The following is a 72,089-nucleotide window of genomic DNA, read 5'->3' as shown; positions in this document are numbered from 1 at the left end:
ATTTCATTTTTAAATGCATCTTTTGATTATGTACTGGATATAATGTATAATGTGTATATCCTTTTAAAATCTAACGGTATCCTTAAATTAATATTTACAATACATTTTATTTTACACTTGTGTTTGTGTCTTATTTGTCACACATTCCCTAAAAGAATATCCTTGTAAGAGGGTCATAATTTCTTACAACATGACTGGACAGTAAACTTAAATGGGTACATGTTATTTAGGAAGGATAGGAAAAACAAGAAGGGTGGTGGGGTATGTTTGTATGTTAACCATGAATTAAAGCCAAATCTTAAGCAAATGGAATGCGATGAGGAAAATGTGGAAGCTTTATGGGTAAATATCTGCTTGGGGGAAAATAAGGGAAACCAACTATTGGTTGGGATATGTTATAAACCACCTAATGTTAATATTGACGAGGAACAACAGCTGTTTGAGCAAATTGAGAACGCTGCAAATCTGGGTAACACGTTAATTATTGGAGATTTTAATTACCCGGATGTAAATTGCGACAGAGGGACTAGTAGCTCAGCAAAGGAATTGGGTTTTTAAACTTGTTAAATGACACCTTCATGTCACAACTTGTACAAGCACCAACTAGAATGGACGCTTGTCTGGACTTGGTTTTAACAAACAATGTTGATCTTTTGACCAACATTCAAGTAGGTGAGTACTTGGGAAATAGTGATCACAATATAGTGTCCTTTGAAATAAACTCAAAAAAACAAAAAGCACATGGGGTATACTAAAACAATTTTAAAGAGGCCAATTTCAATAAGTTAAGGGAAGCTTTACAATATATTGACTGGCATAAACTCCTTAGTGAAAAGAACACTGAGGATAAATGGATCATCTTCCAACAAATATTAGAAAGGTACATTTCTCAGTATGTACCATTGGGAAATAAATATAAAGAAAAATTAAAACCAATGTGGCTTAGTAGAGAAATAAAACAAGAGATTCAAAATAAGAAAAGGGCATTAAAAGCATTTAAAATCGGACAAATCAGGTGCATCTTATAAAAAGATATAAGGAAGCAAATAATGCGTGCAAAAAGGCAATTAGACTTGCTAAACTTCAAAATGAAAAAATGATAGCTAAAGAGAGCAAAACCAACCCCAAAGCATTTTTTAAGTACATAAATTCTAAAAAACCCAAACACGAAACTGTAGGTACACTAAAAACTGAAATGGGGGTGTTAGTTAATGAAGACCAGGAAAAGGCAGGAATTTTAAATAACTATTTCTCCTCTGTATATATTAAGGAAGAACCCATGGCAATAGATGTGCAAATGATTGCTACTAACAACTTGTAGAATTATTGTAATTGGTTACCTCAAGACAAGGTGCTGCAGCAACTAAAGTTAATATAAACTGTATCCATCCACGTGTACTTAAGGAACTAAGTGTAGAAATAAGTGAACCTGTTTTTAATCGTTCAAGATTTTCTTTCAGGAAGTGTGCCGGAGGATTGGAGGAAGCCAGATGTGGTTCCTATATTCAAAACTGGTTCAAAATCCTTGCCTGGAAATTATAGACCTGTGAAAAACTCCCATGAAAAATTACACAGTTGATGCAGAGTCTGGTTTTAATCCATAAAGGGCAGAAATCACCTAACATTCCTAAATCACAATGGATATGGATTGACACCTGACATATGACATATTGCCACCTTGACATATGGATTGACACCTGTCCTCAGAGCCCCTGATACACACTGACACAGAGCAGAATAGGGACTGTTCCCCCTACATAGGGTCACTTGGCAGATATGGATTGACACCTGTCCTCAGAGACCCTGATACACACTGACACAGAGCAGAATAGGGACTGTTCCCCCTACATAGGGTCACTTGGCAGATATGGATTGACACCTATCCTAATGATCCCTGATACACACTGACACAGAGCAGAATAGGGACTGTTCCCCCTACTTAGGGTCACTTAGCAGATATGGCGTGGTCGTGGGAGGAGGAGGATGACTTTCACCTCTTCCCCTGTTAGATTCCTGTTGTGCTGTGACATCACCCTTATACACTGTAAAGCATACTTTTTAATTTATTTTGAAAATGCTGCATCCTTTCCGACTTGTAATTCGGTAACATTTCCACCACTGTCTGCTTATACCGGGGGTCTAGTAGCGTGGACACCCAGTACAGGTCGTTCTCCTTCAGCCTTTTTATACGAGGGTCCCTCAACAGGCACGACAGCATGAAAGACCCCATTTGCACAAGGTTGGATGCCGAGCTACTCATTTCCCGTTCCTCCTCCTCACACAGAGCAGAGTAGGGACTGTTACCCCTACATAGGGTCACTTGGCAGATATGGATTGACACCTATCCTAAGGATCCCTGATACACACTGAGAGCAGAATAGGGACTGTTACCCCTACACAGGGTCACTTGGCAGATATGGATTGACACCTGTCCTCAGAGCCCCGATACACACTGACAGAGCAGAATAGGGATGTGGAATAGTACCTGGGGAGGTGCCGTTGATGTGGAGCTAGACGCAGCAGCAGAAGAGGACTCAGCCGAGGAGGTTATGGGAGAGGATGGAGTAGGAGGAGTAGAGGAGGTGGCAGCAGGCCTGCCTGCAAGTCGTGGCGGTGTCACAAACTCCTCTGCAGAGCCACGCATTCCATGCTTGGCAGCCGTCAGCAGGTTTACCCAATGCGCAGTGTAGGTGATATGCCTGCCCTGACCATGCTTTGCAGACCAGGTATCAGTGGTCAGATGGACCCTTGCCCCCAACACTGTGTGCCAGACATGCCATTACTTCCTTTTGCACAATTGAGTACAGGTTGGGGATTGCCTTTTGTGCAAAGAAATTTTGTCCGGGTACCTTCCACTGCGGTGTCCCAATAGCTACAAATTTTTTGAACGCCTCAGACTCCACCAGCTTGTATGGTAAAAGCTGGTGGGCTAGGGGGCGCGTGTCCTAACTACTGAAGTGAGAAGTCGCTATGTGTACGCCAGGCATACCGTACACAACATGCAGGAGGCAGAGGGAATCCTGGGGCAATTTGGTCTCCCCCCGGACTCGCTACTCACATCGAAGCCTCCAACAAACTCCACGCTCCCTCCCTTTTGGGGCAACGCCGAGGCTCCAACATTTGTCCCTAGAAACCTAGTCAGGACATCATGCGCAACTTGAATGGAAAACGGGACTAACAGGTCAACCCTGCTTATGGAGGCTCTCAGGTCATTGATTGTGTCAAGAGGAGGGGAACAACTTCAAAAATAGATTTGTGGCAAATTCTTAAAAAAAAAAAACATGCAAACATGAATCCTGAAAGTACAGAAAGACAATACCACAAGAAGAATTTTTTGAAGACGACAAATAGCTGTGTGATATAATGTAGAAACATTTTATTCACCAGATAAAAAGAAAACCAACTTAATACAGTTTTTTTAAACTTTGCTAGTTTTGCATTGAATTTTTTAGCCAGTACTTCCTTTAGATATTGCACTGAATATAGTAAAATCTGTAGTATGTTACTTTTAGTTGCCAGAAAAGCTAAATAATAGTTTTCACATTTGGTAGATAGCTTGTGTGTGCTAATATTCATACTTGCATTTTGAATTTTAAGGCAGTATTTATTTTTTATAAGCAGATTGATATTTTTGTATCTTTTTAAACATATATTTTCTCAAGCCGCTTTGATAGATTAACATTTCTTTATTTTATTAAGCAACGTGCTTAATCGTATTGGTGTACTAATTTCCAGTATATCTAAAAATGTTTTACATATTTTCTGATTTTAATTGCCATGTGGACCTTTCGTATGCCCATGTGAAACATTTTACCATTTAGGGCCCAGAGTGGGGTCATTTAAACAGATCATACCTCGAGTGCAGAGTGCGTTTAATCCGACTTGTTAATGTTAGTTATTCACTAAGCTTAGTGAAAACATAGTTGGCTTAAAGATGTTTTCTATTCAAGTTTATAACGCATTGTGCCGCCAAGGTTTCGTTAGACCTGCTCAGCTAAACTAGGACCACATTTTAATTGTATACTCAGTGTAATGTGTAAACGTGGACAATCTCGACATAAATAACTAAAAAATGTGCACGGATTTATGAAAACCCCATTGTTAAAAATGTTGATGATCAGCGTGAGGAATGCTATTGGGGCACCACACGCCTGCTGTTATGATTTTTTGCACTGCAAAAATAAAGAATTAAAAAAAGAAAAAAAAGCTGGCGGGCTAATAGTTCGAACAAGCCAGCTGTCAGATGCTGGGCAAGGGGGTGACTTTCTGACATTGGCTTCTTACGCTCAAACATGTCCTTGACAGACACCTGACTGTGGGCAGATGAGCGGGAACTGCTCAAGGCGAGAGACGGAGTGGCGGATGGTTGAGAGGGGGCAAGGAGGGCAGCAGTGGTTGATGTGGCTGAAGATGCTGGACCAGGAGGAGGATGGCAGCTTTGAGTTTGTGTGCTGCTTGTACTCATGTGTTGATCCCATAGGCGTTTGTGATGTGCGTTCATGTGCCTATGCAAAGCAGTTGTACCTAGGTGGGTGTTGGACTTCCCACGACTCAGTTTCTTTTGGCACAGGTTGCAAATGGCATCGCTGTTGTCAGAGGCAGACACACAAAAAAATGCCACACTGCTGAGCTCTGCAATGACGGCATTCTGGTGGTGGACACAGCATGCGTTGATTGGCTTGCTGTCGGGCTGACCCCGGGAGCCAATGCATGCTGTCTGACTGTGCCACTAGCTCCTTGCGACGACCTCCCCCTGCTTCCAACTCGTCTCCTCCTCTCTGTCTCCCCATCTGAACTTTCGTCCTGTTCTTCTTGCCGGGCACCCACGTGACATGCATGGATGCATCGTCATCAACCGCTTCACTTGTATCTGACAACTCAGCAAAGGAAGCAGCAGCGGGTACAACATCATCATCACAGCGTACGTCCATGTGTGTAATGCTGCCTGCCTGAGACATATCCCTGTTATCTACATCCTCTGGCAATAATGGTTGCGCATCACTCATTTCTTCAAACGGATGTGTAAATAACTCCAACATACCAAGTGAAGGGGCTGTGGTGCTAGTGTTGGTGGTGGCGGCAGGCGGGTGAGTGGTATCTTGAGAGGTGCCCGAAGCTAAGCTGGAGGAGGATGGTGCGTCAAGGTTCCGAGTGGAAGCTGTAGAAGATTGGGTGTCCTGTGTTAGCCAGTCAACTATGTCTTCAGAACTTTTCAAGTTCAGGGTACGTGGCCTCTGAAAACTGGGCATTATTCTAGGGCAAAAGGGAATCACAGCACCACGACCACGATGGCCCCTGCCTGTCATTTTTTGGGGGATTAGTGGTACTATGCGTGCAAGCTACTGTGAGACCAGATATGATTGGCAATGTGCACTGGCAGAGGTTGGCAGAGTACACGCTGTAGGCCTGACACCCGCTTGAAGACAACTAACTGCTATTCAATCTATAACAGTAGAAAAACTTTTTTGTTTTTAAATGTCAAGCTTAAGCTATTGTGACACCAGATATGAGTGGTGGCACTGGGCAAGTGGGCATAGTATCCACTATGAGTCTGACAGAAGCTGGCAGGCAGGCAACTGCAATTACATTACACAGAAAAAAAAGCAGACTGATGTTCTAGCCCTAAAAAGGGCTTTTTGGGGTGCTGTGTCCTTACAGCAGAGATCAGATGAGTCCTTCAGGACTGTAGTGGACACTGAATACCCTAGCCTAGCGATCAATTTCCCTATCAAATGAGCAGCAACTACACTTTCCCTCCTCTATCTAAGAATGCAGCTTCAGAATGAATCTAAAATGGATGCTGTACAAGAGGTGGGAGGGTCTGGAAGGGAGGGTCTGCTGCTAATTTGCTGGATTGTGTCTGCTGACCGTGAGGCACAGGGTCAAAGTTTACTCAATGATGATGAATAGTGGGCGGATCGAACCGCGCATGTGTTCGCCCGCCGTGGCGAACGCAAACACGCTATGTTCGCCGGGAACTATTCGCCAGCGAACAGTTCGGTACATCAGTAGTCATGTCAAACTAACTTACGAAGAAGTAGGTAGAAGTATAGATCAGGGTGTTGCAGTGGATGTGATCTATTTGGACTTTGAAAAGGCATTTGATACAGTTCCACACAGAAGATTAGTGTTCAAACTCAAGGAAATCGGTCTAGATGAAAATGCTTGTTCTTTGGTAGAACATTGGCTTAAAAACAGAGTACAAAGAGTTGTTATTAATGGTAAATTTTCAAGCTACACAGAGGTGGCAAGTGGTGTCCCTCAGGGGTCTGTTCTGGGACCCCTTCTATTTAACATGTTTATAAATGATCTTGAAGACAGCATTGAAAGTCATGTTTCAGTGTTTGCAGATGACACAAAACTTTGTAAAATAATACAATGTGAGCAAGATATTACTTTGCTGCAGAGGGATTTAGATAGATTGGGGGACTGGGCACTCAAATGGCAGATGAAATTTAATGTTGAAAAATGCAAAGTTATGCACTTCAGCGTAAAGAATACACAAGCAACGTATACCCTTAAAGGAAGCGAATTAGGGATAACACACGAAAATTACTTGGGAATTGTTATAGACAACAAACTATGCAACAATGTGCAATGTCAATCGGCAATGGCCAAGGCCAGTAAGGTATTGTCATGCATGAAAAAGGGCATTCATTCTCGGGACGAGAATATAATTTTGCCTCTTTATAAATCACTGGTAAGACCACATATTGAATATGCTGTGCAATTTTGGGCACCTGATCTAAAGGCTATTATGGCACTAGAAAAAGTGCAGAGGCAGGCTACAAAATTAATAAAGGAATGGAACATAGCTATGAAAAAAGGTTAACAAATTTAAACCTATTTAGTTTAGAAAAACGTCGCCTGAGAGGGGATATGATAACATTATACAAATATATTCGGGGCCAATACAAACCATGGTGTGAAAATCTATTCACAAACCAGACTTTACATAGGACATGAGGCCATGCATTTAGACTGGAAAGGTTTTTTTTTACAGTAAGAACAATCAGGATGTGGAATTCTCTGCCTGAAGAAGTGGTTTTATCAGAGTCCATACAGATGTTCAAACAGCTACTAGATGCATACTTGCAAAAACAGAATATTCAAGGATATAATCTTTCAATGTAGGGTAATAACTGCTTGATCCAAGGATAAATCTGACTGCCATTCTGGGGTCCAGAAGGAATTATTTTCCTAGCTTGTTGCAAAATTGTGCTTCAAACTGGTTTTTTTTTTTGCCTTCTTTTGGATCACCGAGGGGGAATCTACCCGGGAGGGAATGGAGGGCACTATGCGAACTCAAGGACAATGAGAAAATTATAATCAAGCCTGCAGACAAAGGCGGAAATATCGTCTTATTAAATAGGCAACATTATATACAGTTGGTCGAGGCTATCCTACATGATGATAGGACCTACAAACTACTGACCACAGACCCTTCTTTGAAATACCAAAGTGAATACAAGACCCTCCTGGATCAAGCCTTTGATCAAGGCATACTCTCAAAGGAAGAATATGGCAGTGTCTTCATCAAATACCCTACGGTCTCTACTTTTTACTGCCTCCCAAAAATCCATAAGCAGCAAGAAACCTTGACAGCTAGACCAATTGTCTCAGGTACAAATAACTTCACCAGTAAGGGCAGTATCTATGTGGACAGAATTCTACGACCATTTGTAGAAAGTCTACCATATCATACCTGAAAGACACGAAAGATACCCTTAAATGTCTAGCAGCAATCAAGGTACCAGAGGGAGCAACCCTCTGCAGCCTAGATGTGGAAGCCCTATACTCTTCCATACCACACTCAAGTGGCTTGGATCATATTGAGTACTTTCTCAAGAAAAGAGGTGTTGAGCATGACACCCACACTACCTTTGTGTTGGATTTGTTGAAGTTTATCCTCACGCACAATTTTTTCCTCTTCCAGAGCAAATACTATCACCAGGTGCAGGGGACTGCGATGGGGACATCTTGTGCCCCATCATATGCCAACCTGCACCTGGGATGGTGGGAGAGTGAAATAGTCTTCACTGAGCCCTATACCATCTTTACTGAGTGTATCTTCCTATGGAAAAGGTACATTGATTATGTCCTAATCATCTGGAAAGGTAACCAACTACTCCTTGAGACATTTGTAGAGGCACTAAACACGAACAATCTCAATCTCAGATTCACCATGGAATTTGGGGATCAGACACTCAATTTCTTAGACTGTACACTAAGGATAACCAAGGACTTCGGAATAGAGACTACCCTATATCGAAAGCCCACATCTACGAACAACATGCTACGATGGGAGAGCCACCATCCTATCCCTCTCAAAAGAGGGATCCCGGTGGGTCAGTACCTGAGACTAAGAAGGAATTGCTCGTCTACTGAAGACTTCAAACTTAAAGCCGCTGACTTGCGGAAAAGATTCAAACAGAGAGGTTATCCGAATAGATGCCTAAAACACGCCTACCAGAGAGCACTGAACCTTGAACGAGAGGAACTGCTCACAAATAAGCCCAAACTGGATTCCAAGAGAGCTATCAGGTGTATAGCAAGTTATGACGCCGGATGTAATGAGGTGAAAAAGGTGATGGGCCGTTCCTAACTCAGGACCCACACCTCAAGGACACAATTTCAACCAAAGTGTCCATAACAGCCAGAAGAGGTAAAAACATGAAAGAAATACTTGTACCCAGCCATTTCTCGGCACCTAGAAAGAAAAATAACACCTGGATGAAGGTACATGGCACATATCAGTGTGGAAGGTGTGTTGCGTGTGTGCACATAGCAAAAGGATCAAAAACCATTTCTGACTCCAGCAACTCTGTAGAAATCCCTATTAAGCAGTTCTTTAACTGCAACACCCTGGGTATGATCTACCTACTTACATGCAAATGTGGCATGAAGTATGTGGGCAAGACCATACCTCCATTCAAAAGACGCATTATGGAACACGTCCACTTTGTGACCTCCAATAGGGACACACCCGTGGCCAGGCACATTAGAAACAACCATATGCATACCCCGAAATGCATCAAATTTGCGGGTATTGAAAAAATTCAGCTAGGCAAAAGAGGGGGTGATTTAGATCAGACCCTCAAAAGGAGGGAATGCTATTGGATTTATAAGTTGGATACGTTAGCCCCCAAAGGTCTGAATGAGGGCTTCACCTTCACTCCTTTCATAGACACATGATGTTCTATACCTGTAGATATGTATATAGTTATGTGTTGAAGAGTTCTTTACTTACGTCTTTCTTCCATTATTTATTTTATTTATTACTTTTTGTAAATGTGGATTCTTACACAACCAGGTATCTCTAACTTACCAGCAGTAACGTATTCACAGACCCTATACAGATCATATGTATCCCCCTATTCCACATGTTTACATCTAGAGCTCCATAGCTGGATACTTACCTTTTCCATCCAGTAGATTAGACTGTTGTGATCCCATACAACAAATCAGTCTTGGTTTGATCTAGATCACATAGACTTTCCCCAGAACCTTTGGATACTTACCTTCCTCAGTGGTAACTGTTACTCCCAATAAAAATTTTATATACATTGGAAGAACTACGTACAGTCTTAAGATGTTTTATCTCTAGGGATCCACACCATATAATAGGGCTCTATGCCTTTAAAATCAACAGCCAAGCCCTGTTTGGTCATTACATCATCCATCTGTATATAGGGACACTCACTGAGTATAGTTGATATTGGTTTACCCATGTACTACCTCTGGGTTTCCCAGATATTGTGACATGATGTGTACACATCATTATACCTTCTGTGAGGGTGTTTTTATCACTTCTCTATACACACAATGGTCTGGATGGCATATGTTGCTATGATTCCAACATGTGTTAGGGGATTCACAGATCGTATTTATGTTCTTTATGGGTCTTAGTGTTATCCCCCCATAATGCAGATATCCTCTCCTGCTGATGCATCAGCCGGCGATTCACTCGCCGTTCACAGGTCCCGCCCCGTTTACACCCACGTGGGCGGACTGAATGCTGATTGACAGCTCGCACACCGTTTGCTGTCTTGGCGCGCACAGATAGGACACCTCTCACTGCGATTGGTCACTGGATCTTTCACAGGGTGTACTTAAACGCTGTCTGGTTCAGTACCTGGTTTACCTTTGACAAAGGCGCTTTGGCAGCGCGAAACTTACGTTAGGTACGCAATTTGTTTTTAGACTAAGCATGTTTGATGTGACTCTTTGGTTAGGGGGAATGGGTACAATAGGTATCTAACTGATGTTAGAACCAGCAAGTAGAGTGCTTCCAGAGTAGAATCTGTTTTTTCCCCACAGCAACCTCGCAAAGTTGATATTCTTACAAAGCCCTGCATACACAGTAGGATCTCTACAGATAGATCCATTGTATTGTGCATTTGCTAACTTTATGGAGTGGAAGGGATACATTATTATCTCATTTTTTCACACTCATTTATTGGATTATCATCTATGTTGCTATTAAGGTTCCTCTCTCCCTTTTGGAGCCTTGGGTTTACCCTGCTGCTGTTACATTGAGCATCTGTAATTAGAGACATTTATACAGCTTTATTCTACAAGCAGGCTCATTCCCTTCAGACTCCCTCAGTTCTCTCTACTTTAGTCTTGGGATACTTCCATAGACGATACCGTCCCACCCCCTGTATTTTGTCCTTAGTGGTGATGGTGCATTTAGTTTTATTTTAATTTTTTGATTCATATTTTTCTGGGATCATACAGTTTATGATGCCCGCATTAAAGTAAAGTTATTTTCAAGATTGTTACTTAAGGCAGAACAACATCTGCAGAACTACTCTTTAGTGCTCCCTAGGCCGTCCAAGCTTACGGATCACGTTTATTTACCATTTTAGTCTGTGTACAAACACAAGGGTTATCCCCTACCGTTTCTGCAGACACACTCTTGTTTCCACTAGTTGGGAACTCAGCACTTCGGTGCTCTCTTTTTTTCTTCTTTTGGATCAAAAGCAAAACCATATGTGAGGAAGGCTGAACTTGATGGACGCAAGTCTCTTTTCAGCTATGTAACTATGTACTAACTTCTATGTTCTATAGAGTTGAATTAATAAATGATCTTATTTGCCAGCTTAGAAATGAAGTTAAGCAAGTGTGTGTTAATTCAAGAAAAATACAGGCACAGAGCTGCAAAACTTAAGTTGAAAATCCATTAACAATTACTGAAAATTGTGAAATGTATTCCAGTTTATGACACGTCAGTGGATGCATTTACTAATGCTGACATGTTTGAGTCAAATTTAGACAAATACAGCCTTAATGATGAACAAAGGAATAGACTATTTAAAATATGGCTGCCGACTCCAATGAAATGTAGACTGACCGCGCCTGTAAAATGTGAGGACAATAATAAACTATATGAAAATAAGCAAGACAGATTAACATAGTTAATAAAATCAACAGGGAATGATTTTGCAGATATTAAAATGTTGTAGAAACTGAAAAAACAATGTTGTTACTTCTGAAGTGGATTTAAAATCTTTGATTTAATTCATGAGAATGAGATTTTAATATCATGACTGATAATGGATTACTATAGTTTGCAGAGCCTGGACATACATATATGTTTTGATTATATAGAAGACAAAAGTTTTGATAGGATAAAACCTAGATTTGCAGATAGATTTGATGTAGGAAACCATATATGTCTTTTGCAGTTTGTTTTATGTGACAAAATAATGCCAGTGCTAAGACAAAATGGCTACAATCTGACATGTGATTAGGTTATACCTCCAGATTATTAACCAATTTAAAAGGAGGGTATGATTAGTAAGGTATGATTAATAAAAAGTTTGGAAAGTTAAAGTGTTCAGAAAGATTTTTATATAAAGGAAATTTAAAGATTATACATCACATGGCATAAATGTTTTGACCACTAGATGGTAGATTTCATGAGAAGAAATTAGTATGTTTTGTGTAGTCAATATAATTCCATGTTAAACTGTATAATAATAATAATAATGAGATATAAACATTGTAAGCCATTGTATTGATGCTGCACATGTTTTTTGTTTTAATGTAGGTAAAGTGTGACAGGTCCATGTGGCAATAAATCAGGAAAGCATTCCTTTAGACAACTGGACATCGACTGTTGAAAAGAGACTTCATCTGATTTGTAAACTGTGATGGAAGATTCTACAGAGTTAAATCGATACAGAAGATTAACAGACTTACAAAGAAAGAAAAGATTGACACTAACATACATATCAATTCCTAAATATTAACAAAGAAGAAAACAGACAATGAAAAAAGTTACTTAACAGTAGTGATGTCCCGAACTGTTCGCTGGCGAATAGTTCCTGGCGAACATCACTTGTTCGCGTTTGCCACGGACGGCGAACACATGCGCTGTTTGGTCCGCCCCCTATTCGTCATCATTGAGTAAACTTTGACCCTGGCCTGTACCTCACAGTCAGCAGACACATTCCAGCCATTCAGCAGCAGACCCTCCCTCCCAGCCCCTCCCACCTCCTGGACAGCATCCATTTTACATTCATTGTGAAGCTGCATTCTTAGATAGAGGAGGGGAAGTGTAGCTGCTGCTCATTTGATAGGGAAATGGATAGCTAGGCTTGTGTATTCAGTGTCCACTACAGTCCTGAAGGACTCATCTGATCTCTGCTGTAAGAACAGCACCCCCAACAAAGCCCTTTTTAGGGCTAGAACAGTCTGCTTTTTTTTTCTGTGTAATGTAATTGCAGTTGCCTGCCTGCCAGCCAGCGTGTGTGTCAGGCTCACAGCATATACTGTGCCCACTAGCCCAGTGCCACCACTCACTCATATCTGGTGTCCCAATAGCTTGCATTTAGAAAAAAAACAAAACATTTTGGACTGTAATATAATAGCAGTTTCCTTCACGAGTGTGCGTTTCAGGGCCTGCCAGGGCACAGTGTCACACCAGTGCCACTCATATCTGTTGTCACAGTAGCTTGCACGCATAGTACCACTAATCGGAAAAAAAAATGACAGGCAGAGGCAGGCCACCCCACAGGGGCCGTCATGGTCATGGTTCTGTGATTCACTTTGGCCCTAGAATAATGCCCAGTGTTCAGAGGCCACGTACCCTGAACTTGAAAAGTTCTGAAGACATAGTTGACTGGCGAACACAGGACACCCAATCTTCTACAGCTTCCACTCGGAACCTTGACGCACCATCCTCCTCCAGCTTAGCTTCGGGCACATCTAAAAATACCACTCACCCGCCTGCCGCCACCACCACCACAGCCGCTTCACTTGGTATGTCAGAGGACACATCCGTTTGAAGAAATGAGTGATGCGCAACCATTATTGCCAGAGGATGTAGATAACAGGGATATGTCTCAGGCAGGCAGCATTACACACGTACGGTGTGATGATGTTGTACCCACTGCTGCTTCCTTTGCTGAGTTGTCAGATACAAGTAAAGCGGTTGATGATGACGATGCGTACGTGGATGTCACGTGCGTGCCCGCTAGAAGAGAAGAAGAACAGGGGGAAAGTTCAGATTGGGAGACAGAGAGGAGGAGGAGGAGGAGGAGACGTGTTGGAAACAGGGGGAGGCCGTCGCAAGGAGCTAGTGGCAGTGTCAGACAGCATGCATCGGCACCCGTGGTCAGCCAGACAGCACGCCAATCAACGCATGCTGTTGCCACCACCAGAATGCCGTCATTGCAGAGCTCAGCAGTGTGGCATTTTTTTTGTGTGTCTGCCTCTGACAACAGCAATGCCATTTGCAACCTGTGCCAAAAGAAACTGAGTCGTGGGAAGTCCAACACCCACCTAAGTACAACTGCTTTGCGAAGGCACATGAACGCACATCACAAACGCCTATGGGATCAACACAGGAGTACAAGCAGCACACAAACTCAAAGCCGCCATCCTCCTCCTGGTCCAGCATCTTCAGCCACATCAACCACTGCTGCCCTCCTTGCCCCCTCTCAACCATCCGCCACTCCGTCTCTTGCCTTGAGCAGTTTCCGCTCATCTGCCCACAGTCAGGTGTCTGTCAAGGACCTGTTTGAGCGTAAGAACCCAATGTCACAAAGTCACCCCCTTGCCCGGCATCTGACAGCTGGCTTGACTGAACTCTTAGCCCGCCAGCTTTTACCATACAAGCTGGTGGAGTCTGAGGCGTTCAAAACATTTGTAGCTATTGGGACACCGCAGTGGAAGGTACCTGGACGAAATTTCTTTGCACAAAATGCAATCCCCAACCTGTGCTCGATTGTGCAAAAGGAAGTAATGGCATGTCTGGCACACAGTGTTGGGGCAAGGGTCCATCTGACCACTGATACCTGGTCTGCAAAGCATGGTCAGGGCAGGTATATCACCTACACTGCGCATTGGGTAAACCTGCTGACGGCTGCCAAGCATGGAATGCATGGCTCTGCAGTGGAGTTGGTGACACTGCCACAACTTGCAAGCAGACCTGCTGCCACTTCCTCTACTTCTACTCCATCCTCTGCCATAACCTCTTCGGCTGAGTCCTCTTCTGCTGCTGCTGCGTCTTGTTCCACATAAACGGCACCCCCCCAGCTCCCCTAGGTACTGTTCCACATCCCGGATATGGCAGAGTCATGCCGTCTTGGGGTTGACTTGCCTGAAAGCAGAGAGTCACACCGGACCAGCACTCCTGTCCGCCCTGAACGCACAGGTGGATAAGTGGCTGACTCCGCACCAACTGGAGATCGGCAAAGTGGTTTGTGACAACGGAAGAAATTTGTTGGCGGCATTGCATTTGGGCAAGTTGACACACGTGCCGTGCATGGCACATGTGTGTAATCTGATCGTATAACGCTTTGTGCATAAGTACACAGGCTTACAGGACGTCCTGAAGCAGACCAGGAAGGTGTGTGGCCATTTCAGGCGTTTCTACACGGCCATGGCGCACTTTTCCGATATCCAGCGGCAAAACATGCCAGTGAGGTGCTTGATTTGCGACAGCCGAACACATTGGAATTCAACACTCCTAATGTTCGACCGCCTGCTCCAACAAGAAAAAGCCATTGACGAGTATTTGTATGACCGGGGTGCTAGGACAGCCTCTGCGGAGCTGGGAATTTTTTTTCCACATTACTGGACGCTCATGCGCAATGCCTGTAGGCTCATGCGTCCTTTTGAGAAGGTGACAAACCTAGTCAGTCGCACCGAAGGCACCATCAGCGACATCATACCATTTGTTTTCTTCCTGGAGCGTGCCCTGCGAAGAGTGCTGGATCAGGCCGTAGATGAGCATGAAGAGGAAGAGTTGTGGTCACCATCACCACCAGAAACAGCCTTATCAGCATCGCTTGCTGGACCTGCAGCAACGCTGGAAGAGGATTGTGAGGAAGAGGAGTCAGAGGAGGAATGTGGCTTTGAGGAGGAGGAGGAAGACCAGCCACAACAGGCATCCCAGGGTGCTCGTTGTCACCTTGTTGTACAGACCCATATTGTCAAAACATTTGATGGTGTAGATCCATACGATCTGCTATCCCAACACGCGGTGGAGCGTGTACCGACAGCGTATGTTATAAATATGGACCTACATATAGCCCCCGGAGAGCACTGGTTAGCTGTTTACATTGATTAAAAGAGACATTGCTATTTTTTGATTCACATGGTGTGTCACCAGAAAGTCATCTTTAACCAAAATAAAATTGAAATTTATGAAAAAGAACTGTAATTGCAAAGCACCCTTTCAATAGTCTACAGTGAATTTTGTATTTATTTTACTACTAATGTGTAGAGGATTAGATTTTAAATCTGTTTTAAATAATTTTAGTGTCAACCTAAAACAAAATGATTGTATAGTGAAAAGCTTTGTGCAGAAACACAGGCGATACCTAAAAAATGTAAAGCCGCCTAGTGTTCATGTGCAGAGATGTAAGATGTGTTATCCTAAAACTTAAAATATGTTTTTTATACCGAAAATTAAAAACTGAATTTTTGCAACATCAAATTATATTGCAAATACAACCATTTTTATTTGTCATGACAAAAAGGCTCTAATTCTTTGTTCAGTCTGACGAGGTCAGTAGAGGGGAAAAGGAGGGGGTGTGGGTGGGTTTCTGTGTATAAAAATAGCCCTGTAAGCGGCAGCATTCATACCCCTTTGAGGGAGTCAGAATAACAGACTTTCAGCCAGCCTCAGCCTACATGCAGCCGGCATGAATACCAAGGTAAAATGCTAATATTTACTTTGCCAAATATATAGCATAGAGCTAACACAAACATCTTGTTTTATTAAAAAACAATGTTTTGTTTTTTCACGGCAGCGTTCTTAATGTTTAGTACCAATTATGCTACAACGTATACATTTATTTTTAGCCCCTTATTTTTACATTACCACAATACCACCACTTTTAAATTTTTTTAATTTTTTTTTGCATTATGTTTGCCTACCGTGTATGTTCTATTTTTTTTTACCAGATTATAATTTTTACATTAACACGATGTTGAAATTCTGCTTAAGATACCAATCACATGTGTGCTTTTCAGCCTGTTGACACCATTTCTTAATGATGTTGAAGAGCTCGACACATTGCCCGATTACGATTAAGATCGTAAATTTTATCTAGAGTAGCCATTAGAAAGTACATACATATTACCATCCATGTATACATAAAACAGTCCTGCAGATAAAAACAAAAAAACAACATAGGGTAATAACGTTTAAAATAAGTAAAACCAGTATTGAAATTTGTCTCACTCACATGGTCGTGAGCCACTTATAGAAGCTGGCTCAGACTAAGGGTATTGAAGTCAGTACAGATGGTCTCAAGGTGCCAGACTGCCTTCTCCGTGTTGTACTTATGGTATTTTACCAGATATTCCAGGATGCAGGAAATCAGCAAAAAATTTAAATTTATTGGACAAACTTTTTACAAGACAGCTTTAAAACCAAAAAGAGAGTCCACTATACAAATCAATAGGTATTCGAAAGAGGATCCTTTATTAGATCAGGATTTTCAAAGGAAGATTGGAACTATGAGAGGGAAGTAGACTGCAAAAAAGAGAAAGGGAGGAAAGAGGAGAGAGGATGGAAGAGAAACCCTAAAGAGAAAAGGCAAAGAATTTAAAAAAAATTAAGTTTATCAGTTAAGATTTTAACAGATTCACATAACCAAGTTTTAAATAAAGGTTTTAAATTTGCACCCAGTTGTGGCAACTTATGTCTGAAAAGTTTTTTTAAAGAATATGCCAAGAGTAATATTATAGAGGATGGTTTTAAACCCACGTCATTGAAGTCAACTTTTTATCCGACCAATTTTAAGACCGATTCAATGAAGGTGTTTGAAAAAAATCTTGCTTGAAGGAAATTAAACCAGTTAATAAATACCAGGAGAATCTTACAAAGGAAAATGTGCATTAAGAGATCTCTAGAAGGACAAGATGATTGTAGTGAATCCTGCAGATAAGGGAGGAGTAATTATCTGGCAAAAAGAAAGATATGTTAAAGAAATCCATAACCAATTAGGAGACCAAACCACTTATGTGGAACTCCCGAATAAGCCCTTAACAAGAATCAAAAGTGATTACAAAATATTTATAGACAAATGATTAGAAGAAGGAATTTTAAATAAGAATTAGATTTTTTAAATGTTAAATTCCCATTTTTGTTTTTATGTCCTTCCAAAAATGCACATAGATACGCATAATCCACCGGGAAGACCAATTGTGTCAGGTATTGGATCTTTATTATCACCATTATCCCAGTAAGTTGACAATTTTTTTTGCAAAGCCTTGTTAAACAATGTGAAGCATAATTGAAGATTTCGTTGGAGATTACGTTTTTAGTGCATAGGGAGTTATATTACCCTTTATCTCTTCTTTCTTCTTTATATGTGTTTGTTCGTTTAGAGCTAGATATATTTTTTAAGCTCTTTTTATATTCTAAGTTATATCAAAAAAAGCATACTCAGGGAGCCAGATAAGACCGTATCATTTTTGGACATCCCCATCTGAGGACACCAATCAACTATCCACTACTCCCCAAACAGTTCCTTTTTTAGAACAGGGCCCCTACCGCCATCAAAGGGGGAGATTACGGGACAGGGACAGGTGGGGTTACAAACAGAGCCGGACAAATAATTGAATTCAAATAGGATTACAAATCTCTCGAGTTTCAATTACCTAGACACATGTCTCTTCTCAGTAAAGGCCTCTCATTTGTACCAACACCACAATGTAACACTTTTGACTGGACCAAAGATATCAATTTATTTGGTAGAAAAATTGCTCTCAATATAATACACACCAAAAAGGATACACTAATTGCTAATGACATGGGTTTGAGCTTAGAGGACTTTCGTTCAGTGCAAAATCTAACTGACCTTTTGGAAGAGCAAGACCCCAATAAACCACTGACTGATTGTAAACCAGAGAGCTGGTTCAATCCAAATTTTAAGGATTTACCACACGTAGATCTATTCGTAAAAATGTCAACTAGTGAATTGGAGAAGTCTGACATACCTATGCCTCCTAAGAATTTAAATGACTATGGAATACAAAAGGCCTAAAAGAGTTAAGACAATCTATTAACACCATCATTAAACCTGCCGATAAAGGCGGAAATATTGTTCTCCTGGATCGTGATAAATATATCACATCTGCACGACAAAGACAGTTACCAAACTCTACCTAGGGACCCAATGACTGATTATGTCCAGGAATTAGACAACATCTTGATAGAAGCTGAATCATCACGGATTATCACCTCCCAGGAATACAAATATATTTTACCGCACAAAAATCCGACTATAGCTACATTTTACTGTTTACCTAAAATACACAAAAATCTGATGGATCCACCAGGTAGACCTATAGTCTCAGGTAATAACTGCCTAACTGAAAGACCTAGCAAATTCATAGACAAAATTCTAAGACCCATGGTTATCACATTACCGTCCTGCTTACAGGACGCTAAGTCAACTTTACTAACTCTTGAGGGCTTACAGGTCCCCCCATACACTCTTTTGGCGAGTCTTTATGTAGTCTCCTTATATTCTAACATCCCACATGATAAAAGGAATCCAGGCATGTTAATTCTTTCTGAACCAATCCACTTTTGACTCCTTAAAAAGGAACTTTTGTACTTAAGCTGTTAAAGTTTCTTGACCCACAACTATTTCATTTTTGATGGCAAATACTATTTGCAACGGACTGGTACTGCTATGGGCACGGCTTGTGCCCCCACGTATGCTAATCTGTTTTTTTCTAACCCCTTGAAAAGCTGCTCACTGGCGAAACGTGCGTTGGGGCTTACTGACGTGTATCTTCACTCTGTCCATTGACAAGCAGAGCCTTTAGTTTAGCTAGTCCAGAAATCGGAAGCTTTAGTTAGAATCTTACCATTTTCGTGGGCTTGTCTGTATATGTTCACGTCTAGGTCCGGAACTGGGTGACTTTATACCGTGGACCAGCACATATTTAGATAGTCAGACGCTACGATTTAGCTATCTTTTGCATCCTTAGGATTATTTGTTCAGTCTAGGGATTTCTAGCTTAGCTAATTGCTCTCTCTACGAATTTTAGACTGTAGCTATAGCAGGGATTTTTTGCTATATGAGTTACACGTTTTATTTGTAGTCCAGGCTTATCTAGGACTCTGTCCTGGGCTATTTTTTCCCTTATGTAGCACTTATTTTATTTCTACATCTCTATCTCCTGTGGATTGCGGTTATTGTAACAGTTTTACTATTACTTTCTATTCCTGCTATTTCTATCCATTTTTACTCGATGAGATTTCCTTACCCCTCATTAAGAAGACACTGTATTCTAGATGCAGGATTTTTCATCCAGTTAATCCCTTCATAGGTGAGCCTCAGTTTCTCACCATAGAGACTCCGTATTATCAATACAGAATCATTCACCTAGTGAATCCCTCCATAGGAGAATTTTCGTTGGAGACTACCTTTTGAGTGCATAGGGAGTAATATTACCCTTTATCTCTAGTTTTTCCCTCTCTTCTTTCTTCTTTATATGTGTTTGTTCATTTAGAGCTAGATATATTTTTTAAGCTTTTTATATTCTAAGTTATTAAAAGTTATATTTTAATATTATACTGTGGTCACTGGACAGTCCAGTTTCTCCCTTTCTTGTTTATTCATTTGTTCGATGGGTTAACCCCTATTATCCCTGTCCAGTATTATTGCTTCATCCCTTTGTTACAATAATTGAAGGACACCATTAGTCTTTTAAATATTTTAAATAGTTTTAAATGGGAAGACATTATGGCCACTTGCTATGTGAGTAGCCTCTACACCAATACTCAACACGAAAAAGATTGTGAGGCTTCCACATACTTTTTAAATAAATTTGGGAATATGTTGGATATTCATATAAATATTATTGAAGGAATAAATATGATTTTAAAGAATAACTTCTGGTTTGAAAACAGACTATATTCAAATAAAGGCACAGCGATGGGGACCAGATTTGTTCCAAGTTATGCCAATTTATTTGTGTCCTACTGGGAAGAACAGTGTATATATTCCAGGAAGGACATTGGGGCAAGTCTGGTACTCTACAAGCGGTACATAGATTATGTTTTTATGATCTGGAAAGGTAGTGAAGAATCTTAAATTTATTGATTCTCTTAATATTAATGATTGGAACATCAAACACTTAGTTTGGATATTAGCCTCTCCAAAATTGACTTTAGATTGGTCTATTTAGATGATCGTCAAATAAAAAGTAGATTTATTTTTTTAAGGCTGTAGACGTGAACTGTTTTATAGATTGTACCAGTTGCCGTTTTAAACAGGGGTTGAGTAACATTCCAAAAAGAGAAATTTTTAATACTGCAACGAAACTGTACAGAGAACCAAATATATCGAGCAAGCTGGAATTTTAAAACATTTTTTAGACAAAGCATATATTTAAAAAACAAAAACAAAAAAAAACAAAAGCCTCCTTAGAACAAACCTGTAAAGAAAGAGAAAATAGAAAGAACAGTTGTAGCAATACAAGGATAAAATTAACAAGGTAGATGGGAAAAAAGTTAATTGATTTTTAATTTTGTACCAATAATTAGGATTTGATCAAGATCAACAAGAATTGGCATATTCTTAAAACTGATGAAAAAACAAAGTGACTTCATTGGGGACAAACCCAGAATTTGTAGAGGAGCGAACAATTTTAAAAGGATTTTAACAAAGTTTTTTTTAGATAAAGATGATTAAAAGGAAGTGAATAATTTTTTTAATGAACAAAAAGGTTAATATTGTTCGGATTGCAGGGGATGTAAATTAAAACAAACCAGATTAAATTTGCATCACATACATAAAAAATAAAAATGTAAAAAAAATTAAGACAAAATCTTTTATTACCTGCAACACTAAAGATGTAGTTTATATGTTGACCTGCCCCTGTGGCTTTCAATATATAGGGAAAACTTCCCGCCTTTTAAAAAAAATTGTATTTGGGAACATAATATTAAATCGAAAATTTGTTAACCATATTGTCTCAAAGCACTTTATGGAATTCCACAATGGTAACCCTAAGGGAATTTATAGGGATAGAAAGAATAAAGACACATTGGAGGGGGGGGGGGGGAGTAGACAAAGATAGTCTCAGTAAAGCAGAGATGAGATGGATATTTAATATGGACACCCTTATACCACAAGGGCTAAATGGCGATTTTGAAATCACCCCATATATAGTTAATTAGCCCTACAAGTCATATGGGATTTCAAAGCGTATATAACGAGTTGTATTGAATTAGGTCAAAACATTTTTAGGCAGATTGGTGATTTATGATAATTTGATAAAATTATTTTTTTTTAACCCCTTCACGACGGGTGACGGACGAGGTCCGTCATCCAGGGGATACCCTTAACGACGGGTGACGGACCTCGTCCGTCACGCGGTAAAATTAACCCCAGATCGCGGCGATCGTGGGGTTAATGGTGCTCCGGTCTGCCTCTGCATTAGAGGCAGACCGGGAGCACCGGATCGGGCTGTCCCAGTACATGTGCCCGCTCTGACAGCATGTCTGAGCGGGCACATGTGCTCTGCATACTCACCTCCGCCTCCCTGCACTTCCGGGTTCAGTGTGAAGTGCAGGGAGACGGATCAGTGCTGATCCTGCCCCCTGGTGTTCAAAAAATAAAGTTTATTTAAAATCCCACCCCCCTTTACCCCCCCTTTACCATTTTAATAAAAAATTAACCCCTTCCCTGCCAATTGATCACTGACTACAGTGATCAATTGGCAGGGATTACATTTTAATATGATCTGATTTTTTTTTTAACCCCTGAGGGTTAATTCTTTTTTTTTTTAACCCTCAGGGGTTAAATTTATTTTATTAATTAATTTAAATATTTTAAAATTATAAATTTAGCAAGCTGGGGAGGGTGGAAGTTAGTGGGGAATTGGGGGATTTAGTGTTAGGCTAACTAGGGGTTAACGTTAAAAAAAGTTTTAAAATAAGCTTTAAAAAGTTAAAAAATTAAGTTAAAAAAAAGTTTTAATAACGTTTAAGTAAAAAATTCAAAAAAAAAAAAACCCTTTACCCAGTCCAAATAAAAATTAACCCCTTCCCTGCCAGTCTATCACTACCTACAGTGATCAAAATACAGATCTACTGTGATCTAATTTTTTTTTAACCCCTGACGATTAACTTTTATTTATTTTTTAACCCTCAGGGGTTAAATTAATTTAATTAACTAATTTAAATATTGAATAATGAAATATTTTGCTAGCTGGGGTGGGTGGGAGTTATGGGAAAATGGGGAATTTACTGTTAGTGCTGCTTACTGCTAGTTAGGGGTTAACGGTAAAAGAAACAGCTTAGAAAAATGTTAAATCTGTAAAAAAAAGTTTTACGAAAGTTTAGGAAACTTTAAAAAAATGAATAAGCAAAACAAAAGTTGAAAAAATAGTTTTAAAAAGTAAAAAAGTTTGAAAAAGTTAAAAAATTAATTTAATAACGCTCATTACCACTACACCTGGTACAAGCTAGCGGAAAAATGATCCCACGCTAAGGTTCAAAATATGCCTTTTGAAATACCCTGGGATGTCTTCTTTAAGAAATGGTATGGCTTTATGGGGTATTTGGATTATATAGCCTGGTAAAATACTCTAAAATGGGACATGGGCACAGCGTAAAAATTTAAAGTTTGAAAAAAAATGGAATGGCTGTGTCCCAAATGTGCCCCTCCGATGTCCACATATACCTGGCAAAGGTACATACGGGGGTATTTTTGTACTCAGCCGACATAACTGAGCAACATATAAAGTATTATAGAGTGGTGGTACACATAAGGTTTGCAAAATATACTGTGCAAACTCACTTTGTGTGTCAAAAAGGCAGAAAAAACGCTTATTACCACTACACCTGGTACAAGCTAGCGGAAAAATGATCCCACACTAAGGTTCAAAATATGCCTTTTGAAATACCCTGGGATGTCTTCTTTAAGAAATGGTATGGCTTTATGGGGTATTTGGATTATATAGCCTGGTAAAATACTCTAAAATGGGACATGGGCACAGCGTAAAAATTTAAAGTTTGAAAAAAAATGGAATGGCTGTGTCCCAAATGTGCCCCTCCGATGTCCACATATACCTGGCAAAGGTACATACGGGGGTATTTTTATACTCAGCTGACATAGCTGAGCAACATATGAAGTATTATACAGTCGTAGCACACATAAGGTTTGCAAAATATACTGTGCAAACTCACTTTGTGTGTCAAAAAGGCAGAAAAAACGCTCATTACCACTACACCTGGTACAAGCTAGCGGAAAAATTATCCCACGCTAAGGTTCAAAATATGCCTTTTGAAATACCCTGGGGTGTCTACTTTAAGAAATGGTAGGCCTTTGTGGGGTAGTTTGAATTCAAAACTTACGAAGATGCTTGGAAATTGCACATAGGCCCAGCGTCAAAATTCAAAGTTCTGTAAAAACTGATATGGCTTGGTCTCCAATATGCCACTGTAGCTTCACAAAATAGTGCCAAAGACATTCATTGGGGATGTCTTTTTACTCAGAAGACTTAGCTGAGCATAATTTGGAGGTTTTGAACTTAGTGGCACATATGAAATATACAAAATGCCCAGAAAAAATGCAATCCGTATGTCAAAAAATGCACAAAATTATTTTTTTACCACATACTTTGGCATATATTGGTGAAAAAATGGGGGCATGCTAAGGCACAATATGCACCTTATGATATACCCTGGAGTTTCTACTTTTACAAATGGTAGGCCTTTGTGGTTTTTTTTTGAACAGTCAAACTGTTATAATACCCCAAATGGACACATAGGCTCATTAAATCCGTCTCTCAAAATTCTACTGTGAATACTGAAAAGGACAGGTCTCCTGTATGGCACTGTAGCTTCACGAAATAGTGCCATAGACATACAATGGGGGTGTCCTTTTACTCAGAAGACTTAGCTGAGCATAATTTGGGGGGTTTGAACTTAGTGGCACATATGAAATATACAAAATGCCCAGCAAAAATGCAATCCGTATGTAAAAAATGCACAAAATTATTTTTTACCACATACTTTGGCATGTAATGGTAAAAAAATGGGGGCATGTTAAGGCACAATATGCACCTTATGAGATACCCTGGAGTGTCTACTTTTACAAATGGTAGGACTTTGTGGGGGGTTTTGAACAGTCAAACTGTTATAATACCCCAAATGGAAGCATAGGCTCATTAAATCCGTCTCTCAAAATTCTACTGTGAATACTGAAAAGGACAGGTCTCCTGTATGGCACTGTAGCTTCACGAAATAGTGCCATAGACATACAATGGGGATGTCCTTTTACTCAGAAGACTTAGCTGAGCATAATGTGGGGGGTTTGAACTTAGTGGCACATATGAAATATACAAAATGCCCAGCAAAAATGCAATCCGTATGTAAAAAATGCACAAAATTATTTTTTACCACATACTTTGGCATGTAATGGTAAAAAATGGGGGCATGTTAAGGCACAATATGCACCTTATGAGATACCGTGGAGTGTCTACTTTTACAAATGGTAGGCCTTTGTGGGGGTTTTTGAACAGTCAAACTGTTATAATACCCCAAATGGAAGCATAGGCTCATTAAATCCGTCTCTCAAAATTCTACTGTGAATACTGAAAAGGACAGGTCTCCTATATGGCACTGTAGCTTCACAAAATAGTGCCAAAGACATACAATGGGGGTACCGTTGTACTCAGCATAAGTAACTGAACACATAATAAAACTTTGTACAGGAATAGCACACACCAACTTTACAAAATACACATGAGAAGTTCTTTGTTATACGTTTGTGTGCGAAAACCCCCAAAAAACACAATTTTACTCCAATATTTAGCAGAGGTTGGCGGTAAAATGGCTACGTAGAAAGTGTCAAAACAACCTTAGGTAAATAGCCTGTGATGTCTACTTTATATAAATATATACTTTTGTGTGGCAATTTTGTTTTATTTTATGGCTATTAGGCTTACAAGACAAACATACCAAATTCTAAAATCGCTCCACATTAAAATTTTATTTTACTCCTTGTGCTTTGTGACCTGTAACTACCAAAAAAAACTTAAAATCCCAGACACATTATATATTCTGTAAATCAGAACAAATAAATGAATTTATTTTTAATTACTTTCCTTAACCTGCACTAATTATGCACACATTATGATTGCAAAAACTGTAAAAAAAACCCAATATTTTTCTTTTTTTTGCATTTTTCTGTATTTTTTTTATAATAAGTAAGCATTTATATATATATATATTTTATATCAAATTAAAGCCCTTTCTGTCCTTTAAAAAACAGTATATAATATGTGTCGGTGCAATAAATGAGAGAGATGCAAATTGCTGTTGAACGCAAACAGCAAGAAAATGCAAAAATTGCTTGTGTCATTAAGCGTAAGTCAAGCTTCTGAAGCTCTGTCCTTAAGGGGTTAAAGTTTTTTTTTTTTTTTTAAAGAAATTTGTACAAATATGTCTTTGCTTATTTTTAATTATATGATATGTATTAAGGAGATATTTTTATGTTTCTAACAGGTTTGTTTTTCCCTCTTTCCCCTGCCCCTCATTAACGTTTTGATATGTTACCTGTTCATATATCTTTTTGGGGGGTTTTGATTTGAGTTTTCTAACAAATGGATTTGATGATATGTATTTAATATATCTTTAGGGGATCTAGTATGTAAATTTAGGTAATTAACTCTTTTAGATTTGTAATATATTGAAATGTAATTGTTAAGTGCCCACAAACATCTACAACTTTCATAATTGATAAGGGAAAAATCGGCAAGAAACGGCCGATAAATATACTCCACCCACCAACAGACGTCATGACACAGAGGTGTGGGACAACATCATGTCATCATTAATGACAAAAGTGTAACTAGATGGAAGTAGGAGGATACTCAAAAAAAAAAAAAAAAATGCGCTAATACCGGTGTATTTAAAGATTTAAACGGCGAGAAGGGAGAATGGACTTATGAAAAAGGCTAACGCCAAAACAATTTGTATAGTGGATTCTTATTTTGGTTTTAAAGCAGTCTTGTAATAAGTTTGTCCAATAAATACATTTTTTTGCCGATTTCCTGCATCCTGGAATATCTGGTAAAATACCATAAGTACAACACGGAGAAGGCAGTCTGGCACCTTGAGACCATCTGTACTGACTTCAATACCCTTAGTCTGAGCCAGCTTCTATAAGTGGCTCACGACCATGTGAGTGAGACAAATTTCAATACTGGTTTTACTTATTTTAAACGTTATTACCCTATGTTGGTTTTTCTGTTTTGTTTTATCTGCAGGACTGATTTATGTCTACATGAATGGTAATATGCATGTTTTATAGTGTGCTCTCACCAACTTATTTGAGATTTTATTACATTGGCACTTATATGTGGTGAATTGACCCACATAGGTGATTGTAGCACCTTTTATAGTTTTAACCCAAACCTTACACTGAGTTTTACTATTAGAAAGTACATATTTAATGCGATTGTATATACGTATAGTAATGAAAAACCTGTTCTGTGGTCTTATTTAGTATTTCTAGAGGCTTTTAGCATGCCGGAATTAAGCAACTCGTTTGTTGAAACCGTGATAAACAACTGCAATCAGACTTCAATTACCTACCCACGTATGAAATATGATCTGTTTGTGACTTTTAAACCCTAGCGTTATAAACCGTAATTTCAGACATTTTATATTTTATTTCTTCACAGTAAATTCTGAAAGACCAATAAGCCCCGAACAAACTGATCCAGAGGGCAATACACACAACATGCAGCTATCACATCACGTTGTACTACCCCTCATAGAAACAAGGTAAAAAAATAAATAAAAAAAAGTAAAATCTGGTAATTATATATGTTTTAAGATACCGTGATAAATATATATTTAGTTGATGTCTGATAGATCAATATAAACCCGTGTAGTGTGTCTAGAGCGATAAAATTATGTGTACATTTATGTACTATGCACTTTTTACTTATTTATATATAGTTTCAAAATTGTCTAAGACATGGAGACATGCACCTGAAGCTGTATCGGGAAAAAAACGCTAACATTCATACCAACGAAAATCAAGACCCAGAGACAGCAAAGCTATGTTATAAGTGTGAAGAAAAAAAAAAAAAAAAACAACAACAACGCTTAATGAGGCATCCAAAAATTCGGCGTGTGTGACCCCAAACAAAAGTGAGTGTTGAAAGCGCAAAAACGTATCGGGGTAAGTCAACAAAGAATAAAACCAAAACAATCAGTTTTGCGACAAATCAAAAATGTGTCAATGAAATGGCCTTCTACACCTGTAGATACAGAGGTGCAACCCTTAAGTAAGAGGTGTAGGTCTACAGACCGTGGTGAAATACAAAATCAGAGAAGTAGATCACACAAGACATTGCCAACCAACACATCAAAACATGACCTGAACACGCAATTTGTTAATTACATATGCGCTCCTGGCTCTGATGGGATTTCAGCAAGGCCCAAAATTTAGTAGCCTGAAAATCTCAATGTGGCATATGTTAAGTGTGTCAGTGTACTAAGCATGTGCAGGAACTGAAATCACATTCCTTTGTCTTAATGAGCCATGTGGTCTGCCCATGTACGGTGAGCCTGAATATCTTGTTTGCTGATTGGTTTAAGGGAATGTGGGGGAGGAGCAGTTAACAAAAAGCCTTTGCAATGTGTGCTCTGGGCTCAGACATTTTGGCACAGGAGTTCAGCTGAGACCCAATAGGTGAGAATAAAGACCTGTTACTTCCTGAATAGACTTGTGTCCATCTCTCTGTGTGTGGCTTCTGCGGTGTTTCCCAGTAACATCTCCAATCGTATTTTAGTGTGTTCAAAAATAGTTTTTTTTGGCATAGGGTGAAAGCAGCCGTACAGGATGTAATCTTTGATTTAGTCAAATTAGCATACGTTGGATACTTCAATAAAGTACAGGGTTGTGCTCTCAGCTTAAAAATTGATAGTGTGAGCTTGGCCTTTAGGCATGGTTCCAGCTTGTTAGCACAGGCTAGTCACGGCGACACCTGTACATTAGAGACTGATAGCACAAGTTTACAATGAGACTTTGTATGAGATTCATTAGAGTGGTGGTCAAATCAGATGTTTTGGATGGCATTATTGACAGTCATTATCTTGTCTATAAACAAGCTTCGGGAGCTAATGGGTGTGAATGTTGTGACTACTGCAATATTGTCAAATCTCATACCCGAGAAAACAATGATTGACAGTGCTGCTGATGACTTTAAGAGGGGCCTAATTTTGTTGAAGATGAACTGACTAGGCATGACTGGCTGTGGTTTAGTACGCAATTCAAAAGTCCATAGTTTGGACATAGGTACCAGGCCAAGATCAGTGCCTGAAACCCAAACTAGAGCTGTTAGGCGGGCTGTGAAAATACTGAGACATGTAATGAGGTCTACAACAAACCGAGGCTCGCAAGGTGGTATGTCTATGCCTGCAAATGGTTCTGTGACTAATAGAGCAACAACAATGTCAGACTCCTCAAATGCTAATGCTGTTACTGGCGCAATTGTGATGGAAGGCTGTATAGGATATGAAATGCCCCTTTTATATTCCTCATCTTAAATACCCAAACCAAGTACTGTGAAAATCAATGTTTTGTATACCGTGTTTAAAGATATATTTTTCTATGCTTTAAGATGACCGATGGCTATGGAACTTGCTGAGCTCAACAGAATGACCATACCTCCCCCAGAGACAAACACCCTTATCATAAAGAATGAGTGTGTCAACAAGGGAAGGAAAGAGAAGACACATAGCAACTAAAAGTATCCAATGAAAAGCTTACAACACAATCCAATAAAATGTTTACAGCTTAGGTTATACAATGTATATGTGCTGAATGTGACGATTTATGGCTATAAAAGCCACGCTCAGGCTGTCAGTAAAAAGAAGGATTTTCATACTGAACTTTTACGTGTCAGTGTGATTATTTCTCTCCTCATGCATGAGCTATACCTTGAACATATTGATTAGGACTGACAATATACAACAGAGGGCAAAATAATCCACTTCACAATATCCCAGGCGGTACACCCGGGGGGTTCCAAATCCTGAGCATAATTCCCCTGTGGACATGCGGCCACATTTGCTAAATCCCCATAATGATGACAATCTGGTACACCAAAGGCCTCCAAGTCCTCAGAGTAGACTTGATGTAGATGTGCAACAAGAAATGCAGAATCCCCATGATGATGTTGCTGCCCCAGTATTTTTAGAGCTTGTTGAGAAACATAGAAGGGACCTAAACAATTTTAATGCTATGTAGTTGAGCTTATTTTAGTTTTGTGAATTTAGATAGAATGCCATCATTTGTTGAAGCAATAGAGTTAATGCATGATGCTATCGAAGGGACTTTAGGCCTTTTAAATGCCTGGTGCAAATTTGCGTCAAAGCAACCCAGAAATTATTGGTTTCGGTTCTTTACGGTTGTGTGTTAGGAATAGAGCTGGGGGTGTAATGACATGTAGACGTCTCAGATCAACACCCTATATAGTCGCATTATCCAGACTAAAAAAACACGACGGTTGTTTGATTTTAATAATAACTTGTGTCTGGCTGCTAGTCTATGTGCCCTTATAGAGAAAGAAATACCCCGCTGGTGCGGTGTTGGAGCGAGCCCAAAAGTATTCATAAAGCTTTGAGTATCCCTGATCGCTTAGTCAGCTTTAGCGATATACCGGCTTTTGAGAATCATTTGGATGTCACCATTAAGATTCTCTAGCACAACCGTGGTGCATGGAGGCATTTTCAGTCAGATGCTATTGTCAAGAAGAAAGTATTCATCACAAAGGAGATTATTATGGCATAAAAAAAATAAAATAAAAATGAAAGCATTTATCGGGGCCTCTTACTTGTGATTACGGTCATACTTTTTTTATCACAAAAATGATAATTTCTGCCTTTACTTTTGCAAACAGAATTGTGTGGATGTTATAAGTGAGCTCCCCATATGCCCCTGCTGTTGCACATTTTGTCGTTCTAAACAGTGTTTAGAGCTACACTACAAGCTTGGCAACTATGGTAAAATATACTGTAAAAACAAAACATTGTGATTCGTGTGGCCGTTATGTTGTGATGGAAAATCATAAGTGTGAATTGTCTTAAGTGTCAGGTGTGTACTCAACCGGTGGCAACATTTGATGATCATGTTTGTTACTTGCAAAAATACAAACCTGATGATCCCACAGAAACATTATTTTGAACGCATACACATACCAAATTTTATCTACGCTGCCCACTTAGAATGTGACGACCGTTCACCACTAGAGAATCGTGTTGGTTCAGCCTTAGTACCAACTAAATGTTGGGAGTTTCAGGGTGCATCATGTCTGGCGGACTTTGTTCGGACATTTATAGATCCCTTTTAGTGGCTAAACATTTATAGCGCATAATGCCGGTCGTTATGATGCATACTTTGTGGTGAACCAACTACTTAAGGAGCAAATTGAGGTAAAACTACTGGCTCAAGGTGGTAAATTACTCTGTGTTACTGTATCTGATTTTGGTATCCGGTTTATTGACTCGTTAAATTTCCTACCCATGAAACTGAGCAAGCTACCACAGGCCATGGGTTTTGAAGGTTGCAAAGGTTATTTTCCACATTTTTTTTAACAGTGGAGAATCAAAATTATATCAGCCCAATGCCCTCTGTTGACCATTATAGTGTTGCACAGATGATGCCTGATGAAAAAAAGTCATTTCATGGACTGGTATAAGTCAAACCAGCACTGTGAATTCAACTTTCCAATTGAACTTAAATATTGTATTGAGGATGTTAATATCCTGAGAGAGGCATGCACCTGCTACAGAGCTAGTGTTATGGAAATGACAAGAAAAGAAAGAACAATTAAGGGTGATCGTGGTCCTGAAGTTGTCATAGATAACATTGACCCTTTCCAACTCACTACCATAGCCTCTGTATGCATGGCCATGTACAGATTCAAATTTTTACCTAAGAACACCATCGCCATTATCCCCTCTGACAATTACCATAAAACTCAGAAGCGGTTTTCTACAGCATCTATCCAGTGGCTGATGTATGTTGAACATACAGAGATGTCACCATACAACACGCCTTACCGGGTGGTGAAAATGTTGTTGGTAATTATTTTTTGGATGGTTACGCTCTGATCAATGGTAAACCTACAGCTTTTGAATTCCATGGTTGCTTTTATCATGGCTTCCCTCTTTGTTACAGGATATTAGAGTTACAACCACCACATTTGCACAGTTGCACCATGAAACCATGGTAATAACACTTAAGATGGTGTGATTATGATGTGTGTGATGTGGGAGCAGAATTGGACAAACATTAGAAACTGACAGGGGGCTACAGCTATTTGTCCTTGAAAAAGATTTCCCTCAGCCTTTCAATCCTTGTGATGCTCTTTATGGCAGTCATACAAATACTATTAAATTGTCTCACCCCTGGTGAGTGCATAAACCATTAGGATTTCACCAGTCTGTACCCGTATGTAAATAAAATGGATACCCCACGGGTCATCCAGAAATCAGTTATAATAGCTTCCAGTCTTTTAACAAATATTTTGGAATTGCAAGAGTAAAAATGTACCCCCCTAGATGCTTATTTTTCCCAGTACTGCCTGTTAGAATGAATGGTAAACTCATGTTCCCCCATGCCATACTTGCTGTTCAAGTAATCAAATGAGTCCTTGCACACATACAGACGAAGAACGCTCTGACAGGCACTTTGTGTACTAATGAAATACACATGTCTTGGGATAAAGGATACATATTATGCAAAATCTTTGAAATTTTGAATTTTCCTAAATACACCGACATTGTTTGACAACTACATCCAGTGATCATCAGTCAGTGTGATTTAATAAAAGAACAGTGACTGAGTCACACCACACAAAAACAAAAGTTTTAGACTTTAGAAAAACAGACTTTTCTAAAATTAGAATATGTGTAAAGGAGCCATTATCAGACTGGAGCAATTTAAATGGAGTCCAAGAGAAATGGGATTATTTAAAAGTTGCACTACTGGAGGCAACAGAAAATTGCATTAGGCTGGTCAGTAAAAGCAAAAAATTCAAGAAACAACTGATGTGGCCAAAATAGTAAAAAACAAAAAGTTAGCATTTAGTAATAAAATAAAAATGAAAACCCAGAGTGAGGAAGACAGAATGATCTATAAGATTAGGCAGAGAGAGGCTAAGCAAGTTATACGAGCTTCCAAATCACACACAGAAGAGAAAATAGCAGTCAGTAAAAAAGGGGGACAACTTTTTTTAGATACATAAATGAGAAAAGAAAAGTAAAACAAGGATTAGTTAGATTAAAAACAAAAGGAAGGTATGTAGAAGAGGATAAAGGTCTAGCTGACTGCCTCAAGGAATATTTTTGTTCAGTATTTACAGATTAAAAAAAATGAAGGAAAGGGACCTCAGTTAAGAAAAAGGATAAATGAGTCATTTATTACACGTGAGTTTACAGAGGAAGGAGGGAGAAAAACGAAAATAATCTGTCCCAATGTATTACTGAAAAGGAACAATAAATGTTTTATTAATAAACTAAACTCACACAAACAAATGTCACTAGGTGCTAATGTCTCAATAGACAATAATTGAGGCAGAAGGTGTGACTAATACAATACACTACGTAAAGAGTATCCACAGACGGGAGGGGAGTAAACAAAACATACACAAATAAAAAGAAGCGGGCATAAACCCCAACCTGGGGGATTAGGGTAGTGAAACCCACCCAAAAGGGGGGTAGTCGCTGCACAATGCAAGTGATATGATTACAACCCAGTAGCATACAGTATTGCTGAGTAAGTAGGTTGCAAAATCACCAGCTATATGGTAATCGATACAGTGTCACTTGAACTGTCAGGCTGCTGGAGAAAATCTCAAATGCACAGCGAGTGTAAAATTAATGTACTGTACGATGATAACACAATAGCTGGAAAGTAAGTTGCTAATGTATAGCTGCGGCTAATCGGTTTACAACCCAGTGGCATACAGTGTTGCTGAGTAAGAAGGTTGCAAAATCCGCAAACAGATCGCAAAAGGGCAGTGGGTGCCCAATCCTATCAGTATAGAAGTATACTTAGAAACACTGATAAAACAGTGTCATTCCTGGATATACCTATTCCTCTAGAAACTAATAACCCCTTAACTGTGTCCACTGCATCATCGGCTACTTTTTTAGAGCAAGACTCCCCCGGCAACAACGGGGGAGACTCAGGGACAGAGAGCGTTGGGCTTACAAAACACAGGGTCGAACACAGAATCTAACCAGCAATAGAATAATTAATCTGTCAGACTTTCAAATGCAAACACGTCACCTGACTCTCCTCAGTAGAGGACTCCTTTGTACTCACCCCGACTTGCAGCAAATTTAATTGGTCAAAAGACAAATGTATTTGGCAAAAACCTGCCCTGAACATTATGCATGCCAAAATGGATCAGCAGCATGCTAATGAGTTGGGTCTCTCTCTTAAGGATTATGAGCTTTCCAAAATACTGACAAGTCTGCAGGATGAACAAGACCCGCTCAGACCACTCACTAACTTTAAACCATCAAGTCACTTCACACCTAACTTTAAGGACACACCTCATGTAGATCTCTTTGTAGAAATGTCCCTAAATCAATTCAAGTTGACTGCTAATTACGCCTCTACGCCAAATAATTTGAGCTTTCAGGAGCGTTTAGCATTGAAAGAATTAAAAATCACTTGATAACATCATCATCAAGCCAGCGGACAAGGGGGGGTAATATCGTCCTACTAAATAGACAAGAATACATTAATATGTGCATGATCCATCTGGACAACAATTCCTGTTATAGACCTCTTCCCTTGGACCCGACCACTAAGTTTATAAGTGAACTAAACACCCTGTTAGCGGATGCTATGACACAACAGGTTATAACCTCAGACGAACTCAAATTTCTACTACCACACCATAATCCGACAATAGCCACATTTTATTGCTTACCAAAAGTTCATAAGGGTACCCGACCGCCACCTGGCAGACCCATTGTATCAGGTAACAATTGTCTGACTGAACGTCTCAGCCAATACCTAGACAAAATTTTACACCCTATGGTACTTACGTTACCCTTCTATCTCCAGGATACCAAAACTACTTTACAACTTCAAGACAAGACAGTCCCTCCTTACACAATGTTGGCGGGCCTAGACGTAGTTGCCCTGTATACAAATATACCCCATCACATGGGACTTAAAGCATGTAAATACTTTTTGGAAAACACCTCTTATAATGACTCTCAGAAAAAGTTTCTATGCTCTGCACTTTGTACTGACCCATAATTACTTTACCTTCAATGGACAGTACTATTTACAAATCTCTGGGACTGCTATGGGCACTACTTGTGCACCCACATATGCCAACCTATTCTTGGGATGGTGGGAGCAGCATGTCGTCACATCAGCTAGATTTAGCCAATTTCACAGCTATATTTTGAGCTGGCAGATATATTGACGACGTGCTGCTCCTATGGACAGGCTCTATTCAGATGTTTGAGGGATTTGTCCAGGCTCTTAATGAGAATGAGATTAATTTAAAATTGACACACGTGATCGACGAACACGAATTGGTGTTTCTCGATCTTAAAATCACACTAACAGAAGATGGCACCATTCAAACAGAACTATTTAGAAAATCTACTTATACCAACAGCCTCCTTCATTGGGGCAGTCATCACCCCTACAGGCTAAAAGCATCAATTCCATTTAGCCAATATTTACGGGCCAGAAGGAATTGTTCTGAAGATCATACTTATTACAAAGAATGTCAACTCCTAAGGTCTAAATTCAAAGAACTAGGTTACCCGAACAGTGTCCTAAAAAAAGCTTTCCAAAGGGCCAGTGGCATTGATAGACACCCGAGTCTGACTACAACCAGACCAAAACCGGAATCTAAGACTCCTAGGTGTATTGCTACTTTTGATCAAGGCTGGAACACAATGTCACATACTTGACAAGAATTGGCCCATTCTACTCCACAATCCATTTCTCAAATATATTTTACCCATCCATCCACCTCTTACGGCACGTAGACCTACCAATCTTCAGGACCTTCTCGTCCATAGTCATCTAACATCACCCGCCCTACCCACTAATTGGCTATCAAACACCAAGGGAACGTATAGATGCGGTCACTGTAAGGCATGTCAGTACATCGCTCCTTCTAAAACTGTTCAATCAACACAATCCAAAATCAATGTAACCACCAACGCTTTGGTGAACTGCAGTACTACACGGGTTATCTATATAATAACGTGTAGCTGCGGCACCCAATACATTGGCAAGACATTCCAACAGTTTCGGAGGAGAATTTTACAACATATCAACTCTATGTCAGGGTTCTCACCTGTTAGACAGACAGCCAGACGTGGTCGCTCCTGGAGTTCCCAACAGGGGACTTGAACCGGGGAACTTATCAATCCTAGTCCTGCTTTCTGCCTCTGAGCCACAGCAGCTTTACACAGAGACTACTGATTCCGGTCCTGTTCATCCTGGCATGGCTACTACACCGGGGGCTGCACCTTGACTTGGTTGTGTCTCACCTGACTCTGATCGGTCATCAGCAGGGTATTTAAACCCAGCCTCGCCCTGTGCTCAGGGTCAAGTCTTTGATCTTGTGTTCCTGTTTGTACCAGTGCTCCTGTTTATCTACTTCGTATTATTGACCCCGGCTTCTGACTCGTTTATTCTGACCTCTGGCATCCTTTGACCTCGGCTATCCCTCGACTATCCTGCTGCTTCAGTCCTTGACTGTCCTGCGTATTTGGTACTGCATCCTGCACAGCCCCCGTGCACAGACCCACAGGCCAGGTGAATTCTTACCTGACCACCTCGGCCTGTGGCTATCTGCAAGGGTGAGCAACATATCTGCGCTACAGACTCCCAACTCAGGTAAGACCCTGACACTCTATCAACAATATCATTTCTCCCACACCACTGGCCAGACACATTATGAATTTTCATGAAGGCAATGTTGAAAACTTAAGGTTTCAGGAAATAGAAAGATTATTGCCTAACCCAAGAAAAGGCAACTTTAACAAAATTCTGTTGCAAAAGGAATCCAAATGGATTTATCTCTTCAAGACATTGGTCCCACACGAACTGAATGAAGAATTTAATTATACTGCATTTATTCATTAATTACTAGCACTTTTTTAGCGATTGCAAGTTATTCTGTATCTCATTGGCATTTTGTTACAATGAGCAAAATACTCCTTAATCCCCCTTGATCAATATTATATTCCCACTAAACTACTCAGACAATTCTAGGTTCACCTATGAGATATTCTCTTATTACTTGAACTACTCTCTAATTACTTGAAGATCTCACTACATGGACCATTTATTATACACTCCTAGTTAACTTCTAGGAATATGGGTCTCTCTCTGTATTACAACTGTAGTTATGCACTAATCTCTTGGTGACAACCATTTAATCTCAGAAAGTTAATACCCTTATCCAGTGTTGGGAACATTTGAATGAATTCTGTTCCCTTCTAACCCAAAGGACCTGCATTATCATGATTATCATATCTTTATTTCCTTTATTTTCACATAACATGAGAAGTATATACCCACTAGCCTCATCACTGTGGGTAATTTTGTATTACCACTTCACTAGGCCTCATACAAGGCTACCAACATAATTACTACCTACACTTATATTAAGATGCTCTTTTCCACTTTTTGAGAGTATAGAGCCGCCGTAGTCCGTAATGCCAGTTGATGATGTCATCGCTGTGGTTGGTCCAATGAGGATTTCCGGCGGGTTATTTAACTTATCCTGTTTGGGGAGTCAGTTCCCCTGATGAGCCTCTGTTCGGCAAAACGCGCGTCGGGGCTTTGGGCATTGGATCCGGCTTAACGTTACATGTTTTCGGGCTACCGTGTCCGTTCAGCATTCAGCTATATCGTTACTGCCTGGATCCCCTTGCTGACTACCAAATCAGACCAATTTCTACAGATGACTATTAGCTTTATTTTTAGCCTAGTCCTGACATTTAAATTGATAGGTGCCCTTGAAGGCACAACCTAGCGGTGCAGTCAGATTAGAACCTTGGCAGTTTCATTACCATAGCTTCCTTCACTAGTTTAGTCTAGTATAGCTCTGCCACGTCTACTGATAGGTGCCCATGGAGGCACAGTTTAGGTGTTCTACCACCGTTTTCCACTATCCCAGGACTCTCGCGCTATTTAAGCTTCTCCCAGTACAGCTAGCCAGCTCTTATTCCAGCTAGGTGCCCTCGAAGGCAAGTTCAGTAATTTTTCAGCAATTAACTGTTAAGTCACGTCTATTAGGTGCCCTTTAAGGCACAGCTCAGGATTTTCTCAGTGACCAGTTGCTGAGCAACGCTTATCATGCTGACTGGGTAGTATTTGTTATTTTTATATGGGGCATTTACCGATTAGTCGCAGCTATACATTAGCAACTTACTTTCCAGCTATTGTGTTATCATCGTACAGCACATCAACTTTACACTCTCTGTGCTGTGCATCTGAGATTTACTCCAGCAGCCTGACAGTTCAAGTTACACTATCGATTACCATATAGCTGGGGATTTTGCAACCTTCTTTCTCAGCAACACTGTATGCCACTGGGTTATAAACATATCACTTGCATTGTGCAGCGACTACCCCCCTTTTGGGTGGGTTTCACTACCCTACTCCCCCTGGTTGGGGTTTATGCCCGCTTCTTTTTATTTGTGTATGTTTTGTTTACTCCCCTCCAGTCTGTGGATACTCTTTACGTAGTGTATTGTATTAGTCACACCTTCTGCCTCAATTATTGTCTATTGAGACATTAGCACCTAGTGACATTTGTTTGTGTGAGTTTTTAGTTTATTAATAAAGCATTCATTTATTTATTAATTTCATTTACCTAGGGTTATCCCCTTATCTGTTCCCTACCTCATTCATTAGAGATTTGACAGGGCTAACTTTTCTTTCTACAGAGGAAGGAGGTTCTATTTCAACTGTCAAAATTAAAGACAAATAAGTCAATGGGACCTGATGGAATACACCCAAAGCTATTAAAAGAGCTTAGTGGTGTACTAGCCAAACCATTAACAGATTTATTTCACCAATCATTGTTAACAGGAGTAGTCCCAGAAGATTGGAAGTTGGCAAATGTTGTGCCCATTCACAAGAAAGGTAATAGGGAGGAGTTGGGCAACTATAGGCCAGTACGCCTTACTTCAGTAGTGGGGAAAGTGATGGAAACCATGTTAAAGGATAGGATTGTTGAACATCTAAAAACACATGTATTTCAAGATCAGAGACAACATGGGTTTACTTCAGGGAGATCATGCCAAACTAATCTTATTGATTTGTTTTGATTGGGTAACTAAAATTATAGATCAGGGTGGTACAGTAGACATTTCTTACCTAGATTTCAGTAAGGCTTTTGACACTGTTTCATATAGAAGGCTTATCAATAAATTGCAATAATGTTGCAACAATTATAAGGTGGAGCGTAAATGCAATAATCACTCACAAACCAAAATTGATTGTAGGCGTATCATAAAAAGGTAGAAACCTCAGAACTTGTCTAACATCATGGCAAATATAGAGGGAAAGAAAAAAATAATAGTGCAGAGTATCTCAGTCAAAATATACACTTTAATATAAAGACACACTTACAAGAATGAAGTGAAAAACAGGCACATCATATAAAATAGGCTCAATCGCAGGATCCCAACGAACAGGAACACCGGAGAAAACAGCATCCAAAATAATAAATTAAATAAATAAAAACAAGTAAATAAAATAAAAACTCTGCACTTAGTTAAATAGCCCTACGCGTTTCGTTTAATAACTTGAACTTCCTCAGAGGCAAGTAAAACTCCATGTAGGCATTAACGTCCATCAAGTCCCAATCTTCTTTTAAACTCGTCTAATGTTGGCGCGCAATGTATCCGAGACTATCGACAGCATGCTTCTGGGTTTGTCACTCCTAATGCTTCTGGGTACATCCGTGTGACGTCAACGGAAATGAGGCTCTAGCCTCGCTTTCAAGCTAAAACCGGACATGGTGATATGTAGGCTTGCGTTCCATTCAGCAACTTGCATTCCACCGCTCATCATAAGAGCGAAAAGAGGCCATAATACATAAAAACATAAAGTAACATATCCAATATCAGTACAATATTCCAAATATTGGGTAATTAGCAGTTTTAATAACAAACCTTCATGCATATATTGTTATAAACCCTTAAATCAAAATAACAGAAAATACCCTAAAAATAAATCAACACTATTTAAATAAAGAGACAGCAGCAAAAAAAAATATATAACATAATAATATCTTAAAGAAAGCAAACTAAATCAAAATCCACATTAAGTCCCCTTGGTTGCATAGTTTGTAAAGTGTGTATCCAATAACCCTCTCTTTGCCTCAACAATAACCCAAGGTCACCACCTCTCTCGTCCAGAGCTACCTGTTCGATAACAATACATTGGAGAGTATTAAAATTAAAAGAAGGGCATTTATAAAAGTGCACTGGCACTGAATGTGTTAACATGTTCTCTTTAATATTATTCCTATGTTCCTGGAATCTGATTTTAGCCTTCCTTCCCGTCCTCCCTACATATTGCAACCTGCATCCACATATGATCAGGTATACAACATGTGTTGAGGAACAGGAAACCAGACTTTTAATTTTGAACTTTTTTAGTTTGTGTACTGCTGAAGCTTGAAACGACTTTATACTGGTGGTTACAACTTATACAGTTCCCACACGTATGGAAACCTTTATTTTTAACTTTTTTATTTCCTAATCGAAAAGTACTGGGTGCAAGAATTTGCTTGAAATTCACTCCCTTCCTAAAAATAATTTTCGGAACTTGGGGAATCTGTGTATTTAAATAGTCATCTTCAATAAATAACCCCCAATGCTTTCTAATAATTATCTGTAGGTCAAAAGCTCTAGAGCTATAATGCGTATTGAAAGAGAAGTCAAACATAGGATTTCTAATATCCATTTTTTTTGTTTATTAGAAGGTCATTTCTATTGATGTTTCCCACTCTTAATCTCAGCATCCAAAAGTTCCGGACAATACCCCTTTTCTAGAAAACTATTCTTCAAGACGTCCGCTTGTAAATAGAACAGGTCTAAATCACTACAGTTTCTACGCATCCTAATGAACTGGCTCTTTGAAACCCCCTTGAGCCAGTTCAGATGGTGTCCACTTGCAGTATCAATAAAACTGTTGGAATCGGTAGCCTTGAAAAAGGTTTTGGTCTTATTGACTCCATTTTCAATGAAAATGGATAAGTCAAGAAAATCTATATTTGAGATGCCTACCTTAGGTGTAAAAATTATGATAAGGAATTCTGATTGACATACATAAAGAACTTTTCAAATTCATCTAAAGAGCCACGCCAAATAACCAGGACATCGTCGATGTAACGCCTGCAGAGCACCAAGTTTGCACCATAGGGGTTATTGGACCAAATTGACGATCTCTCCGCATAGTCCATAAACACGTTAGCATAGCTTGGTGCAAACTTGGTGCCCATCGTCGTGCCCTTTATCTGAAGAAAAAATTCCTTATTGAAACTAAAAAAAAAAATTATGGGTTAAAATAAAACGGATGGCATCTTCCAAAAAAGGTCGGAAGGCAGGTACAAGGTTAACATCCCTTTCCAAATTGTTCCTGACTGCCTCCACACCGAGATCGTGATCAATCACGGTGTAGAGGGAAGTCACATCTAGAGTAGCCCAAACATAATTATGCGCCCATTCAATCAACTCCAACTCCTGGATAAGATGTTTGGTATCCCTAAGATATGATTTTCCTTTTAAGTAAGGGTTTAAAATTTGTTCCAGAAGAACCCCCCAATCTTTTTCAGTTACATATAGATGCCCAAAAATATTAGGACGATGTCATGTTAGGTTTTACTAATGATGTTTTCCTCCTTTTAATTTTAATACTCTCCAATGTATTGTTATCGAACAGGTAGCTCTGGATGAGAGAGGTGGTGACCTTGGGTTAATGTTGAGGAAAAGAGAGGGTTATTGGATACACACTTTACAAACTATGCAACCAAGGGGACTTAAAGAAAGCAAACTAAATCAAAATCCACATTAAGATATTACTATGTTATATAATTGTTTTGCTGCTGTCTATTTAAATAGTGTTGATTTATTTTATTTTTAGGATATTTTCTGTTATTTTGATTTAAGGGTTTATAACAATATATACATGAAGGTTTGTTATTAAAACTGTGGTATTTACCCAATATTTGGGATATTGTACGGATATTGGATATGTTACTTTATGTTTTTATGTATTATGACCTCTTTACGCTCTTATGATGAGCAGTGGAACGTAAGTTGCCAAATGGAACGCAAGCCTCCATATCACCATGTCCGGTTTTAGCTTGAAAGCGAGGCTAGAGCCGCATTTCCGGTGACATCACACGGATGTACCCGGAAGCATTATGAGTGACGAACCCGGAAGCATGCTGCCGATAGGCTCGGATACATTGCGCGCCAACATTAGACGAGTTTAAAATTAGATTGGGACTTGGACGTTAATGCCTACAAGGAGTTTTACTTGCCTCTGAGGAAGTTCAAGTTATTAAACGAAACGCGTAGGGCTATTTAACTAAGTGCAGAGTTTTTATTTTATTTACTTGTTTTTATTTATTTAATTTATTATTTTGGATGCTGTTTTCTCCGGTGTTCCTGTTCGTTGGGATCCTGCGATTGAGCCTATTTTATATGATGTGCCTGTTTTTCACTTCATTCTTGTAAGTGTGTCTTTATATTAAAGTGTATATTTTGACTGAGATACTCTGCACTATTATTTTTTTATTTCCCTCTATATTTGCCATGATGTTCCACAAGTCCTGAGGTTTCTACCTTTATGATACGCCTACAATCAATTTTGGTTTGTGAGTGTGATTATTGCATTTACTCTCCACCTTATCATTGTTGCAACATTATTGCACTGTTTTTCTCTGTTATTGTATTGTAGATTGTCTATTTTCCATATCATTTTGAGGACTGAGGAGTCCTTATCTACAGTACTTGTAGTACAAGGGTAATTGTTTTGGAGTTTTTATTTTTTCTCTATCTATTGCCCACTAAGTGTGTGTTTTATCCACGTTTTGGTGTATCTGTACATTTCTGTATTTGGTTATCCAAAATATTGTTGAATGGGTAAGGCAGTGGCTGAGTGAGAGGCAACAGAGGGTTGTAGTCAATGGAGTATATTCAAAGCTTGGGCTTGTCACCAGTGGGGTACCTCAGGGATCTGTACTTGGACCCATTCTTTAATATTTTTATTAGTGATATTGCAGAAGGTCTTGATGGTAAGGTATGTCTTTTTGCTGATGATACTAAGATATGTAACACGGTTAATGTTCCAGGAGGGATAAGCCAAATGGCTAATGATTTAGGTAAACTAGAAAAATGGTCAAAGTTGTGGCAACGCACATTTAATGTGGATAAGTGCAAGATAATGCATCTTTGACGTAAAAACCCAAGGGCAGAGTACAGAATATTTGATAGAGTCCTAACCTCAACATCTGAGGAAAGGGATTTAGGGGTGATTATTTCTGATGACTTAAAGGTAGGCAGACAATGTAATAGAGCAGCAGGAAATGCTAGCAGAATGCTTGGTTGTATATGGAGAGGTATTGGCAGTAGAAAGAGGGAAGTGCTCATGCCGTTGTACAGAACACTGGTGAGACCTCACGTGGAGTATTGTACGCAGTACTGGAGACTGTATCTTCAGAAGGATATTGATACCTTAGAGAGAGTTCAGAGAAGGGCTACTAAACTGGTTCATGGATTGCAGGATAAAACTTACATGGAAAGGTTAAAGGATCTTAACATGTATAGCTTGGAGGAAAGACGAGACAGGGGGGATATGATAGAAACATTTAAATACATAAAGGGAATCAACACAGTAAAGGAGGAGACTATATTTAAAAGAAGAAAAACTACCACAACAAGAGGACAGTCTTAAATTAGAGGGACAGAGGTTTACAAACAATACCAGGAAGTATTAATTTACTGAGAGGGTAGTGGATGCATGGAATAGCCTTCCAGCTGAAGTGGTAGAGGTTAAAACAGTAAAGGAGTTTAAGCATGCGTGGGATAGGCATAAGGCCAGGGACTAATGAAAGTATTTAGAAAATTGGGCAGACTAGATGGGCCAAATGTTTCTTATCTGCCGTCACATTCTATGTTTCTACATCAAAGTTCATCTCAGAGATAAGCAGGAAGTGTCAGGCTATCCTAATTGGTGTACCACCAATAAATAAAGATAAATAAAATATGTTCATGACTATTATGTCAGAGAGGGGGGTTATGTTAAGACCTGAATGGATAGATGTAAACCCTGCAAAAAGGCAAATTGCTAAATTCCTATATTCTTTATGGGGTAAAATTTGGACAGAAATCTAATTTGCAAACCACTAGTCTGGTGTCTGACCATGATGACATTTTTGGCTATGTACACTGCTTAAAAATAAAGGGAACACTTAAACACAATGTAACTCCAAGTCAATCACAGTTCTGTGAAAGCAAATGGTCCACTTAGGAAGCAACACTGAGTGACTATCAATTTCACATGCTGTTGTGCAAATGGGATAGACAACAGGTGGAAATTATAGGCAATTAGCAAGACACCTCCAATAAAGGAGTGGATCTGCAGGTGGTGACCACAGACCACTTCTCAGTTCCTATGCTTCCTGGCTGATGTTTTGGTCACTTTTGAATGCTGGCGGTGCCTTCACTCTAGTGGTAGCATGAAACGGAGTCTACAACCTACACAAGTGGCTCAGGTAGGGCAGCTCATCCAGGATGACACATCAATCCGAGCTGTGGCAGGAAGGTTTGCTGTGTCTGTCAGCGTAGTGTCCAGGGCATGGAGGTGCTACCAGGAGACAGGCCAGAACATCAGGAGACGTGGAGGAGGCCGTAGGAGGGCAACAACCCAGCAGCAGGACCGCTACCTCCGCCTTTGTGCAAGGAGGAATAGGAGGAGCACTGCCAGAGCCCTGCAAAATGACCAGAGAACACCAAGATTGGCAAATTCGCCACTGGCACCCTGTGCTCTTCACAGATGAAAGCAGTTTCACACTGAGCACGTGACAGATGTGACAGTCTAGAAACGCCGTGGATAACTTTCTGCTGCATGCAACATCCTCCAGCAGGACCGGTTTGGCAGTGGGTCAGTAATGTTGTGGGGTGGCATTTCTTTAGAGGTTTGCACAGCCCTCCAGGTGCTCGCCAGAGGTAGCCTGACTGCCATTAGGTACCGAGATGAGATCCTCAAACCCTTGTGAGACCATATGCTGGTGCGGTTGGCCTTGGGTTCCTCCTAATGCAAGACAATGCTAGACCTCATGTGGCTGGAATGTGTCAGCAGTTCCTGCAAAACAAAGGCATTGATGCTATGGACTGGCCCGCCCCCCAGACCTGAATCCAATTGAGCACATCATGTCTCGATCCATCCACTAACGTCACATTGCACCACAGACTGTCCAGGAGTTGGCAGATGTTTAGTCCAGCCTCATTTTGACTTGTTTTAAGGAAATGACATCAAAGTTAGATCAGCCTGTAGTGTTTTTCCACTTTAATTTTGAGTGAGACTCCAAATCCAGACCTCCATGGGTTGAAAAATTGTATTTCCATTTTTTTTTAAATTTGTGTGATTGTTGTCAGCACATTCAACTATGTAGAGAACAAAAGTATTTCAGAAGAATATTTAATTCATTCAGATCTAGGATGTGATTGTGTTCCCTTTATTTTTTTTGAACAGTGTATTTTTACCACAATATGAAGTATCATCTTTAGATTTCATAGATGACTCCACAGCCATGCTTAGCTGGAAAAAATCCAAAAGGTTTGTAAGGCATGGCTGGTAACACTAATTTTTATTGCGTGCTTAACCACAGACTACGCCTGACTTGAACTGTATAATATCTTGGACCGTATAAAAGAAAGATGTTTGTACCATGACCCGTACTTATGTGTTAGCAAAGACTGAGACTGGAACCCACCTCCAGGTGACTATCTAGGTGAACCAACTAGTGAGTTACAGGCTGACACCACAGAGTTTGTGTCTGAAGGGCATAAAACTTACGGCTACAAGCTGACAACTGACAAAACAACTCTAAAGGTGAAAGGTATAAAATTGATTAACTTTGACAGTTTGAAAGACCTGGTACTGAACTATCCACTACACCCAGGGCCTGATGACCGGAAATGTAATACAACAAACGGGAATCAGAAACAAGTTGTGTAGGCAGATAGAAACACGCCCACTTCACAAAACAACAGTGTGTATACACTAAAAGACTATTGACAGACAATTTTACAACCCATCCATTTAGATACTAATTACACACAATGGACACACGTCTGCAACATCCTTTTTCATGTATCTTAGCGGGCCTTCTAGCACAGGAAAAAGTTATTTTGTTAAACAACCTTTACATCATGCTAACAATCTTTTGTCGCAGAACCCTGATAACGTTGTTTGGTTTTATGCTTGTTGGCATGGTCTTGATGATTTATTGCGTACAATCATTAATATTTGTTATAGAGGGTTTACCCATGACATTTAATGATGATGATGATGGTTTCCTCCTACTAAAGTAAATCTGACTATTGCGGATGACCTAATGGAAGCGGCTTGTGAGAACTTTGAGCTTGAGAAAGCATTCACACCTTACAAAATGTACTGAACATGTGATATTATGGAAACGATACATAGATGACATTCTGATAATATGGACTGGCACACAAGAGATGTTTATCAATCTCGTAGATGAACACAATGACATCAATCTCATTTACCTATGAAATTGGAGATTAGAAACTTCGTGGAAGTGACTAAGGATAACTTTCTCGCTACTACTCTACAAGAAACGGCTACCAATAACTTTAACTGGGGTAGTTATCTGAAATATATTTCATGAGCTTTAAATGTATTTCATGTGTTGTAGGAACTTTTGAATATTATAAGTTGTTATTCAAAGCATGTCCAGACACTGAGGGGCCATACATAGGCCTATATATTACAAACAGACTAATTTATACACATATGGTTCTTGTAAAAAATGATGGATGGAGACCTGTGGATCCTGTTGATAACCTTTGACCTAACCTTGCAAGCTGGAATTCCTGTCAAGGCTCACATTTCTAAAGGCATTTATTCATTCCATCATGTATATAGAAGTCTTTAGAAGGTCTTTGTGTGTAACTTACGGCCAAAAATGAAACGCATGGCTCTAATCATAGATTTCAAATGATTCTAAGTTACCACTTTTCTTCTACGATAACTAATTTTTTTTTTTTATTCTTTATTTTTGCAGTGCGTATAGTGGTTACAGGTATACATATGGTACCCCAACGGCATTCCATATGCTGATGTCAAGACATTAGTTACAGTGGGGGTAGAAAGACAATGCACTTTTTTTTTATATAATACATAATAACAAGCGAATAGATGTTGCTAACTGTTATAACATGTTAGATTAATATTTAGTTTAACTCAACTGGTTGCACATCATGTTGTGGTTATCACTTTTTTTATGCTTAAGTAAAATATGCATGATAGGCTAAGCTCGTATATGTTTTATGCAGGCGAAGTTCAGTAATTAGTGCCATCTATAGTCAGGATCACCATCCTGCAAGTATTGTCGAGCTTACATTGCTGTATTTCAACGAGTTGTAATAATAACAGGAATTAAAGACTTGTTATGATTCAGAAACATATTGCTTAAAATTTTATACTGTACTAAGTATACAGGCTGCGCTAATAGAAGTTAATGCTTAACATTGAACATTTAAGAAGCTACAGCATGAGTGGTTTTTATTTTAGGCATCAGGGTTGTTATGGTTATGGCTATGGTAGCTTTGCTGTAAGTCCCTGGTACTAGCTATCCCAGCGTCCTTTACTGGCCGCTAACCCACGCTGCTTGCAGGCTTTGGGGGTGAGTCTTTCACCTTTTTAATCCAGCTTCGTAGTCCTTGTGTAGTGGCGTTGAGGGACCATTTGCCGTGCAGGTGGGGTCTTATCAGGGCCCAGAGGTTCAGTCCGGCGGGTGCCGAGTTGTGGCCTAGTGACCTTTTCTTGGGTCGGTGCGGCTGTTTGAGGCTTTGCTGGGACTTGACAGTCGTTTTCTCTAAGGGCTTTTTTGCTGGATGCGGGCGTGGAGGAGGGTGAGTGTTAGCGCTTAAGGGGCAGGTTATCTCTACTTGCCGTTTTGTTTTCTGGCTTCGTCTCCTTCTGGAGGCCGCTCTGGGGGCTCGCTGTGGGTATGCAGATAGTTGCCGTCGGGTGGCTGGTTGGATCCATGCCGCTACCGCCCGGACTGCTCGCTTGAAGGGTCGGCTTTTATATCCAAGTCTTGACCCTAGGCTGGTGCAAAGCCGGTCAAAAAACTCCTGGATGTGTCCGGGTGGAGTGGCCTGGGTGCTGCTTGTTTCGGGCTCTTGCCATCCTCATCTTTTCCGCTGTGGGGCTTTTCCTGCTATGTTGCAGCTGTGTCAGGCCACGTGTATTGAAGCTAGGCCTGTCCGCCATCTTGGGTTCGGCTGCTTTGATTCCGCTGGGGAGTGCAACGGTATCTGCCTTGATGCCTCGACTCACAGCTTCCCCTTTTGGCGGGGACCGGGATATCCCCCGCCGGTCCATGGGGGGGGGGGAGCGATATGCAAGTGTCCCCTCTTTGACCCACGAACCGGGAGAGCGGCCGTCTCTCCGCGGCTCCCACCCGTGCAGGCCGCAGGTTGCGGTGCGGGCAGTTCAGCGGCAGGGAGCCTGAAACGGGTATCCTTGGACTCGGTATCCCCTTCCGGGTATGAAGAGAGGTGTCCGCTGCCGGCACGATCTGGTGGTCGGGCGCTGTGGCCGGAATCAGGGCATATGATGTGGGAGCTCTCGCCATTTGCGTCTGGCTCGCTTGGCAGGTAAGCTCCGCCCCCCTACGATAACTCATTTTAACGCAGGCAAACCTTATGTATACACCCATATTTAACTGAATTTTAAACCAATACCTTTTAATATCAAGCTTGGATAAGATCTAGAAGTGAATATACATTGCTTATTGGTCCATATGGTTTTTAAACAGACTTTTGTGGTTACCAGATGATGTGTATATTGGAATAAATATACGTTTTTAACTGCAAGACACTGCTTCGATTTGTTCAGAAAACTGGTGTGAAAAACAAACATTTCAAATTCCTACATTAATGGTGGAGAATGCAGGCACTTTTGATTTAAGTCTGAATTATCACGGACTTAATATTTAAGTGTTCTGCTACAAGAAGATAACCAGAAGAAGAAAGATCACTGAAATTATTCACTGGAAAAAAGCTTTCGTACCCAGCTTGAAACAGGAGAGACAACAAGCAGGATGGCATTCCAAAGATTCCTTGTTTAAACATCCCAGATCTGATGCAAAGCTGGGTGAAAAATCGTTCGAACGTGGCTGATATGCATGCCCAGTACTTGCAGTTCGAAGATTGCATTTCTGAGGATTTTCAAGAAATAACTACATACTCCAGAAAGTATTCTTCTATCAGAAAGTGGCCATATGTGTGGAACCTAAACACTTAAAGGGTATGTGTCTTGTTTTAAAACATGTGTGAAAAGTGCTCACATATACATATTGTTTTTGTTAAACAAATTGTTTTAACTGTTTCAGTTAATTATGGAGTGGCTGCAAAGGATTGCTGTCAAATCTAAAAGAGATCTTACTGTAAAAGGGTTTAATTCTGAAAGTATTTGGGATGATTGTTTATTGAAATTGTTAGATGGATTAAGTGAGATTGAGCACACCAATGTATTTAAGAAGAAGTCAAAAAGTTGCATTACTGGTAAAGAGCTTTTTGGAAACGAATGATGCAATGAATGGTGTCAACTCAAAGACCAGTAATTGTTAGGTTTGTAGTACATCAAAACAAAGATGCTTTGTTAAAACAACTGAAAAATGTATGTGTTACATGGACTAGTTATTTCCCTATAGCCCCCCCTAGCAAAACTGAAATCTCCTCAATAGCTGTTAACAGAAAGGATATTGCCCCCAAGGCTCTCTTTTGATGGTGACTTGGAATCCACGTTAATTGAAACAAAAACTCAAATAGAAAATTCTCGGCAATTGTTGAAAAGATTTAGTAAGGATGAAGAAAGTGAAGATAATCTAATGAAAGAAATGCTTAAGAATCAGACTGATCTGTTCGATAGAACCAATAAAACCCTGTCTCACATGTATAAAGCGTTAGACTTAAATGTTACTAATTTGTAGAGACAAATTACTAATATGGGGAACGCTACAGATATTTTATGGAAAGCTACAAATCAGAAAGATTTGGATTTTACTTTGAAAGAGGAAAATGAAATAGCGCAAAGGTTACATTGCGAAAACGGGCAGGCAAGAAGTGGAATAGAAAATAAATTGGGAAATGTACAAGGAAAGTGTCAGTTGGATATTCTCAAATTAGCTAAATTGATTAAGGATTTGCCTAAATATGATGAGAAGAGAGGACCTTTTTACAATACGAGTGTGTTAGCCACAAGAGGTCTTTTGATCTGGCTGCCAACCTCATTAAGTGAATGGGTTAACCCCTTAACGACCGCTGACGGTTCAGGACCGTCAGCGGTAAAACGTGCGTTTGGACCGCTGACGGTCCTGAACCGTCATAACGGTTTTGGGCTACTTACCTGATCGCCGTCGGTCCCACGGCGGCGATCAGCTCTCCTCCCGGTCCAGGGGGACTGCCTGTCTGCCCGGGCAGTCCCCCCTCGGCAGATCAGGACCCCACGGCCATGTGATCACTCGATCACATGACCGCAATAGGGGTCTGTGTATCTGCCTGCAGGGGGACTGTCTGTGCTGACAGGCAGTCTCCCTGCAAGTGAAAAATCCAAAATAAAGTGTAAAAAAAAAATCTGTGTAAAAAAAAAAAAAATAATATGTGTATATATATATGCTATATATACATGTATTATACCTATATATAATATGTATATATATATCATATATATAATGTCACACTAAGTGTATTTTTATATTTATATATACGTATATAATTATAAAAATACACTTATATTTAAATTACACACGAATATATACAATATATATAATAACTATATATATATGGTATATATATATTATTATAAAATACAAATATGTTAATAAAAATAAATAACAAAAAATAAAAATAATTTTTAATCATTAAAAAAAATTATATATATATTCAGTTTTATTCTAACAGTATTTTGATATTGATATATATATATTTATATCAAAATACACTTAGAATGTAATGATATATATATCTATGTATAAATAAATAAAAAAATAATACGAAATATACATATGTCCACATACATAATTACATAAATAATTTCATAAATATACACGTAGACGTCAAATATATAAATATGTATATATATTAAAATTCTACGTGCATATTTATGTAATATTTTTACCTAATTAAGTAATTTTAATGATTGCAATTTGAGGGACCTGCCTGCCAACCCAGGCCAAAAGTCCAGATAATTTAATTTGCTAGCACTGTGTTTAACCCTGTAACTTTCTATGACACCCTAAATCCTCTACATGGGGGTACTGTTTTACTCGGGAGACTTCGCTGAACACAAATATTAGTGTTTCAAAACAATAAAACATATCACAGCGATGATATTGTCAGTGAAAGTGAAGTTTTTTGCATTTTTCACACACAAACAGCTCTTTCACTGAGGATATTATTGCTGTGATATATTTTACTGTTCTGATACACTAATATTTGTGTTCAGCGAAGTCTCCTGAGTATAACAGTACCCCACATGTAGAGGTTTTATAGTGTTTGTGAAAGTTACAGGGTCAAATATAAGGCTTGATTTTTTTAATTGAAATTTGTCAGATTGGTTAGGTTGCCTTTGACAGCGTATGGTAGCCAAGGAATGAGAATTAGCACCATGATGGCATACCATTTGCAAAAGAAGACAACCCAAGGTATTGCAAATGGGGTATGATCAGCTTTTTTTAGTAGCCACTTAGTCACAAACACCGGCCAAAGTTAGCGTTTTTTGCATTTTTAACAAACAAATATAAATGCTAACTTTGGCCAGTGTTTGTGACTAGGTGGCTACTAAAAAAAACTGGACATACCCCATTTTGAATACCCTGGGTTGTCTACTTTAAAAAATATGTACATGTTAGGTGTGTTTCAGGGATTTATGACAGATAACGGTGTAACAATGTCACTATTGATACATTTAAAATATATATATATTGAAACAGCAATTTCCTACTTGTATTTATAGGCCTATAACTTGCAAAAAAAAGCAATAAAGCATGTAAACACTGGGTGTTTTTAAACTCGGGACAAAATTTTGAATCTATTTAGCAGTTTTTTTCATTAGCTTTTGTAGATAAGTAAAAGATTTTTCAAGTAAAAGTCCAAAAACATGTTTTTTTTTCTTTTTTTCACCATATTTTATTATTTTTTTTAAATACAATATATGACATAATATATATACTGGTATGTAAAGAAAGCCCTTCTTGTCGTGAAAAAAACAGTATATAACTTGTATGGGAACCGTAAATGAGAGAGCGGAAAATTACAGCTAAACACAAACACCACAAAAGTGTTAAAACTGCTCTGGTCTTTAACATACAAACATCGCAAAAACAGGCCGGTCCTGAAGGGGTTAAAGTTACTCATTGATGTGGAGAGTGGTTTGTATTTTATTTTTGTTTAATTGGTTCAGTTGGTAAAGTTTAAAAAAAAAAAGAAAAAAAGTTTACATTATTTATTTTTTTGTGTTCGTTTTTTTCCCCCTCTTTTGTGCTGCTGCTTGATTGATTGGGGGAGTGTTTATTAATTGCACCTGTGTGGGATTTGTATCCCCATAAAGGCACACCCCTAACTCACTGAGCTTGCTCACATTACTTGGAAGCAGACTCTATTAAGTAGACTCTTTCAAGCAGGAGTTAGAAAACTTGGAGTTAAAAACTAACAAGGGGTTTAAGCTATCAAGGTAATAGTTTTATTGTTCTGTATCTGGGGAAATGAGTGTTAGCAAGATTGCTGGTTTAACTCAATGCACATCTTGTTGTATGGATGCCTGGATGTACCCGTCCAGGGTCCATACCTCTGTGATGGTTGTGTGCGAGTGGCTTCTCTGGAAGCTCAGATTGGAGATCTCGAGAAGCAAATCGCAACTTTGAGGGAGATCGACAATCTTGAGAGGAGTCTGCTGCTCACTGAGCAGAGTTTAGTGGGGACAGGTAGTGGAGAGGGAGGAGATAAGACAGATGGGGAACAGGCATGTAGCTGGGTGACAGGAGGGCGAGGAAGCAGGGGGGAAGGAAGAGGAAAGGGCTAGCTGGTCCTGATTTGGTGCAACCTAGCAGATTTGCCCGTTTGAGGGAAGATGTTGGGAGCATCAGCTCAGGAGTAGCTGTATTACAGGAAGCGGTTACCTCTTAACAGCCCCCCTAGTACGGGTGGGAATCAAAATGTAAGCAAGGCAAGACAGATTGTGGTGGTAGGGGACTCTATCATTAGGAGAGCAGATTGGTGCATTCTGCCCCTCTGATCGGCTCCATCGGACAGTTTGCTGCTTCCTGGGTGCTTGGGTCTGGCATGTTGCTGACAGAGTGGATGGATTATTGGGAGGGGCTGGGGATGACCCAGCGGTCATGGTCCATGTTGGTACCAATGACAAAGTAAGAGGAAGATCCTAAAGAATGATTTCAGGGAATTAGGTAGCAAACTTAAGAAAAGGACCTCCAAGGTGGTATTCTGAGATATTACCTGTGCCACGCGCTACAGTGGAAAGGCAGCAGGAGATTAGAGAGGTTAATGCGTGGCTGAAGTCTTGGTGCAGGAAGGAGGGTTTGGGGTTTTTAGAGCACTGGGCCGACTTTGCGATTGGGTACAACCTTTACAGTAGTGATGGATTGCACCTAAACAGGAGAGGGTCTGCAGTGCTGGGGGATAGGATGGCTAGAAGGTTGGAGGAGATTTTAAACTAGTAGTAGGGGGGAGGGTCATAGCAATTTACAAAATGGAGATAGGACAGAAAGGAGATGGGCTTTAGCACAGTATAAGGAGGGTGGAGACAGGGGAGGGGCAAGCTCAGAACAGAGAAGCTATGTAATGTTATTAATTCACAAAATATACAAGTGATGCATGATATTAAATGTATGCTTACTAATGCAAGGAGCCTAAATAACAAAATGGGGGAACTAGAGACATTAGCATACACTAAACAATATGATATAATAGGCATAACTGAAACATGGTGGGATGAGACACATGACTGGGCAGGTAACTTAAATGGGTACATGTTATTTAGGAAGGATAGGAAAAACAAGAAGGGTGGTGGGGTATGTTTGTATGTCAACCATGAATTAAAGCCAAATCTTAAGCAAATGGAATGCGATGAGGAAAATGTGGAAGCTTTATGGGTAAATATCTGCTTGGGGGAAAAAGGGAAACCAACTATTGGTTGGGATATGTTATAAACCACCTAATGTTAATATTGACAAGGAACAACAGCTGTTTGAGCAAATTGAGAAAGCTGCAAATCTGGGTAACACGTTAATTATTGGAGATTTTAATTACCCGGATGTAAATTGGGACAGAGGGACTAGTAGCTCAGCAAAGGGAATTAGGTTTTTAAACTTGTTAAATGACACCTTCATGTCACAACTAGTACAAGCACCAACTAGAATGGACGCTTGTCTGGACCTGGTTTTAACAAACAACGTTGATCTTTTGACCAACATTCAAGTAGGTGAGCACTTGGGAAATAGTGATCACAATATAGTGTCCTTTGAAATAAACAAAAAAACAAAAGCACATGGGGGTATACTAAAACATATAATTTTAAAAAGGCCAATTTCAATAAGTTAAGGGAAGCTTTACAATATATTGACTGGCATAAACTCCTTAGTGAAAAGAACACTGAGGATAAATGGATCATCTTCCAACAAATATTAGAAAGGTACATTTCTCAGTATGTACCATTGGGAAATAAATATAAAAGAAACAAATTAAAACCAATGTGGCTTAGTAGAGAAGTAAAACAAGAGATTAAAAAGAAAAGGGCATTTAAAGCATTTAAATCGGACAAATCCGATGCATCTTATAAAAGATAAGGAAACAAATAATGCGTGCAAAAAGGCAATTAGACTTGCTAAACTTCAAAATGAAAAAATGATGGCTAAAGAGAGCAAAACCAACCCTAAAGCATTTAAGTACATAAATTCTAAAAAAAAACAAATGAAAGTGTAGGTACACTAAAAACTGAAACTGGGGTGTTAGTCAATGAAGACCAGGAAAAGGCAGGAATTTTAAATAACTATTCTCCTCTGTATATATTAAGGAAGAACCCATGGCAATAGATGTGCAAATGATTGCTACTAAAAACTTGCAGAATAATTGTAATTGGTTAACTCAAGACAAGGTGCTGCAGCAACTAAAGAAAGTTAATATAAACAAAGCTCCAGGGCCTGACGGTATCCATCCACGTGTACTTAAGGAACTGAGTATAGAAATAAGTGAACCTCTGTTTTTAATCTTTCAAGATTCTTTTCTTTCAGGAAGTGTTCCGGAGGATTGGAGGAAGGCAGATGTGGTTCCTATATTCAAAAAGGGTTCAAAATCCTTGCCTGGAAATTATAGACCTGTGAGCTTAAGTTCTGTGGCTGGTAAAATATTTGAAAGATTATTAAGGGATTATATTCAAGAATTCCTTGAGAAGAACATGGTTATCAGCAAAAATCAGCACGGTTTTATGAAGCACAGGTCGTGTCAAACTAACTTGATTGCATTCTACGAAGAAGTAGGTAGAAGTATAGATCAGGGTGTTGCAGTGGATGTGATCTATTTGGACTTTGCCAAGGCATTTGATACAGTTCCACACAGAAGATTAGTGTTCAAACTCAAGGAAATCGGTCTAGATGTAAATGCTTGTTCTTGGGTAGAACATTGGCTTAAAAACAGAGTACAAAGAGTTGTCGTTAATGGTAAATTTTCAAGCTGGACAGAGGTGGCAAGTGGTGTCCCTCAGGGGTCTGTTCTGGGACCCCTTCTATTTAACATGTTTATAAATGATCTTGAAGACAGCATTGAAAGTCATGTTTCAGTGTTTGCAGATGACACAAAACTTTGTGAAATACAATGTGAGCAAGATATTACTTTCCTGCAGAGGGATTTAGATAGACTGGGGGAATGGGCACTCAAATGGCAGATTAAATTTAATGTTGAAAAATGCAAAGTTATGCACTTCGGCGTAAAGAATACACAAGCAACCTATACCCTTAATGGAAGCGAATTAGGGATAACACAAAAAGGACTTGGGAATTGTTATAGACAACAAACTATGCAACAATGTGCAATGTCAATCAGAAGTGGCCAAGGCCAATAGGGTATTGTCATGCATGAAAATGGGCATTCATTCTCGGGACGAGAATATCATTTTGCCTCTTTATAAATAACTGGTAAGACCACACCTTGAATATGCTGTGCAATTTTGGGCACCTGTTCTAAAGAAGGATATTATGGCACTAGAAAAAGTGCAGAGACGGGCTACAAAATTAATGAAAGGAATGGAACATATCAGCTATGAAGAAAGGTTAACAAATTTAAACCTATTTAGTTTAGAAAAACGTCGCCTGAGAGGGGATATGATAACATTATACAAATATATTCGGGGCCAATACAAACCATTGTGTGGAAATCTATTTACAAACCGGACTTTACATAGGACACAAGGTCATGCGTTTAGACTAGAAGAAAGAAGATTTTGGAATTATCTGCCTGAAGAAGTGGTTTTATCAGATGTTCGAACAGCTACTAGATGCATACTTGCAAAAACAGAATATTCAAGGATATAATCTTTCAATGTAGGGTAATTATTGCTTGATACAAGGATAAATCTGACTGCCATTCTGGGGTCAAGAAGGAAATTTTTCCCTATCTTGTTGCAAAATTGGAAGTGCTTCAAATTTTTTTTTTGCCTTCTTTTGGATCAACAGCAAAAAACATATGTGAGGAAGGCTGAAGATGGACGCAAGTCTCTTTTCAGCTATGTAACTATGTAACTATGTAACGGAAGGGAAGTGAAAAGCCCAGAGTTGAGTTGGAGGAATTGTTTCCAAATACAAAGATCGCTAATGGTGGTACAGTGTGCAACTGGTGTGGAGAATTTTCAATTTTCTACTCTTGATTAATTTAAAATGGAGAAAAATGATCTACGTGTTTGTGCTAATTTGTGGAATAATGCATGGAATTTGATTACTGATACAGAACCGTCTGCTATGTCTAAAGAACATCATAAGCAGAGTGTTACTGAATTTGTCTCTAGAATAGCAGGGTAGCCAGATGTGAAAATTGAGAGCTTTTGATTCACCCACAGTTGATTTTGCTGCTACTGAAATAATGAAATCTTTGCAATTGTTGCAAAAGAAAAACACAGGAACAGCTAAGATTTTTGCTTTCACAGACACATTTCTCTAGGGATACTTCAGCAGGTCTGGCCCCTATTAACTATGTCTCGTGAAGAAGGTAGAGGAAGAAATGAAGATAGTAGAAATGGTAATTTTAGAGGGAGGTCTATGAGCAGACCACAAAATTACCAGGGTACTAGAAATTATTTGGCCCCATCCCATGATAGATACTATAGGGTTAATTAGAGTAATTCTATAGTATGCTATAAATGTAACCAAGAAGGTCATGTTAGGAGATATTGTCCCAAAAATGAAGAAAAATCTTACCCAGTGAAAGGGAGAGAAAATGGCATTGTGCCAGACTATAAGAATCTACAGAGAGTGGCAGCTGTAGAAACCGAAAATACATCTTCAAAACCCCCTCACATATCAAATCTATACAAAGAGTGTAGACGGATGTGAAATGCCATGGAAAGGAAGGTGGAGGCAGTCACAAGTCCACAAGTGAATTCTGTTTACCACACCAATAAATAGGGATGTGTAACTCCTAATTGTTCTCTGGTCTTTCTTACTGATATTACTCTGGGTGAAGATGGACAGCCATATATTTATGGAACAGTAGAGGGGAATATAACCGTTTTTAGTAGACACAGGAGCTGCAGTGTCTAACCAACAAAAGCATGCCTTTAAAAAAATGAAGCACCAACAATTTCCCTTTTAAGTTTTAATGGAGCACATGCAACTCTATCCACTGATAATGACATTGAATTTGAAGGAGGTAAAATAAATTGTGACGGGGGTCGGGGCCGGACCGCCAAGCCGGACGGTCGCAGGAGAGATCAGCTCCTGCATTCTACCATCAAATAAGCCATAAAACCCTGATTAATGACACAAACAACGTCCAGCAACGGTGGCCCTCATCGGGCGGAGAGCACTGGATCCAGGGTGAGGCTGGCCCAACGGGTTTCAGTCCCCTGGAGGAAGATTCCTCACTGGCACATGCGAGGCCTACTCCAATGGTGAGTGGGGCAGACGGCCGCTGCCCCACTGTCCTGCCCATCAGCGCTCAGCCAGGAGCCGGACCCGCGAGGAACTGGCCCTGTTCCCTCCCCCCCCCCCCCCCGGCATCTGCTCACCCGGCATCAGCAGTAAACAGGGCAGAACGTGGGCGCCGACAGGACAGATGTCCACTGCAGCCAATGACTTGCATGCCCCCTCCAACCCCAATGAGACACAGCTGCAACAGAGAGGGAGGCAGAGGAAGCCTGTCCACGCCAACAGGAACACAAACCGTGATACGCCACTATCCTGGTGCACCGAGACCCTTATGAAGCCTGCCAGAAGCCACGAACCGCACCGGGTCGGCTGTAAAGCGCCTACCGAATGATCCCGACGACGACACACAGGCAGCCGACAAGCAGCAGGAACACATTGCAAACTATGGATCACTGGGACTTTCACTAGCCAAGGAGGTTGGAAAGCAAGGCTGGGGAGAGGGTGACTTGAACTCTCTTTTCAGCATCTCAGTGACTGTCTTGCATTATGTTATAAGCATGATATGTTAGGCATGATATATTAAGCATGATAATTTAGGAGTTCTATTTTCTGTGACTGACATGCATTAACCCCTCCCTTTATTGTTAGCACTATATCCTCTTTGCACTCAACTATCTATGCAGGGCTGGAGGCATCAAGAGATCCGGGCGATAGGTCCTAGCATACATAAGGATATCTGTACTGTATAAGCCTGCTGTCCTCATCTTCCACGACCTGTTATTACTCACCTCATAACCAACACTGCTTTACTTCTGGTACCAGACTCCTAATCCTACAATGCTGAGTCCCAGAAGGCCTGTCATAATAACTAAGCCTGCCTGCCTGGCACACTCCTGATATCTCATATCGTTCTAATATTCCTGTCTTATAAGCGTGTAATATATAAGTTTACGCACCACCACACATATAAGTACTTAGCCTGTATACCCTCATACAAGTACAAAAATGTTTTCTTAGCGTTAGAAATACGCCTGCAGCCTATACAAACTACAGGACCAAACATGTGAGACCAGTATAGTGAGGGAACAGAATTATTCTACAACACTGTTATGTTATTATCACTCTGTTATGTTTGCCACTCCATGTACCATAGTCTACCTAGAAAGGCATTACTAACAGAATAGCTTGTTCATAACATAAATAAAAAAATGTGCGGACACTCTCATGCCATAAATGTAAAAACTACTGTGGCATTGATAAATGCTTTGTTATTCACTGCACAAAGAAAATAAAGAATTAAAAAAAAAAAAAAAAAATTGTTACTTATGGGTCGACCTCTCCTCCCACTGTACTATTTTGGGGATGGATGTCATCAATGGAAACAAGTTGTATGTGGATTTATTGAATTTGGTTTTGTGGCAAGTTCCAGGGAGAGCAAATCAGGTGGAGTTGTTAAACCTAATGATTTAGGATGGTAGTGTCATGGCTGTAAAACAAAGTGAAGTGTCACCTTCTATACAACAAGATGAGTTTGTAAGCTATCTTAACCCCTTAAGGACACATGACTGACATATTCCATCATGATTCCCTTTTATTCCAGAAGTTGTCCTTAAGGGGTTAAAGAAAAATACCCCACAGTGTGGTCTAAGTCTAAAACAAGATTGTGGGAGAATGAATTTACAAGTTGATATTGAAGGTCCAGACCCCCCTCCCCCCTGCAGTAAAATATAAAATTCCAAAATAATCAGGAGAAGGTGTGAGTCAGGTGATAGAGGCATTGGTATTTCAAGGAGTGCTGAGAGTGGGTAACTCCCCCATTTGGCCAATAATCAAGCCCGATGGCTCTTATCGTTTAATTGTGGACATGCGTGTGGTGAAAAAGTATACCCCACCAGCAGCCCATATAGTGGCCTCCTCACCAGATATCATGGCACAAGTAGACCGCAATGCTAAATATTTTTCTGTCCTGGATATAGCCAATGGGTTTTTCTCAATACCAGTACACCCAGATAGTCAGTATCGTTTCGCTTTTAACTTTAAAAACTCATCAATATCTGTTCCAGGTGCTGCCACAGGGCTTCCACTCCTCGACAGCTTTTATATTTCATAAAGCATTGGCTCAAGTATTGGAACCCCTGGGGTATGGGAGCAAGATTTTACAATATGTTGATGATCTTTTGGTTCAAACAGTAACAAGGGAAGAGCATGAGCAGATACTGTGTGATATTTGTCAAGCACTGACAGATGATGGGTTAAAACTGAACACATTCAAAGTGCAGACCTTGAAAGAAAGTGTGGCTTTCCTAGGAGTAAATATAGATCAAGAAGGTAATACACAACAGCAAGGGTTAAAGTGTTACAGCAATTGCCAAGGCCAACAACAGTGTCTGACCTAAGAACATTTTTAGGCTTGGTAAATTTTAGCAGATAATTCATCCATGATATGGAAGGGATAGCAAAACCCTTGTACAATATGCTAAAAGATAGTGCCAATACAGATAAGCTACAAATAATTGGAACCTGTTAAAAAATGCTCTCACACAAGCACCTGTGTTAGCTGCTCCCATTGAAACAATACCATATATTGTTCAATGTTACGCAGGTGTCTCTTCATTAATAGCAGTATTGATGCAAAGGCAACATGGCTCCTTACGAATACTGGGATATTTTTCTAAAATCATGTCTCCAGTGGAAAGGGCAAGTGAAAAATATATGTTTTATGTACTTTAAATGTATTTAACGTGTTGATATAAATATTATAAGTTTTATTCGGATTGCTTCAAGAACACTGAAATTGAGAAGCCATACCTTGACCTATAGAGTATTACAGACTTTCATTGTATAGGAATGGAGACCACATCTGGTTCACTTTAAGAGTGATGTTGATGGGCTTGTTTATAGTAACCTTTGACTTAGCCTTGAAAGCCTGAATTCCTTTGAAGACTCACATTTCTACAGGCAATTATTCATTACATGATGTATATAGAAGTTCTTTGTCTCACATATCTTGCCGCCAAATATAACGTATGACTTTAATCATAGATTTCAAATGATGCTAAGTAACTCCCCTTTTTCTAAGATAGCCACTTATTTTAAAGTAAGGCAATCTTATGTATACTCCCCTCTGTAACTGAATTTTAAACCCATAAAACTGATTGTAGTTTAGAATTCGTGGCCAATACCTTTAACATCAAAAATGGATAACATCTAGAAAATTGCTCTCTGTATTGGACAAAGACTGTTAAAGACATTTGTTATTACCAGATGGATTGTTATGTTTGAATAAACATAAGTTAAACTGCAAGATATTTGATTCGATTGTTAAGAAAACTGATATGTGACAAAGATTTCACGGAATGCCAATTTCCTACAGCAAGGTTCTCCTGTGTAAAACAGCTATTGACTGTATGTTGGGCTTTAGAAGCAACACAACACATTGTAGGATTTGGACAGCTAATTTTACAAACTCCCCCACATGCCTTTAAAACTTAACATTTTTTATTGATTTAAGAGTACATAGCCAGAGTGTAGCTCAAGATAAACCACTCAGGGTAGAAACCAGTAAGAGAAATCAGGTTATTCCTGATTTGATGGAAATACAGGGAACTCCACATGATTGTCAAAAGGAACTGGAAATAGAATCCAAATCTCCTTTTGAGAAACAAGCAATACAAGGGGCTCCTTGTTTGTATGTGGATGGTCCGAGATTTAATGCTGATGGATTACATCACACAGGTTATGCCATATATGACTTTCAAAAAAAAGAAATGCAAAGATACAGATTGCCAGGCCACATGTCTGCTCAGAGAACTGAATTAGAGGCTGTAAGGAAAGCTCTTTAAATAACAGGATATGACCCAGTGAATATAATCAGTGACAGCAGCTATGTAGTTAAAGCTTTAACACTTCACCTCCCAATATGGAGAAAAACGGGGATGGTAGATTCTCAGGACAAAGCTTTAAAACATGCAGGTATTTTGGCAGAACGGTTTAACTATGCAGAAAAAAAAAAAAGTTTAACTTGTGCTGTTGAACTTGTGAAAGTTCAAGCACATCAAAACTGGAAAAATAGTGATGAAATGGCAGAAGGAAAGTCTTGTAGATCAGGGAGCAAAGGAAGCTGCTTTACTAGTGAAGTTGCAATACTCAGAAAATGTAATGATTGCAACTGTGAGTAAAAGATCAATATCAGATCCCCTACAACATCTGAAAGAAAATCCGAGTAAATATGTAGCCTTCAGTAGAGAAACAATGGATTTAGATACTGAAACTGGCTTGTACAGGGTTAAACATGAGGAAACAAACTTTTGTACCAGTTGTACCTAGTGATTTATTGCAGGAGTTTATTGTATTCAATCATGGTACACTGGGGCATTTGGGTACAGGAAAAAAAAACTGTTTAAGGTCCTGCAAAATAAATTTTATCATCCTAATTTGAAACAAAGGTGTACAAATATAGTGCAGGAGTGTCTCATATGTGCTCAATTTAATCCAAGACCTAAAAGGTCAGAAATCAAAATTGCAGAGAGTACCTTTGGCAAAAGGACCATGGGACTACACAAAATTGATTTTATTGGACCATTACCTGTAGCTCCAGGAGGTCTAAAGTATGGATTGGTAATTGTTGATATATTCTCCAAATGGGTGGATTGTATAGCTCTTACCAATTGTACGGCATTATCAACAAGTATGGCGCTATGGAAAATATGTATTTTCGGTATGGGGTTTTCCCAGAATCATTGAATCGTACAATGGTCCACACTTCATTGGAGAAGTACTTAAAGAAGTGTGCAAATTGTTGGGGATCCAACAAAAATTTCATGTCCCATATCATCCACAGTCGGCTGGCATAGTAGAAAGAATGAATAGGACATTACAATCTAGATTGAAAAAAATTGACGATAAGGGTAGTAGTTGGGTAACACTTACCAGGAGTTTTAATGTCTATTCGTGCAACTCCAAAATGCAAGTGTCACCTCATGAGTTAATGACAGGCAGAACCATACCAATTACTTTCCCCAATGAACCTTTTGTTCCAAGTACTTTCAAAGTTGCTGCAGAACATGCTGAATGGTTGACAGTATTACAAGAACAGCTGCAGTCAGTTTTGAAGTTTGCTGCTTTGAATATGGCCCCTTCTGGCAAACAATGGGTGAAAGATGTAACTCAGGGGAATTATGCAGATAAGTTTAAACCAGGATACAAGGTGATGATAAAATCATTTAGAACACCAGGTCCCTGGAAGGCAGGTTGGGAAGTCCTTATGTGGTGGAATCTCGGTAAAAATAAATTTAGTAGGCCGAGATTACCACGTGGCATGTGTACGTGCATATGCTGACGTATCAATCAGTTGGTTGCACGAGGCAAGATACGATCAGTAGTGTACGGAGCATGTGCAAGAATACAGGATGTAGTATTCCCCTCCTCCATTGTGCTGGACAAGCCATGCGGTCAAGCAGGAAGTTAATTCTTATTTGTATTGATTGGTCAAGAGAATGTGCGGGTGGAGCTTAATATGGGAGGAGTTACATGCCTATATAAGGAGCCTGCACTATTGTCCGGGGCTCAGAACTTGCTGTATTTTGGTGACGTTAGTCCCTCTGAGTCCCGATCGGTGAACCGAATAAAGAATCTCTTCCTTCCTGAAGAAACCTGTGTCCATCTCTCTGTGCTTCGCTTCCGTCAGTTTCTCCGGTATCATTTGGTGCATTGGCCGGGAAGCTCATCGTTCAACGGTAGCTGAGAGGCAGAGGCGTGAGACGGTCTATCTTTGCCCACGTTCTCTACGGCTGCACCCCTGAACTTCTGCGTGGACCTCCCTTCGTCTCGGCGCCACTGGTCTGTTGTCCAGGAGATCATCGGCCTCTACGTAAGAAGTGCTGGGGTGTCCCCGTCGATGAGTGTGAACTCAGGTTCAGGAACGAGGAGGTAAGACAACTGCCGTTTTAGACGGCAGACCCACTAGGGGTATACCGATTGTGCGGTAGGCCCATCAGTGGTTTGAATTGTGTATGGAATCTGCCCCCTCTGTCGGAGGGAAGGAGCGGAGGCGCACCGCTCGATCGAACGCTCTTTAGTCAGACCGTTTGATTTTGTTAGTCGGGCGGGGTCCTGGTGTAAATAGCCCTAGCCGGACACCGGTGTCTTGTCTAGACTAGCGTTCTAGGGTGTATATTTTGTTCGCTAGGTCGGAGGGACCGGGAGACTAAGCGGCGCCTGTGTAAATTCGGTTCGCTAGCTCTCAACCTATCTTGGCTAAGTGGGAAGGCGTGTAAATTTGGAACCCACTAGATTTTTGATAGTAATCGACTAAGAGGCGTCTGTGTAAATTCGGTCCTCTAGCTCGCTATATGTGGTGCTTGGGCAGTGTGGCTAACCAAAACGTATGTAGATAGTTTTTGGTAGTCCATTCAAGGTACTGGCCAATAGTTTAGTTGGGAATTGTAAATGTGATAAAGATTGTTTAGTAAAGTGTATATCTTGTTAGATAGCGCGAGCTCAGCCGTCTAGCGAGAGTGTTAATAGTGTGTTGCTGTATTATAGTGCACGGTACCATAACCCTGTATATTTACTGACACTGTATATAAGTACTAATCATTGTTGTCCATTGCATGTTTAACACCATAACCACTAATAATTGTATTGTGACCTTAAATTGTGCTTTGACCTATGCTAACCGTACTGTAACCGCTATTTGTAAAAGACGATGTTACTGGGGTGTGTTATAGACGGGTAATTCGTATATAGAGAATTATAGCGTGGGTGACTGTATAGTTTCGCCAAAGGGCATAATATTGATTATCTAGTGACTGGTGTAACAGCTGTGTGTGTGTACGGGAATTCCCTGAGTGTTTATTGTGTTATTGTATACGTTTCACTTGGTAACTGTACCACGTGGTGCTGTTGCCAGAGGAAACTGGTGTGACTGTTGAATAGTACGCGTGCATAGTATTCGTTGTCAACGACGTTCCATTGATAAGTATGGGCGCGTCGCAGTCAACGATTCCGGATCCCTTAGGTTGTATGGTGAAGAATTTTAAAAAGGGATTCAAAACATGTGATTTGGGGGTTAAAATGTCTCCTGTACGTTTGGTCACTTTGTGTACTAGGGAGTGGCCTACTTTGGTTGCGGCATGGCCGCCACGTGGCAGTTTGGATCCAACTCTGGTACAGCGCTTACACGTGGCTGTATCAGGTAGGCCTGAACTTTACGGGCAGTTTCCTTATATTGATTGTTGGAGACAGGCCGTAAATGACTCGCCAAAATGGATTCAGACATGCCACGAGGAGCAATGTCGCCTCATGGTGGCTAGGACTTGTTTGTCCACTAGGACTGGTGTTAGGCCCATTTTGGACACGCCCCCTGAGTCCGAGATCCCTTTGCCGCCCCCTTACTTTCCGTTAAGAGGAAGTGACGCAAATGCAGGAAGTCCTGCACCCCTTCCCTCATTGCCCTCATCCACTTCCGCTTCCGCTTCCTCCTCCAGTACAGAATCCACCCCCTCTCGTACTAAATCTCCCCTTCCGGAACCAGAGCCAACCCCCATTAGATCCGAATATCCTGATTTGGCGCCACTTCAGACTTCCGGTCAAGCTTCTTCTAGCTCGGCTCGAAGTGTTTTATTTACTATTTTTTCCCAAAACCAAGCTCCCACACCCTCATGTTTTATTACCCCCCGACCGGAACCTCTAACTGACGCCCCTCCACGTAGCCCCATACTAACCCGACAACTGACCGGTACCCAACAATTAAAACATTATCAGATGCCTCTTCGTCTGAATCCCGGGTCAGCCTATATCGATGCCGCAGGTCAAATGGCACATGCTGACCCAGTCTTCGTATATGTCCCGTTCACGACAACCGATCTCTTGAATTGGAAGACCCACAATTCCTCGTATACTGAGAAACCACAAGCTATGACTGATCTGTTCACCTCGATAGTTCAGACACATAACCCGACATGGGCTGATTGCCAGCAGTTATTAATGACTTTGTTTAACAATGAGGAAAGGACAAGAATTAATCAAGCGGCCATTAAAGCGCTAGAGGATAAAGCCCGTACTTTGAATCAAGCCAATCCATCAGCATGGGCCGCAACACATTATCCTAACACCGATCCCGACTGGAATGTAAATGGCGCTGATATGGTTCAACTCAGAGCCTATAGAGACGCTATAATTGCTGGCATGAAAGCCGGAGGAAAGAAAGCCATTAATATGTCGAAGACAGTTGAGGTGATTCAGAAAAGTGATGAAGCGCCCAGTGTCTTTTATGACCGATTATTGGAGGCATACCGCTTGTATACCCCCTTTAATCCGGAAGACGCAGATAATTCCCGAATGGTGAACTCCGCCTTTGTCAGCCAAGCTTACGGAGATATTAAGCGCAAGCTACAGAAGTTAGAAGGGTTTGCAGGAATGTCCATCACCCAACTAATGGAGGTAGCGAATAAAGTATACATGAACAGGGAAACAGAAAGTAAGAAAGAGGAAGAGCGCAAGATGCGTAGAAAGGCAGACATGCTAGCGGTAGCGATCGCAGGCGTAGATAGACGGGGCCCAGATAGAGGCGATCGCAAGTGGAATAGGGAACCTCTAAGTAGAAATCAGTGCGCATACTGTAGGGAAGAAGGGCATTGGAGAAATGAGTGTCCGTGAAGAGAACAGTGTGAGAGAGACAGACCTAGGACAGGTTATGGAAACTTTAGAGGCAGAGCGAGAGGTAGAGGAGGCCCCGGAGGGAGCAATGGTAATAGAGGGCGCAATGGGAACAGAGGAAGTGTTAGGGAAGATAGGTATTTCCCAGCATCGCAAAGGCCCCGCGATAGAGAAGGCAGGGACTTTGTAGGATTGGCTGACACGGTCATGGAGGACTATTGATACCGACCGGGCTCCATCCCCCTTGGTCGAGCGGAGCCTATGGTCGATGTATCAATAGGGGGAAAAAGGAGTGCGTTCATGATCGACACTGGTGCTGAACATTCGGTGGTGACTGACCTAGTTGCTCCTCCATCTGGAAGGACTATTACTGTAATAGGAGCAACTGGAAGAAGTGCTGAAAAAAAGGTTCTTAAAAGTCGACTCTGTACATTGGGAGGCCACGTAGCAAAACATCAATTCCTTTATATGCCTGAATGTCCAGTCCAATAGCTGGGACGTGATATGCTATCTAAGTTACAAGCGCAGATTACGTTCCTACCAAATGGAACAACATCCTTATAGTTTAATGGACCTTCAGGTATTATGACATTATCCGTACCAAAGGAAGAAGAGTGGCGACTTTATACAGCGTTGACTAGCCAAAACCCTAGGAGTGATGAGTCCTTATTCAACATACCAGGAGTTTGGGCAGAGAACAACCCACCAGGACTGGCCCGCAATATTCCACCTATTAAAATTGAACTAAAACTTGGGGTTTATCCAGTGAGCCTAAGACAATACCACATCCCGCAGAAGGCTAAGAAGAACATCCAATCTTATCTGGATAAAGTTCATACGGTATGGTATCCTAAAATTCTGTACTTCCCCCTGGAACACCCCATTGCTGCCTGTTCAAAAGCCCGGTACAGATGAGTATCGACCTGTGCAGGACTTGAGAGCAGTCAATGATGCGGTTGTTAGTATACATCCAGTTGTACCCAATCCATATAACCTGCTTGCTTTAATTCCGGGCGGGGCTACTTACTTTACAGTCTTAGACCTCAAAGATGCCTTCTTTTGCCTCCGAATTGCCGCAGAAAGTCAATGTATTTTCGCTTTCCAATGGGAGAACGCTGTAACGGGCTCAAAACGCCAAATGACCTGGACAAGACTGCCCCAAGGGTTTAAAAATTCACCTACCCTATTTGGTTCAGCTCTAAGTCAAGATCTACTGGATTTCGAGTCCATCCCAGGAGAGTGTGTATTGTTACAATATGTAGATGACTTGTTGATAGCAGCAGTTACAAAGGAAATCTGTCAGCAAGCAACGCACGATCTACTACACATTCTCTGGAAGGCAGGATACAAGGTGTCTAGAAAGAAGGCTCAGTTGTGTTTGCCAACTGTCAAATATCTGGGATTCCATATCTCTGAAGGTCAAAGAATTATGGGGCCAGAGAGAAAAGAAGCTGTGTGCCAAATACCGATACCCAAGAATAGAAGACAAGTGCGAGAATTCTTGGGGGCAGCAGGCTTCTGTGGGATATGGATTCCCAGCTACGCGATACTGGCAAAACCTCTGTATGCAGCTATCAAAGGTACAGAGCACGACCCCTTCTTATGGACTCAAGAACAGCAAACGGCATTTGAAGATGTGAAGAAGGCTTTGATGAGTGCCCCAGCATTAGGTCTACCTGATCACACACGACCATTCTACCTGTATGTACATGAGCAAAGAAGAATGGCTGTGGGAGTATTGACACAGTACTTGGGATCATGGCAAAGACCTGTTGCCTACATGTCTAAGCAATTGGATGCAGTGGCCAGCGGACTTCCACCTTGTCTAAGAGCCGTAGCTGCAGCCGCCCTGCTAGTAGCTGAAGCCGATAAACTCACTCTGGGTCAAGAACTTTATGTACGAGTCCCACATGCAGTACAGACGTTGTTGGATTATAAAGGAAATCATTGGTTTAGTAACAGCCGTATGACCAAGTATCAAGCAATGTTGTGTGAAAACCCAAGAGTGCATTTAGAGACTGTAAACACCTTAAATCCAGCTACCCTTTTGCCACAACCTACTGAAAGTCAACATGATTGTTTGGAAGTAATGGATGAAGTATTCTCAAGTAGACCAGATCTTCGTGATTTTCCCATCCAGAACCCCGATGTTCAATATTATACCGACGGCAGTAGTTATGTGAAAGAAGGGATCCGCTATGCAGAATATGCAGTAACAACAATAGACAAGGTGATAGAAGCTCGGCCACTGGCGAAAGGAACATCAGCACAAAAGGCAGAATTGATAGCACTGACACGAGCGTTACAATTGGCTGAAGGTTTAAGAGTGAACATCTACACGGACTCCAAGTATGCGTTTTTAACCACTCATGCCCACGGAGCTTTGTATAAAGAAAGAGGACTACTGAATTCAGAAGGCAAAGAAATCAAGTACGCAGCTGAAATCCTACAACTATTGGAAGCAGTGTGGGAGCCGAAAGAAGTCGGTATCATACATTGTCGAGCGCATCTGAGAGGAGATGGTGATGTAACTAAGGGAAATCGGATGGCAGACAGTGCAGCTAAGCGTGCCGCTGAATCAGGAAGACAGGAATATGTGGGGCATATAGCTGCTCTTATACCAACTCCACTGTCTCAATGGACTCCAGTTTATACAGCTCAAGAAGAGGAGTGGTTAAAGACTGAACCTGGAAAGTATCTGGAGAACAAATGGTATCAGCTAGAAGATGGAAGAATAGTCATTCCAGCATCACTAGCGGTATAAATTGTCCAAAATTATCACAACGGGACACATTCTGGGAGAGACAGCACAGAAGAATCTCTCAGAAAACATTTCTACATACCAAGATTGTCCAACTTGACTCAGGCCATTGTACGAAGATGTGTAACATGTGCTAAAAATAATGCAAGACAAGGACCAGTAAAGCCACCAGGAGTCCAGTTTATGGGGGGACTCCCCATGTCCGATTTACAAATTGACTATACAGTGATGCCTAAATCGGGTGGACATCGTTACCTGTTGGTAATTGTGTGCACCTATTCAGGCTGGGTAGAAGCATGTCCTACTCGTACAGAGAAAGCAGGAGAAAGCAGGAGAAGTTGTGAGATTCCTGCTACGAGAAATAATACCCCGATATGGACTACCCTGCTCTATAGGATCGGACAATGGTCCAGCTTTTGTTCATCAGTGCCTACAACAACCGACTCATATGCTTGGTATAAAGTGGAGGCTTCATACGGCATATAGACCCCAGAGTTCTGGTACGGTAGAGAGAATGAATAGAACTATTAAGAATCAGTTGGCTAAAATGTGTCAGGAAACCCAGCTTAAGTGGAACGTTCTCTTACCCATAGCTTTATTGCGAATCCGCAGTACCCCTACCAGAAGGATGGGCCTCTCTCCTTTTGAAATCATGTATGGGCGTCCACCTCCCGTACTTGGTAACTTAAGGGGGGACTTGAGTCAGTTGGGAGAAGGAATTACCCGGCAGCAGGTTGTAGAGTTGGGTAAGACTATGGAGGAGGTACAGAAATGGGTACAAGATAGATTACCTGTGAATATTTATCCCCCTGTTCATAGTTACCATCCAGGAGACCAAGTGTGGATTAAAGAGTGGAATAATGTACCGTTAGGGCCCAAGTGGAGAGGTCCTTATGTTGTTCTTTTGTCTACCCCTACAGCGATAAAAGTAGCCGAAGTGACTCCGTGGATACATCACTCCAGGGTTAAACCAGCAGCAGTCGATTCTTGGCAAGTTACAGCAGATCCAGAGAATCCCTGCAAGATCCGGTTGAAACGCACAACTCAGTCGGAGTAACGAGGAACTTTGTGGATTACAAAATTTTATTGTTTCAGGGATTTGGTGCGTGAGTGAGAAGGCCATAATAAAGCCTGTCCGCCCACCGACGTATAGTGTATAAGCCAGGGAAAGTCTCGAAGGGACTCCTGTGAAGACGAGCAGAACTCCATTCCCTGCAGCCCTTACATCCTGGAAGCTGAGGTGCCTTCGCACGGACGAAGACTGAGGATGACGGCGAAAGATGTGTTCTTGATAATGTTTATTTATGTGTGTTTTTATATTCAGGAAGGTAGAGGTACCGACACTCCTAGCTGTGAGGTATGCATTAAGACTACAAGAACAGGTAACCATATTTCCCAAACCCTAATTTGGCATTCACAATACGAGTGTAAAGGAGATGTATCAAGATGTAGATACCTAAATATAGAATATAGTGTGTGCCATTTAGGAGTAGGAGAACCTAAGTGCTTCAGTCCGGAGTATCAACCTCGTACAATTTGGTTGACTCTCAGGAATGGAGATCCTCAGGGGACCCTAATTAATAAGACGGTGTTAGAATCCGTACATTCTTCGGGTGTTCTGCTATTTGATGCGTGTAAAGCGATATCAAGTGGTAGAAAGCCGTGGAATGTATGTGGGGATCTTAGATGGGAGAGGACGTATGGGTTGAATGATAAATATATTTGTCCCAGTAGTAAAAATAAATATGTAAGTCCTAGATGCCCAAATAAAGACTAACTTTTGCCCATATTGGTCTTGTGTGGGGTGGGCGACTTGGGGACAGACAGTAGATAAAGACATGATAGTGACTAAGTTGCCGACTAGCCCATATTGTAAGTCTATGGAATGTAATCCCATCCATATACTTATAAATAACCCCGACAAGTTCTTAGACAAGTATGGTAATTTATTTGGGTTTCAAATATATGGGACGGGTTTAGATCCTGGGACAGTATTGTTTATAGGGATAGAGACTGATACGGTATCCTCCCAAACTCATCAAGTATACCATTCCTTTTATGAAGAGATGAGCATAGATAATAAGATCCCCCATAATGCTAAAAACCTGTTCATTGATTAAGCCGAAAGTATTGCCGGTAGTCTTAATGTTACCAACTGCTATGTGTGTGGAGGTACTAACATGGGAGACCAATGGCCTTGGGAAGCAAAGGAGGTAATGTCCGGTTCTGAGGCAGTTGACCAATTAATATCTACACAAGCCGATTATCATATGAGTGTTAGAGGTAAATCTGAGTGGAGATTAAAGACCTCCATCATAGGTTATGTTTGCATAGCAAGGAAAGGAATAATGTATAACACTTCTGTAGGAGAATTAACTTGTCTAGGGCAAAAAGCTTATGATGATGATACAAAGAATACAACTTGGTGGTCGGCGTCAAATGTCTCAGAACCATCTAACCCGTTTGCTAGATACGCCAATTTAAAGGATGTGTGGTTTGATTTATCCATCACATCTACCTGGAGAGCCCCAGCAAATTTGTACTGGATCTGTGGTAAGAAAGCCTATTCGGAGTTGCCACAGGACTGGGAAGGGGCATGTGTGTTGGGTATGCTCAAACCATCCTTCTTCTTGTTACCTATTGAAACAGGTGAGACTTTAGGTGTTAAAGTCTATGATGTGAATCATAGGAAGAAAAGGGGACCCATAGAGATAGGCGCCTGGGAAGATAA

General features: G+C 40.3%; 1 long non-coding RNA gene across 1 annotated transcript; it reads left to right on the top strand.

Moving 5' to 3' along the window:
- The first annotated feature begins 16,135 nt into the window (after window positions 1–16,135).
- On the top strand, window positions 16,136–27,642 carry LOC134585436 (uncharacterized). Its single transcript, XR_010086521.1, has 3 exons — window positions 16,136–16,172; window positions 27,181–27,283; window positions 27,461–27,642. It is a non-coding gene; the product is annotated as an uncharacterized LOC134585436 (long non-coding RNA).
- Window positions 27,643–72,089: the final 44,447 nt, after the last annotated feature.

The sequence above is a fragment of the Pelobates fuscus genome, chromosome 2 (genome assembly GCF_036172605.1).
Source record: "Pelobates fuscus isolate aPelFus1 chromosome 2, aPelFus1.pri, whole genome shotgun sequence".
NCBI lineage: Eukaryota > Metazoa > Chordata > Amphibia > Anura > Pelobatidae > Pelobates > Pelobates fuscus.
The sequence above is the reverse complement of the archived record's forward strand: the minus strand, read 5'-3'. Positions and strand labels throughout refer to the sequence as shown.